The 63,084-nt window shown below is 37.0% G+C and overlaps 4 protein-coding genes and 1 long non-coding RNA gene across 5 annotated transcripts; 3 read left to right on the forward strand and 2 right to left on the reverse strand.

Annotated features, from left to right (window-relative positions):
• Window positions 1-258: 258 nt before the first annotated feature.
• Window positions 259-7,153, forward strand: LOC105420579 (putative ribonuclease H protein At1g65750). Its single transcript, XM_011624686.1, has 2 exons — window positions 259-323; window positions 6,712-7,153. The coding sequence occupies exons 1-2, from the start codon at window positions 259-261 to the stop codon at window positions 7,151-7,153; spliced, it is 507 nt and encodes a 168-aa protein (XP_011622988.1).
• Window positions 7,154-9,522: 2,369 nt separating this feature from the next.
• On the forward strand, window positions 9,523-11,469 carry LOC18433223 (uncharacterized). Its single transcript, XR_966645.3, has 3 exons — window positions 9,523-9,759; window positions 10,226-10,310; window positions 11,307-11,469. It is a non-coding gene; the product is annotated as an uncharacterized LOC18433223 (long non-coding RNA).
• Window positions 11,470-12,931: 1,462 nt separating this feature from the next.
• On the reverse strand, window positions 12,932-13,480 carry LOC105420578 (uncharacterized). Its single transcript, XM_011624684.1, has one exon. The coding sequence runs from the start codon at window positions 13,478-13,480 to the stop codon at window positions 12,932-12,934; it is 549 nt and encodes a 182-aa protein (XP_011622986.1).
• A 13,192-nt stretch (window positions 13,481-26,672) lies between these two features.
• LOC18433221 (peptidyl-prolyl cis-trans isomerase CYP19-2) lies at window positions 26,673-27,795 on the reverse strand. The gene has a single exon (XM_006843315.3). The coding sequence runs from the start codon at window positions 27,650-27,652 to the stop codon at window positions 26,870-26,872; it is 783 nt and encodes a 260-aa protein (XP_006843378.1). The 5' UTR covers window positions 27,653-27,795; the 3' UTR covers window positions 26,673-26,869.
• Window positions 27,796-39,892: 12,097 nt separating this feature from the next.
• On the forward strand, window positions 39,893-45,546 carry AGT (alanine:glyoxylate aminotransferase). The gene is made up of 5 exons (XM_006843314.4): window positions 39,893-40,176; window positions 41,376-41,660; window positions 43,256-43,622; window positions 44,290-44,500; window positions 45,252-45,546. Exons 1-5 carry the CDS (start codon window positions 39,972-39,974, stop codon window positions 45,387-45,389), a joined length of 1,206 nt encoding a protein of 401 aa, XP_006843377.1. The 5' UTR covers window positions 39,893-39,971; the 3' UTR covers window positions 45,390-45,546.
• The last annotated feature ends 17,538 nt before the right edge of the window (window positions 45,547-63,084 follow it).

Raw genomic sequence — 63,084 nt, forward strand, 5'->3', positions numbered from 1 at the left:
TCAGTTTGTGAGGGGTACCTCGAGGAAGTTTTGCCTATATAAGGGGGTAAACCCCTTTTTCACAGTTTTACCTTTGTGTAAAAAAGACAGCTAAGGAATTTTTAGCAAAGTGAAAGAGAGAGCTCCGGCGAGAGTTCCAGTAAGAACGCAAAGCTTGGAGGCGAGGGTTTGCAGGAGTTTGCCGAAGGCACAGAGATTTCTTGTGAGAACTCCGGCGCGAACGCAAGGTACTATTGATGAGGGTCACAGTCGACGGAAATGGGAAGTAGGCAGCTTGTCGAGGCCAGTTATGGTTCCGGTACTGGTTCTGGAGTACCGGAGAAGTGAGAGAAAAGGGGGCACATGGTGTAGTAGGTTGTTATCAGTGAACTCCTGCTCACCTCCGAGGGTTTTCCGGTGACTTTTTGTTGTCGGGAAGGTGAGGGGAAGGTTGAACAGTGGGTTTCTGGCGAGAAAAGCGGTTTCCTGGTGAGTAGCCAAAAGGTCGCGGGGGAGTGATCAATTGCTTAGAGACGAAGGGTCACTAGGAGGTAACGGTTGTGGGGAGATGAAAGGCCACCGACAGCGAACGGCCAGCGGAAGGTGAATAGTCACGGCAACAAATGGCCACTAGGAGGTGAACAATCGCAGGGAGTCGAGGATCTTGAGTAGTTAAAAGGTCACCTGCAGCCGAAGGGAAACGGGAACCAGAGGGTCGCAAGGGGATGAAGGGTCTTGAAGAAGCTGGATAATCATCGTCTGAAGCATCGCTAGCGAACACGCGTTACCATAGAGAACTCAACGGACGTTAGCCTTAGCCAGCATTAGCCCTTTGTCAAACACAGGTGGCGTTAGTCCTTGGCGACACAGCCGGCATTAGCCTTTGGGAAACACAGCCGGCGCTGGGCCTTAGAAACACAGCCGATGTTAGCCTTTGGGAAACACAGTCCGTGCTGGGCCTTAGAAACACAGTCGATGTTAGTCTTTTGAAGACACAGCCGGCGCTAGTCAGTGCCCTAGTCGCTCATGGATAGCAACATGACACGTCCTACGTTAGTGGCGTGCGGCGGTTGCTGTTCACTCGATCCTTTCATGAATGACAGCAAGTTGTGCCCAGCAGTGGTTGTGCTCAGTGATGAGTTGTGTGCAACGATTGTTGCACACGGTGCTGAGTCATGTGCGGCAATGGTCATGCACAACGCCAAGTCACACGCGGCGATAATCACACACGATGATAACTCAGGTAGGCAAAGGGTGGTGTCCAATGGTAAGGTCAGGTTTGTGAAGTCTGTTGGAAGCCAAGTCTTGCAGCACAACAGTGAACTCCATGTTGTTTTGTGAAAGGGTGCTCACTGTGAAGAGGGTGTGCTCTCCATCATAGGCCAGTTCTTTGCCAGAAGGGTCTGCTTTGTATGTCTAATGAACTCGATCTAAAACCCTTCTACCCTCTTGATGCGAGAGCGGATTTTTGGCCTGTAACCATCCTCTTTTCCTCAGATGCAGGACCAACGCTTGAGGTCAACTGTCTTCTTTTCCTCAGATGCAAGAGCGACGCTTGGGGTCAACCGTCTTCTAGATTTATCTCGTCGAGCTCATCAGCTGTGGCTAGTATGTGCTGAGTAGGAGGACGAGGGTATGTGTACAGGGTGTGCTAGTATGTGCTGAGTAGGAGGACGAGGGTATGTGTACAAGACCTGACCCAAGGAGGCTTGATTCTGGACATTGACTCGAGCTAACATAAGGGTCGCCCCGAGGTGTGGCTCGAGTGGGTAACCCACGAGCCTTTGGGTGCGTGCGAGAGGTGGAGACCCTAGGGTCTCTGCCTCGATGTGTCGAGCCTCTAAGCATAAAGACCCGAGGTGGAGCAGGAATGTGGGGGGTAGCCTTGTGAAGACCCACAGAAGAATGGAAACTTCATTGCCTTTTGCAGAAAGGGACTGGGCAGCCTTTCTGCGCATCTCGAAAATACGACCGACAAGTGACTTGCCTGTGACAGGCTGCATGCTATGAGTGGTAGCAGACGTGCTGCCAATGCAGAGTGCTTTGGTGGGGGTTCCACCATAGCTAGGGGATTAGGAGTTAGGGACCTTTAAGTCCCTTCTCACGCCTATCCAGGTTAAGACCTGAGAGCTAGACACTGGTCTTTGCTAGGAAGGAAAGTTGGGAATGAAGATCGAGGAACTTGTTCCCGGGGGACGCTCACGAATATAGGAATGAGAAAATCCTTGATTCAGATAAATGGGCTAAGAAACCTGGAAGCCATGTGTGTGTAGAAAAACAAAAAACAAATGAGAGAATAGCCAAATGAGGACGATCAGACAAAGGCGTAGTGTATCCCCAGTGGAATCGTCAACTGATTAGGTGCCTCGATCTCGCCCTCCAGGTCGGGATGATCTGGTGGCATGTGTCTCGGGTTTCAGGGGAACCCGAGACTTGAGACCGCTCTCTCGGGAACCTTGTTAGTAAACAAGGGCACCAACCGATGAGAAAAGAATTTTAATGTGAGGCGGGACACACTTCACCTGGGTCCGTGCACTTGGGTTTGACTCTTATGGCCGCCCTCTTAGATCATGACAAAACATCCCCCAGTCCTACAACTAGTTTGAAATCGCCTCCCTTGGCCTGTACTCTCATGTTTTTGCCATCACATACACATGGTTAATTTTACAAGACAGGTGGACCAAGGGACCCCACCTTGTCTTTGGGCGAATGCACATGGGCAGGCGCATTCAAAAGAAGAAAGGGAAGGAATGAGATGAAGATTTGGGGTGATAAGAGGAGAAGGGAGAAATAGAATAGAGGGAAGAAAAGAGGAGAAAGAGAAATTTGACCAGGTGGCTAGACTGACGCAGTAGCTAGACTAGTAAGTGATTGACCCAGCGTGGTAGTAAGATGGGCACGGTAACTCAGATCGGCATGGGAGCAATACTACTCAACGACAGAATGATCACCGACCAGTTCTGGCACGATGGCTAGCCTGTCGTGGCAGCAACACGTGCGCGGTAACTCAGACCGACATGGAGGTAGTACTGCTCGACGACAGGACTACCATGACAGTGCTAATCTTAACCTTCCTTGGTCAAACGAAAGCAGAAGAAGAAAGAAGAGAGAACAGAAAGAGAGGGAGAAGAGAAAAATAGAAAAAGAGAAAATGATAAGAAAATAGAAGAGAGAGTAAGGAGAGATAAAAGAAAAGAAAGAAAGAGAAAGAAGAGGACGAGAAGAAGAGAATAAAAGAAAAGAGGAGAGAGATGTGAAAAGAAGGGAATAAAAGAGAGGAGGAAAGAGAAGAAAAAGAAAAGAATAGAGGAGAGAAGAAAGGAGAGTAAAAAAGAGGAGGAAGAAGAAAGAGATGGGAGAAGAGAGAGAAGGAAGCGACAGAAGAAAGAAGTAAGAAGAGAGAGAAAGAAGAGAGAAAGGAAAAGAGAAACATGGATGGCGATGAGGTTCCACTGTCCATGACAGAAGAGTGAGAAAGGGAAAGGAATATGGATGACGATGAGGTTCTGCCATCCATAATAGGGGAAAGAGAAAACATGAATGGCATTGAGGTTCTACCATCCATGATAGGGGAGAGAGAAAATATGGATGGTGATGAGTTTTTACTGTCCATGATAGAAGAGAGATAGAACATGTGAGAGAAGACATGGACGATGATGAGGTTCCGCCAACCATGACAAATGAGAGAGAAGGAAAGAGAAAACATGGACTGCGATGAGGTTCTGCCGTCCATGACAGAAGAGAGAGAAAAGAAAAGAAGACATGGACGGTGATGAGGTTCCTCAGTCCATGACAGAGGAGAGAGAAAATATGGACGACGATAAGGTTCTATCACCCATGACAAAAGAGAGAGAAGGGAAAAGAAAACATAGACGTTGATGAAGTTCTGCCGTCCATGACAGAGGAGAGAGAAAAGAAAACATGGACGGCGATGAGGTTCTACTGTTCATGACAGAGGCGAGAGAAAACATAGACGACGATGAGGTTCTACCATCCATGACAGAAGAGAGAGAGAGAGGGAAAAGAAACATGGATGGCAATGAGGTTCCACCGTCCATGATAGAGGAGAGAGAATAGAAAATAAAATATGGACAGCGATGAGGTTCTGCTGTCCGTGACATAGGAGAGAGAAAATTGAAGAAAACATGGACGCCGATGAGGTTCCGCCCGCCGTCCATGATATAGGAGAGATAAAATAGAAGAAAACATGGACGGCGATGAGGTTCCGTCGTCCATGACAGAGAGAAAGAGATAAGGGAACTTGGACAAAGGCCCAGCCCGCCACTCGGGTTAAGGCCCGGTACACTGTGTATGTTCCAAGAGATTAAGGGAAGAAGGAGGAGTTCATGCTCGACAGTGAACACCGCCATGCATGACTGAAGAGAAGAGAGGAAGGAAAGATCAGAGAGAAATAAAGACAGAAAAGAAAAAGAGGAGAGAGAAAAGAGAAGAGAAAAAGAGAGAGAATAGAGGAGGAGAGAGAAAGAGATAGTCGAGAAGAGGAGAGAGAATGAGATAGATGAAAGGAGGAGAAAGAAAGAAATACATGAGAAGAGGAGAGAGAAAGATAGAGACAAGAAGAGGAGAGACAAAGAGAGATAAGAGAAGAGGAAAGAGAAAGAGAGAGATGAGAGGAGAAGAGAGAAAGTTACCTTCATTAAAGGGTATCAGACTTTTTTTTCTCTCTCCTCTCTCTCTCTCTCTCCAAGATGTACCCAAAATTTCATTGTGAAACTCTCAAATTTTATTCATGAGATTGAAAACTGAGGGATCATTTTATAATTAGGTTAAGCATGTATTTATATAATTGGGCCCAAACATGGGTGGATGCCCAAATCTAGCCCAATTGATGATAATTACAATTTATTTGAATTAAAATAAAATCTAAAAATGGGTACAAAAGGACAGTTTTGCCCCTTCCCAACAATACATTGAATACCAAAACAGTCTCTGCTGCTGCTTTAAAACGTGTGTGATCTTCCATAGATGAATTGGGGCTGTTCCGACGTCTGTTTGGCTGAAAGATGATTGCTTTCTTATCGGGTACGGCATGATGATCGATTTGATACTAACTTCGAGCCACGGATCACATTTTTAGGCCACGATTATCCAACTCGAAATTTGTATAGATATTGAAAACTTCTTATCGATAACGTGCTTGTTTATTGATGTTTTTCTTTAGTTTCTTCGTTGAATTGCACTGAGCATGCCGTCATTATCGTATTGCAACAAACGCAACTCGATTTCATGCCCGAATGAAGATTTCGTTGTCTTGGGTTTTTGGCCAGATCTTGAAATCCGATGGCTGGAATTTGCAGCAACTTTGACGCCTTCGTGTGCCGAATCCAACCGTTCATCGTAAGCAGAGTTCAGACCAGACATAGTCTCGGAATAGCGTACGAATTCTCTCGAGTTTTTTTTCCTGCTGGGGTATCGTCACCACCGTGGCACATATCAAAACACTCGTATTGACAAGACGAACACGTTCACCAAATTTGAGAGCGATCCGACTCAAGATGAGTGAGATATGAATATTTGAAGTTATTGTTGTGACTCTATGAACTAGTCTCCTTTAATGGAGATTGGTGCAGGGAGGCCGAACAGGAATAGCGTACGGCCTATCCTTTTTTAATGTTTCACCCGTAACTTTGTCCTGGAATGTCTGTTTAAGCCGAAACTTGACCCCTAAGGGCTTTCGACCATTTGGATCCAATGGTAGTAGTCTCACAGCTATTTGACTCACCAAAAATGGAGTTCTAGTTACGCGGTCCGTTTCAAGGTGCTAGAGGTTGATTTTTTTGAAATTGTTTTTTTGTTTGCACTACCTTAGACATGTCGAATTTCGACGAAACTTGGCAGATGGCCTTTTGGAGTGCTTAGGAAGATTCTGTCGTATTTTGGGGTAATTATGAGACTGTCAAGAATTCCACTCTATATCAGGGCTTTATTGACCGGCTTCCCTTTTATTCCGCATTGGGGACCCAAGGTACTTAAAAATGTGTTCAAACACTCAGATAGTTGCCTTTCATTTGCTGCTTTGGAAAAAATTCTTCAACGTGTTTAAGTAAAACTAGATTTATGGAAGTTTAAATATCTCGTCGTTGGAGGTAGAATTACTCTAATTAAGGCATATTTGTCTAACTTACCTATTTACCAAATGTCGATCCTACAAATCCCTTATTCGATAGCAAATAAGATCGAAATGATGATGAGGAACTTTCTGTGGGGATCCTCTGTGGAAAAGAGAAAATTCCATCTTCTTCGATGGGATAGAATTTGCACACCCAGAAGGGAAGGTGGTCTTGGGATTAGGAAAATCGTTACAGTGAACCAAGCCTTGTTTTGTAAATGGTGGTGGAGAAGTTTAACTTGCAAAGACCACTTTTAGTACCATATTATTGTTTCGAAATATGGAGTGGATAAGTTTAGAATATGGGTGGGTACCAGAAGGAGGGACATGGGTATGTCTCCAACTTGGAGGTCAATTCAGAATTGTAAAGCTTTGTTACACAAAGACATTCGGTGGTCTATTTGTAATGGCAATAATATTTCATTTTAGCATCATAAATGGGTTGGGGATGCTCTTTCTTAATATTTTCCAGAGAGGGGCTAACCCCAACGCTATAGTTTCTAATTGTTATGAGCATCGGGGTGGCCAAGTTTTGTGGAATATTGAGCTCCTTAGAATAGGATCTCTGATGCACTCTTTTCTGGACTTTTCGGTTTGCTAAGATTATTGGATGAGGTTTATATCTCTCTAAATGTTGTAGATGAGGTTGTGTGGGAGATTGATAAGGATGGAGAATTTTTGGTGAAGTCAACGTACCAGCTACTTTTCCATGATCGATGGCGGTGGTCAAGACCTAGACTAGCCGTCATTTGGAGGTGGCCCTTACCTTTAAAGGTGCAAGGCTTTATATGGCTGGTTGTTCAAAATAAGGTGCTGAAAGTTGACGATCTTATCAAGAGGGGGAAAATATTGTCGAATATATGTCCAATGTGTAAAGAGAATTGGGAATCTGGAGATCATCTTTTTCTGCATTGTTCTTTTACCTTTTGCATTTGGAGAAGGTTCTTTGCCTTGCTTGGGTTTGCGATGGTGATGCCACCAAATGTTGAAGGTGTTTTGCATAATTTGACGATTGATTTGCCTCAGATTGGTGCTATCATTTAGCAAATCGCTAAAAGTGTAATTTTATGGGAAATATGGCAAGAGAGAAATAGATGAGTGTTTGAAATGATAAGTATGCCATTTGAGATCGTTTGGGAGAAGATTCTACATGTCATTTGGCTATATCTTTTGATTACTAAATTTGGTCAAGATATCTCAGAGGTGGATGTTAGGAGTAACTTAAAGTTGTTGTTCCAGTTGGGCTTTTTGAAGTGCAAACCGAAAGGGTAGGTGGGTGGCTCCGATTGTTGGGGTTTTTAAGTTAAACTTTGATGGCAACTCTTTAGGAACCCAGGTCCTGCGGGATTTGGTGGTGTTCTAAGAGATTGGCAAGGCACTTTTATATGGTCGTTTGTTGGTCCTTTAGGGGTGTGTAATGCTAATTATGTCGAACTATTTGCTCTGTTCTTTGGCCTTTGTATCGTTGTGGATAGAAAATTGGGGAGTTTTTGTGTCTTTGAAGGTGACTCATTGAACATCATCAAATGGTGTAAGGGGGAGCAGAAGGTTCTTTGGGAGTTCAAATCGCTACTTCTTCAAATTTTAGACCTTTCTCACCCCTTCTCTTTTTTTTTTGTACATGTGTATGGGGGGTTCCCTCCTTTCTGAGACTATTGTCTCTAACTCTGTAATCTCCTTTTAATTGAATAAAATAGTGGAATTTCTATCAAAAAAAAAAAGTACACTAAAAAGGAAGTTTACTCAAAAGTACTCCGTAGAAGATCACGTTAAACTTCATATTATACTACATGCATCGTACCTTAGGCTTTGATTTAGTTGCAGACACAAGGATTCGAATAGTTGATGCTTATCGCAAAAAGTCCTTAAAAATGCTAACCTAATTTCGGTTTTTTTTTTTTTTTGGAAATTACCAAAGCCCCCCCAAAACTACACTTTCTATGCAACTTACCCCAACCTAACTTTTTCTCTCACTTTTTTCGCCAAAATATACTTTCTATACAAAAATCCCCCTAACCGAAATAAAAATAAAAAAATGCCGAAACTACCCTCCCTTACTTTTGCCTTACCACGCCTTTCTCTCCTCTATCTCACCAAAATAGGGGGCTCTGGCACCGTGTAAGTGCAGTCCGGTAGTAGCGCTCCGACACTATGTAAAGTTCGGTCGGACAGTAAGGCTCCGGCACTGTGTAAAGTGTGGTCTGGCAGTAGGGCTCTGGCACTGTGTAAAATGTAGTCCGGCAGTTGAAAAGGGAGGTCTGGCAGTTGCAATGGGCGGTCCAGCACTTGTGCGCTCCAACAATATGATGGTGAGCTCCAGCAATGTGCTACTGGGGTCTAAAAGTCAACATCAAATATATCCAAAATGATTTTTGTGTACGGGAAAGGCATTTCTGTCTAAAAAAATGAAGAGGGGTATTTGCATAAAAAGTTTATTTTGAGGAAAAAAGTGAGAGAAAAAATAAGGTTGCGGGTAAGTTGCATAGAAAGTGTGGTCTTGGGATCTATAGTAATTTTTTTTAAAAAAAAAATTTTCTTTCGTGGCCCATTTTTAAGAAAAAATTTAGGGCATATCATTGGTTGGCATTCCCATTCATTTTCTAGGTATAAACTAAGCCAAAAGTAGGGGAGATTCAAACCAAGGTATCCATGTGTGAACACGATGCATGGCTTAGCTTGGAATGTAAGGAACGAATTTATTCTTTAAAGAAAAGGTATAGAAAAGCTAAAGCTAAATGGTTCCATATTTTACAATCCCTTCCCTCACTATCTCTCACAATTCACATCCTCCCCAATTTTCCATTATTCTCCCATTTTACCAAGGAGCACGTATACTATGCTCCCTCAGGAGCATTGTTTACTTCTACTCCCTCGGTTAAAAGACCTACTTGGGAGGATCTTATCATTTTGAAATTTTGGTAACCACTTAAGAATTACTATGATTATTCTCTTAAAAAAAAAAACAATTTCCAATTGAGTTTTCTAAGACTTGGATCTCACCATCTAAAAATTGAATGGTCTCTATTCAATCTTCAAACATTACTTTTCAAGTGCATAGATGGTACAATTAGGATTTTTTTTTTTATTGTGGGTTGAAGAGGTTACATCCCTAAAAGTTTTAGGGTCAAAACTTAATTCTAGATAGGGTTTCATTCAATGGAGTAAATGAACAGTCTACTCCCCAGGGAGTAGAATATCTTTTGGCTTTACCTAGGAACTTCACAATGTGAAAGGTCTATTGATTGCTAAATACACTTGTAAAAGCCTTACATCATCAATTATTTTTCTTGATCCTTTCATAGGAGTTTGAGGGGCACCTTCTAATGCTATCAAAAAAGTCCAAATAGGGATTTGGAATATGTGAAAGGAAAGGCATCTAGACTATATTAGAGGAATGCATACTACTCTTTGTTGGCTTTAAGTTATTGGAATGAGAAATAAAGGATAACTTTTTCTAAAGCAAAATTGTAGCAGGTGCCAACTAACCTAGGGAAAAGCCTTTTTGACTTTAGAACATCCCTTGCATATAAATAAATATGAATCCCAGCATTGCAATCAAACCAAGCACAATTCTACTTTCCCCTAACACTTGCAAAAAATGCCTAAGTTTGAAAATCAAGTGAAAGAAAGGAAGCAGCAGCCTCCTCCAGGTGCAATTCTTCTTCTTCATCTTCTTCCTTTTTTTTTCTTGTTTTTTAATTATAAATTCTTTTGATCGTCTTCTTCTTTATGATTCTTGTTTTCTTTATAAATTATATTCTTCATTTAGGCGCATTTTTTTCAATTTTGGTTGTCCAGATTCATTTGGAATAACTATTTCATTTTGAGGACATATGTGTAGACAAGTTTTAAGAACAAATTTTATCCAAAATTTTGTGATAACTAAGACCAAAAATTTGGTGTTAGGCTTCTTCTTGCCTGAAACCATGAATCTTGCTTTCGTTTAAAAGAGGACCATGAATTTGGGAAATTGTATGTATTTTGCCTACTTTGATGATAAAACCCTAATTATGAAAGTTAAAGCTTCCTTATTGGATGCCAACAAATTGCACTTGGGGTATTTTCTCTTTTTTTCTTTCTGGTAAATATTTTCTCTTACAAATTTGTGGATTATAGGTTATCCACAAGGAAGTCCCCCGCAGGTGAAGTCAAAATGTCCTCATGTAAGAAAGAAGGGCGACAGGGGTTTCATTGAGGGATGGTAAAATTTCTTATTACACGCACAAAATAATCCGATTTGTGTGTTTGTGTATGCATGTGTATGCAATTTTTTTTTTTTCCTTTTTTATTTTATTTTTGGAATCAATGTTTTGAGACTTGCCCTCAGGCCAGGTACTCGGCCCTAGCTTGAGACGAGTTACTCGGACAAGTTGGACTTAAAACTCTTGAAAAATTAAAAATAAAAACATTAAAAATAAAATAACAAATAGCAAAGATCAAACAAAACCATAAACAACCTAAAAGTCTAAATAAGTTTAAAAAACTACATAAAACATGGATTTTAAAAGAAATTGATTTTATAATTGGGGATATTTTTAAAATAAAAAATAAAAAAAGGATACATGACAAGAAAACTCAACAACTTTTGCCAAAAGCATCTAAACTACATATACAAATTTTATACGCCAATCCATATATGTTTTTTGATGTTTTTTATTTTTTTATATACGCAAAATTGTAACGGTTAATCCAGAGTAACTCAGTGAGCCAAGGGTGAGTCTGAGTTTCTCCTTGTTACTCTCTTTTCTCGTTCTTTTAGTCATGTTCCTTTTGTTATAACTTTGATATCATTCTAGTGTCAAAAACTTTATGAGGGCTCGAAATATATTTTGATCCCTAGCTATACAAATTAAAATTTAAAAAACAATACATATTGAGAAGATCAAGGAACCCTTGAAAATTTTGAAAATAAACAATTCAGATAACTTGTTACAAGATATAATAGTCTTGAAACTTAGACCTTCTTTTTTTTTTTCCTCATATTCATATATCTCAAGGTCAAGATGATCAATTGAGGGGTCTTTAATGCCATAACACTATATTTTTGTATATTTTTGAGGTGCACGTTACTTCAACAGTATAAAGTGGGAACCATATATGAACTTTTTCCTAAATAGAAATCATTTCCGTGTGTTATGTTTCCCTTGGAGAAGCTCTAAACTGCCATTGAAGCTGATCTTTTTATTTCCTCACGCAGTCTTGCCGCCCTTTGCTGTTGCTGGATCTGTGAAGAGTGCTGCATATAATTTCTCATAGAGATAATGGTGTAATTGGAGAGAGAGAGAGATGTCTGGTTGTCGTTGTAATTGAGAGATATGTATATTAGTGTTTTCATATACTAAATATATGTGATTCCGCAACTTATGTCATTATAAATAAGAGAAATTTATCAAATTATCTACAAGATATGAAAAATTTAATACTTTTTCCACATCTTCTGATTTCATTTCGAAATACTTACAGAAAAACAGATGATATTGAGTCCGAATAGTTGTAAATAGGTAAACTATTAAATAACTCATCTTTGATGAGTATCTCGATAAATGTGCATTCCATTTGAAAATTATAAATCCACTAATGTATCTTGCTGTATCTTTTAGATCAAAGTACTAGATGCACAGGTTTCCTAGTAACACTGACAAAAAAGGTGAATGGGCAAAAAAAACGGCATCCAAGGTCAGCAAGTCAGCCAAAACAAAGGATCCAAATATTATTGGAAAATAACAAAACAAAGGATACAAATATTATTGGAAAATAATAAAAATGGAATATGAAGGAAAAGTGACAAATAAATAATGCAAAAAAAAAAAAAAACAAAAAAAAAAAGGTACAAAACCTGCAAAAGAATAATTTTAAAAAAAAATATAACTTTAGAACCATCCAAAACACAAACATACCAATAAACTTGGGTGGTTAGAAAGTTGGATTTCAAAGTTCCCAACCAATTTCCTTTCTTTTTTTTTTCTTTTTTTATTTTTCATTTTTTTTTTTTTAGGTCGCTCTGTCTACCATAATTCATCAGTTTTCTTGTGCTTTGGGTACTTTGAAGGTTGGACTTTCGAATTGTCCAACACATGTGCCAAACTTTTGAAACACTCAAATACAACACAATTTTTTTTTTAATGTGTTGTCTAGGAGTTAGATTTTTGAACTTTAGGTAAAATAAAAAAAAAATACAAAAAATTAGAACTCCAATGTACCATAACCCAAAATATGTATCCATGCTGTATATTGCATCATTTTCTATTGCATTTTTTTCTTGTCCATATGTAAATTTTTTAAATTATTAAGGAGGTCAAATCATCCAATCTACCATAATTTCACACGTGCCTCCTCCTGACATTGTTTTAAAATACCCAAAAACAAGATGGCCATTTTAACTTTGGCCCACTTAAGTGGCCCACCTGATTATTTTAATCAGGGTTCTTGAAATGAAACAAGTAGAGATATTTACATTATTTGGCTCAGCCCAAGCGGCACAAGCCAAATGATCAATGGACATTTAGCTTTTTAGGCTTAGGAACCCAGATTTGATTGTTTTTTCATGGGATGTGATTGTTCTAGGTCTCCATCCTTCATAATAAAGGTTAATTTAGATATTATATTTGAATCAAGTGACGTGTATGAATTAGTGGTTATATACCTGCTTGTTTAGTATTGGAACCAAAATATTTTTTTTTTTCTTTCTTTTTTGACAATTTTAAAAGCTTTTATTAAAGAAGAGGTGAAACATCATCAGATCACATAAGAATTAAAGCATAAAAAATAAGCGAAGTAGGAGAGGAGATGCTAGATTTAGCAAGGACATCTGCTGCATTGGCCTCATGGTAGACATGAGAAAGAAATAAGAAGACCAGGTGTGGAACAGAGGTCAATAATTTTCATCCTAAAAACGTGAAGAGACCAAGGCATTCTTTGCTCCTGCTTGCACCATTTGATGACATTGAAGGAGTCACCTTCAATGAGATTCTCTCCTGAAATGCCTTTACTGACGATAATCTTCAATCCCGGTAAGAGGGACGAGATTTCTGCTTGATTAGCCGTGGTATTGCCACATGGTCCTACATAAGAAAAAATGGTTGATCCCTCATGGTCTCTAAGCAAGCCACCAATTTCAATAGGATCCGGATTGCCAATGGAGCTTCCATCAAAGTTAAGTTTAAGAGAGTCCATTGGAGGTACCTTCCGAACAGAGTGAAGACGAATAGTTGGAAAGTAGGAGTAGACAATGTTAATAAAGATGTCAATACGAAAAACTCCACAACCTTCAGCCGTTGAAGAAAACCAATCCCATAAAGTCTGCAAGATACGATCTTTAACACTTTCAATAGGAAGAAAAATCCCATCAAAAGTTCTCTTGTTAAGTTCCATAAATCTGCCACATAATAGCACTTCTAAAGATTTTCCAAATCAAAAGACCTTTAGAAGGCAAACAAGGCGGAGTAAGATGATGAATGATGCCAATTGTGTTTGCAAGCAGCATAAGAAAAAAGCCCAAGGTCTGGAAAGCCCAACGCCAAATATTATTTACAAAAGAACAATGCAAGAATAAGTGGTTCCCAGTTTCCTCATCATATATACACAATAGACAAATATTTGGTAAGACTTTACCCCTAATTCGAAGATTGTCGATTATAAGGCATTTTGCCTTGCAAAGCTACCCAGAGATTTACTCGGTTCTCCATAGGTATAGGCAACTTCCAAATAGAACCAAGGGAAAAATTAGGCCATCTCACTCGTTCATGAAAAAGTAACCTATATGCAGACCTTACTGAGAAAAGCCCATCACTTTTACATTTCCAAACAACCTCATTTGAGCCCGCATAAGAGAGATAGATATCTTGAAGAAGCTCTAACAAATTCCGCAGTTCTAAAATAACACTGTCAGGCAACCTATTATATGTGCACCCAATATCCCACACAGACCCGAAGAAGAAGAAGAAGAGCATAGGTGTGGGACGTGTCCAGGCCTTAGCCCTCTTAGATCATTTTAAAAGCCCTTTGGCTGTCCAGCAGCACGGTTTGAATTCGGCCCCCTCAGAAATCAATATCTCACTTAGACTCTCATTAAAAATAGCTTTTTAGAGTTTGCTTATGGTAACCTCTTCCTAATAGATATCTGGGACAGGGATTCTAGTGTTGAGGGTTAGAGTGATAGAGAAGAAGAAAAGATAGAAAAATAACGAGAAAAAAGGTAAGAATGACGATAAATTGGTGGGGGTTTAGTTTAAACAGAAGAAGAAAAAAAAAAAGATGAGATAGAAGAAGCGCGAGAATGACCCAAGAATTGGGCAGCCTCCCGGAATAACCTCTCCCAAGAGTTATTATCGGAGACAAGAGAAAGGTACTAAGATCAAAACCTTGGTACCTAAAGGGTTCGAGAAGTAGAGCCGTGTGACTTAGCCCATGTATATGTCACTAACCCAAATAGCCTCTTTAAAGTAACCCTGAAAGAGAGAAGAGGGGAGAGAATGAGAGAGATGGAACTCTCTCTCTCACATCCCAAATGCTCTCACAGTCCAATCACTATGTAAACTGGTGGTTTAGAGCAGTCTTAGAGTTTAAAAACTCTTTGAGGGAACTGCCCCACGAAAACCCCGGCTTGAGTGATTGAGTGCAAAAGAAGAGGGAGTGAAGAGAGAGTAGATGAGGGAGAGTGAGGTGAGAGAGAAGAGTAAGGGAAAGAAAGTAGACGAGAGATGGGAGGAGAAGAGGAGAAAGAGAGTATGGGATAAGAGAGAGAGAGAGCTAGAGAGAATGAAGGAGATGGACCCGCCCCTGGCGCGGGTCCATGGTGTTGAGAGAGAGAGGGAGAGAAGGAGAGAATAAGAGAGAAGAGAGGAAGATAGACCCACCCCTGGCACAGGTCCGTGACAGGGATGAGAGGCAGAGAAAGAGAGGGAGAGACAGGCCCACCTTCAGTGCGGATCCGTGACGGGGTGAGAGAGATATATAGAGAGACAGAGAGAGAATCAAGGGAGAGACGGACCCGTCCTTGGTGCAGGTCCATGACGAGGTGAGAGAGATAGAGAGAGAGAGAGCGAGAGAGGGAGTGACAGGGTGAGAGAGAGAGAGAGAGAGAGAGAGAAATAGATCTGCCCTTGGTGCGGGTCTGTGACTGGGTCAGAGAGAGAGAGTAAGAGAGAAAGAGTACAGAAAAACAGGGAGAGGGCTCAGACCCACTGTGGGTCCGAGTAGGAGAGAGAGAGAGAAAGAGAGAGGGGGAAGAGGAGAGAGAGTGGATCTAGGTGGCTCAAGTTTAATGCGCCTTCAGCAGTCCATTTGAGCGCTCCTTAGAGAAACGGGGCTTGGTCTTTAGGGTTAGGGTCTAGGCCCTAATTGGGTGACCTAGGTGGGTTTGGGTGCTGTAGGGTGTAGGTTAGTCTAGGGTGTATGATATGCTAAGGAGTATAGTAGGGTAGGGTTTATGGTATGCTAGGGTGTATGGGATGGGAGTAGGGTATGGGAGTAGGGAATTCGAGGAAGTAGGGAGCTAGAGGTTCTAGGAAATGAGAAGTTTGGAGTTCTAAAAAGTGAGAGGTACATACGGTAGTTTCTCTCTCTAACGACTATTTTTCTCTCCTCCTTCCTTGAGTTAAGAAATGGGTTAGAAGAAAGAGGAGAAGCCCATCATCGCTTTGAATTCTAATACACTCCAAAATTCTCAAGAAGCTCTATTACAAAAGACTTAACTTGTTTATATAGAACATCCCAAAAACCACTAAAATTGCTAGAAATTACACATTTAATGGAATAAAATAATAATCTTATTTTTAGAAATAATGACTAAATTGCCCTTAAGCACTTTTCATGAAATAACAAAACCATCCCTCCTTGAGGGGGACCTTTTTTTGCTAGGCCGCGGGAGCTTCTTAGGATACTTCCGATGACAATTCGAGCGATCAAACGTCATAGAATCGTTGCTTGCATTATTACGCATGCTTTGATATCCATTTATTGTTTTGAAATGGAATTTTAAGAAAGAACCCAAAATCTGGCTAAGTTTAGAATTCTTTGACCACCAATATAGCACGATCCATGATGTTTCGATTCCTTTTTTTTATCACAAATTGAAGAGGACTCCATCATGATCGTTTTGTGATAAAATTCGTCTGATTTGGTCTTCGTTTGAGCGCATTCCAATTTTGGGAGGTCGCCACAAAAAAGGATTCCGAAGATCGGAAAATGTGCCTTGTTTAATCTCAAAATTCAGTATCGTTCGGTCTTCGATCATGCACAAAAAATATATCAACTAGAAGCCCTTCGAAGCACAATCACAGCGGACCTATACTTACGGAGATCCTAATTCGGGATCTCGAGATAGAGACTCTAAAAGAATGATATGTCTCACTTTTTTAAATCTGAAAATTCAAGTTTGCCCATATTCTCTCCAAAACTTCTCTCATTTCGAGTCACGTCTTGATGCGTGCAATATGTCAAAACGAGCGTATCGACGAGATCTAGCTCATGTCCGAATTTGGGAGTAATTGGACTCAAAATGAGAAAGTTATGGGCATTTGAAATTCATCCCAAAATGAGAAAATACACTTTCCATAAATAGAAATTGGTTCACCGAGGTTACACCGCAAAAGTGTAAAACCCATCATTTTTTGGTAAGTTAGGCCTAGAATGATCCCAAAGGGTTTGATTAATCCGAAATTTGGTATCTTGGGGTTTTTAGACATTCAGGATCTAATGACGGTGGTCTGATGCTCACCTGAGACCCTAAAAATAGATCTGTAGTTATATGGTATTTTTTCAGCATGATATGATCTCGCTTTGCAAACTGAGTTTCGTTCTGATTTGTTTGAAACTTGTTGGAACGCGACAAAAATTACGGGTGTCCTTAGGGCATCCAAAAATACCCATGCAATTTGAGGCCAATCCGATACTTCTTTTGAAATTACCCAAAATAAGCTTATTTTCATAGTGCTCCCGTGGTCTGATGGCGTTTTTGGCGCTGACGAGACCAATTTGCTACTGGCTCTCTTCTTATGCATCCCAGGGATACAAGTATGTCATAAATGACGTATAATAGGTACAACACTATGGTCTCAACGTTAGTGACAAGACCAACAATACCCAATAGACGGTGGCTCAAGTTAGAACCCGACATCCTTGGATTGTGGCTGCAGGTGGTCATGATTGCCGCCAATAATAGGGGTAGTAGCGTCGACACCTTTACCAGCCATATTGAGTTCCTATTGGTAGGATTTGTCGCCAATCACCAAACATCAGAATGCTCAAATTGTGACATAAAGTAATGATTATTGCCTTGACGATGGGGGTACGAGCGTCCAACGCCAGCAAGAGTATCGTCACTTTCTTATTCGCCAAAACCACCACCCATCGTCAAACCTTAGGATGCACAGATTGCGATGGAAAGCAACCAGCAATGCCTGAACAAGGTGGGTGTCAACGCCAGTGGCCCTGCTGAAAGTATGACTATATGACCCAGGCAAGTGAATACCGATTTTTTTTTTTTTTCTTTGTATTACCATCCGGATCACTTATAAAGGACCAAATACAAAATGTGAGCCAAAAAGACCACAAAAATGTCAAAGACTCTCATTTTCTTGCCATCAAAACAAAATTACATTCGTAACATAAATCTAAAAATTACATAAGATCAAAGTCCAAACTTGTCTCATAACTTGGGAAGCCTAGGCAAAACCAGTAGAGAGCATGACATGAGATAAAACTTGACCAAAGTTCAACACATAAGCACAAGACAAACTAAAAGGTTAGGCTCTTGTGTCTTGGGTGTGCACCCCCTTAGGATTTCTTTTTCTTTCTAAACCCTAATTAGAGAGAGAGAGTGTAACAATCTTAAACTTTTTTTTTTTTAAAAAAAAAAAAAAAGGAAAAAAAAGAGGGAAAATAAACTTTTAATAAGTGATGGTCCATATGAGCATGATGGTCCTTAGGGACCATCACTATTTTCAAAAGCTTTTGGCTTAAGCTTTTCTTATCTTATTACGTGGCTTGTAGTTTCTCTTACGTGTTGGCCCTTGACAATCCTCTATGACGTGTAAGTAAATTAAATGTGCCATCTTCCTATGGTATAACCATGAGATGCGTCTTTTTAACTGAAACTTTTATCACTGAGCTCTTGTGCATACTGATTCTATAAGATCTACTGTAAACGAGCGCCCTTTTAGTACCCCAACCAATATACACAAAAAGCATCAATTTCGTGAGTGATTAAAAGTAAGTGACATCATCTTCTTGAAATATAGTCTGTTTTTAATAAATAGTGATATTTTCGTCCAGGATCTTTATTTTATAAGTTTTGTGTGTAAATGACCTCATTGTCTCGAAAAATAATCCGTTCTTTTTAAAAATGAAATGAAATAATTATTTCGACTTATTATCATGAATTTTAGGCGCGATAAATTTTATACGCACGCGACCTCATTATCTTGAAAAATAATCTTTTTAATAAAAAAATTGTGATATTTTATCTATGTTAGAAATTTTAAATGCTGTAAATTCTTAGAAAAAAAAATTTATTTATTTTTCTTGTCTATTGTTAGAAAATTTTAGATACTGTAAAATTATTAAAAATAAATGTGATATTTCTGCTGTTAGTAAAATTGTGAGAATTCTTTCCACTGTTTTTGAATATTTAGATATTGTAAAATTCATGTGCAAATGACTGCCTTATTATTTAAAAATTGAGATTTTTGCAATTGATTATAGCATTGTTGTTAAATATTTATTTGTGAATTGATATCCCATAAATTGTAATAATTCCGTATTCTTGAATTTCTATAAGAGTTTTTCTATACATATTAAATTGACAATTATGCTAGAATGTCTTTACGAACTGCTACCTTTCTAAATTTGAGCCCAAAATATTTGATTGGTTGAAATGTTATTGAAAGTGACTGTTATTAATGGTTTCAGTGAGATTCATATTAATGATTTCAGTGATACGTTGAGTACATGATATTGCTGCTTTCGAATGTTTAAAGAGATTTAGAAATACTTTAAGTATGCAAGTGGACTCATCCGGTTCGCCGGTGAGGTATAAGTGGACCTATCCGGGACGCCGGTAGGGATTAAGTGGACTCATCCGGTACGCCGGTGAGGTATAAGTGGACCTGCAGGGATTAAGTGGACCTATCTGGGACGTCGATAGGGATTAAGTGGACCTATCAGGACGCTGATGGGGTATATAGGTGACCTACTTGGGACGCTAGTAGGGTATTTTGTGAAATCTTTTTAATTATGCATTGACGCTAAAATGTGATATGTATTTCAATTATTCAGATTATACTTAATTATGCATTTTTTAAAGTGAAATTGTTAATGCATTTCTGTTAATAGATCGCCTTTTTGAAAATATTGATATCTTTCAATCATGGTTATTTTTAGGATTATGATGATCACTTACTGAGTAGCCAAACTCATCAAATTATGGTAAACATTTTTTCAGGATAAATGCAGATTCATTTTGAGTGCTAGTCGGGATCAACCTTGGAAGATATTGTTGTTGTGCTAACTTTCTTTTGTTACCTTGTAAGAATTCGCCATTGTAAATTTGTTCTATCAAGAAATATATATATGTTTTGACTGTCACATCTCAGGAATATCAGTATTGTAAATTCTTGGGGTATGACAGAGAGAGAGGGGTATAAAGAGAGAACAGAGAAGAGAGTGTCACCCCTTTGGATCAGAGAGATAGAGAGAGATTAATTAAGAGGTGCAGAGAATGAGGCCCCCATAGCTAGTATATATAATATAAAGGCGAGGGATTTTAGGGTTAGTGTTTTTCCATCATTATGAGACTTAATTTTGACCTTTGATCATGGAGTCCTGCGGGCTGAAGAGGTCTCATTCATTTATTAAATCAGCCATCATGATTAAAGAAACGAGGTGGAACCATTATTCCTCAGTTTCTATAATTCTAGTCCCATCAAATATTGTGTAAAGAAAATTTTAAATCAATTTCAATTAACTCTTACACTTTCCTTTTAAAATCAATCAAAATCTCTACATTACACTTTCCTAAAATTTTCCAATCAAAATGATGCCATATTACATAAGCCTCAAAATAGGAAAGAGAAGAAGAGAAGGTTGGATGCCCCACTCTATTGGTGGCCATGTGGGCCCCACGCCCCACTAATGGTGGGTCCAATGAACCCCAATGGGGCCTTAATACCTTAAAAAAATTAGATATTAAAATAAATTTTATAAAGCTATTAAATATTTTATTTTCTTCTCTGATTAAAATAAATCTAGAAATTTGATTTTTTCCTATTTAAAAATTATTTTTCAACAAGATAAAATACTCAGAAAGGTCAAATTTTATTTTAATTATTTAAAATATAATTAAAACATATTTAAATACATTTAATAATATTTAATGGGAATTGGATCTATAGAGTCAAAGTTTTAACAAATATACTGAGGACTCCATCTTTTTAAGAAATCACATCTCACAACACCATCTCAAACTGGCCTAATAGTTCTCATAACCCATAGCCCTTAGCAGGGGCTCATGATTGGACTATCAAATTCAGCTAATAAATGAAGGTGATACGATGATTACGGGTTCCTCCCAGAGTACAAGTCCAGACCCCATTCTAACACTATGATTCATGGGTCCTTCCAATGCAGTCCAGTATTGCAGGGTGTCATTTCTTTGGCACATATACACAATATACACCCTTATTCAAATGGCTGCTTTCTAGACAAATATTTAGTGTATATGCTGTGTGACGGCAATTATAAGGACTTAGGAACTTGTCCTCTTTGGCCAACCATCACACACTGAGGTATCATCTAGTCACATGGCCAACCACCTTGGGCATGACTCCGACCTTATTAAGGGATAACCGTATATCAAAACCCTTGTCAGTTGTGTACATAATTCCCAAACCTATGATTTTAGACATCACATTGAGACATAACCAGTCAAAGCTTATATGAGTCATGGCATGAATAATGTCTCATAGTCTAAAGTGGACCACATTCCTACTAGAGCCAACATTTTACTATAATAATTTCGTTACATGCTATCATAAGACCTTTAAATGGAAACATAACCCCAACAACTTCCAGCCATGTTCAGACCAATTTTGAACGTGAAATACTAGTAGCAACATCCACCGCTGTCAGTGGGGTCAATGACCATCTGGCACGTCATATGTCAATCGTAAATCAAGAGTTGCGTAATATGCAACCGGTAATCATGTCAGACCAACATCATAATTGGCATCTCCATTTTTAAATAATTTAATGGAAGATTATATGCGAGTTTCAATGTTAAAAGTGGGAAGACTTTCCGGTCATCGGAATCCCATGGCTTCCCAAATTTGAAATATGCTTAAATAGAAACAAAATTGGACGAAATTTATTGCAAAATGATCGAGACAATATCCTCGTCAATGTGTGATCGAAATGAAGACTCGGCACATCATAGATAGTACCGGATTGGTGGTTGAAGTTTATGAACTTGACCGGACTTTTGGTTCTTCATAAAAAAATATGTTTCAAGACGTTCAAAAGGTATCAAAATGTTCGTGATAGATCAAGCATTGATTCTATGTGATTGATCGCCCGAATTACTGCCGCAAGCGTCCAAAAAATCTCCCGAAGTCTAGCAATGGCAAGAGGCCCCTCATAGAGGGATGGTTTTGTCATTTGTTGAAAAGAACTAAAGAGTATTTTGGTCGTTTGATCTAAATAAGGGATTTTATTTTAATTCATTTAATATGTAATTTTTGACAATCTTGATTACTTTTGAGCATTCCACCCATATTTTGGTAGAGAGAAAATACCCCTAGATCATACCCTAGACCAAACACTACACCCTAGTCCCCACACCCTACACCCTAGCCTTAACTTAAGCCTAGCCACTCTCTCTCATGTGCATGCAAGAAGATTTATGGGGGTGCACCTAGGCTAGGACACTCCCAAGTTCATTCTCTCTCCTCTCCCTCTCCTTCCCCTTCTCTCTCTTCCCTCTTTTCCTTCTTTTCTTCTTCCTTCACTTAAGCCCAGGGTTGCACCTAATAGCGACCCGGCGCTCCTCCCTCTTCTTCTTCTCTGCATTCTTTCCCCTATCTTTTGCCTCACACATGGGTCAGGGCCGCACCTGACAGCGTGCTCAGTCATTTCCCCTTTCTCTCTTTGCTCTCATCTTCCTCCCCCTTTTCACGTACAAGCCTGAGCCGCGCCTAGCAACGGGCCTGGTTCCTTGTCCTCTTGCTTCTCCCTTCTTCCTCCCTCCTTTGCACAAGTTCAGGCCACGCCTAGCAGCGGGCCTAGCTTTTTCTCTCAAGTCTCTCTCCTTTCCTTCTTCTCTTTACTCGTTTAAATGCAGGGTCGCACCTGAGTGTTGACCCAGCTCTCCCTTCCACCTCCTTCTTTGCGTTCATGTGTCTCTCTCATCTCCAAGCCTAGGGCTGCATCTGGGTGCGGACCCAACTTTCTCTCTCACTTTCTTCTTCACTCCTCTTCTTCTTATCCACCCCAAGGCATAGAGCCGTGCCTGAGGGCGGGCCTACCTCCTTTCCTTTGCTTCCTCTTATTTGCCCCGTCATACCAATTGCCAAGCTCGGGCACGTGCCTAGAGGTGGGCCTGGCCATTTCTCCCCCTTGTTCACTTGCAGTCTCTCTCATTCTTTGCATCATTAAGCCTAGCGCTGCGCTTAAGAGCGTACCTGGCATCCTTAACTCTGTTTTTTACTCTCTTCTGCCTTTTCACTCACTAACCACCCAAGCATGCATCTGATCAAACACACCCCATTCTTTTGCATCATCAGTCCCATCCCGAGCCACAAGCACTCACATTCTTTCGCCTAATTATCTTCTAACCATCCGTTCTATCTTCCTGTGTCGGTAACTTCTTTCATCATCTGTGTGTTCAACTTGGTGTCGACTAAAGCTACTTTGAGAGTTTCAACTCTCGGATTGCTTTGCTAACCTCCACGCCTTACAATCGAGTTGAGTTGTGAGAGATATTAATGCTCTTGTCCTCGCTCATTTGGGTGCGGCCATCCTGAGTTAGCATTCTATAGAGTTTGGACTCTTTGGCTGCTCTAATCGTCGGGTCTTATAATGCCCACGTTGTAAGAAGCTTCCATCACCCTCCTTTCTTCATCATGTCCATTTAACCACATCACTTTGCCAGCCACCTACTCAATCAACCCATTAACGAGGAACATTTTCATTTGAATTCCCATCACAATTTTGAGATAAATAACCGAGATGAAGTGTTGAGTTCGAGAAGGGTTCGCATCCAAACCGCATTGTCAGATTTTCAAAGGGCTTCGTAATCGTTCTAAGAGAGCGACTGCCTGGGCGTATCCCCTGAACCCCAAACGGTGAGGTAGGTGTCTGAACGCATCCTTTTGATTAAAATCTATCTCTTTTTTTGTTCCTATCCGCATGAAAGAGTACACATGCACGCTAGAGCGCGTAGGACCTTTGTGGTTGTTCGAAAACCAGGCCCCGACCAAGAACCCTGGAGGTTGTGGGAGCCATTACTACTCCAAATAAGGGAGAAAAGAATAACTCTACTAACTTTTCCAACACCCAACAAACAAATAAATACAGAAGAGACTATTCCACTCCGATACCTCTAGATCAAAAAATATCTCGATTTATTTTTTACTAAAAAATACCTCAAATTATTTTTCTTTACCTCATTTTATTTTTTATTACCAAAACCTACCTCAATTTTTCTTTGACCAAAAAATACATAAAATTATTTTTTACCTTATTATATTTTTATTACTAAAAACTACCCCAGTAAATTATTTTACCAAAAAATACCTTTAATTATTTTTCTTTACCTTGTTATATTTTTTATTACTAAAACTACCTCAGTAAATTATTTTGCCAAAAAAGATCTCAAATTATTTCTCTTTATTCATTTTACTTTTTTTATTAGCAAAAAGTACCTCAATTTATTTTTCAAATGAAAAATACCTCAGGCTATTTTAATTACCATAAAGTACCTCGATTTATTATTTTTACCAGAAAATATGTCAAGTTATTTTGCTTTACCTCATTTTGTTTTTTATTACCATGAAGTACCAACATTTATTGTTTACCCAAAAAGTCCTCAAATTATTATTTATTACCTCATTTTATTTTTCACTAAAAAAGTACCTCAATTTATTTTTGAAACGAAGAATACCTCATTGTATTTTTATTACCAAAAATTTCCTCAATTTATTTTTGGGTACACATTGTATAGAGCCAAGGGTTAGATTTGGGTGCACTTTGTATAGCGTCGATGCTCTAAACAATCAAAGTAAAGCGCACCTTCAAATAGTGTCGAGAAATGTGATTTCAATATTGGAAATCTTTGTAATAGCTTTAAAATATATTTTCATCTTTAATTATAAAATTTAAAGCTTTAAAAATAGTGTAGATCGAGTTGATCTATGAAAACTTAAAAATCTTGAACATTGACTGTCCAAAAAAGCGTTACAAGATGCACTATTTCCAAAACTTGAAATCCATTTTTTTTCTCATGTCTATGCATCTTGATGTCGAGGTGATCAATTGAGGATATTTGGGCATCAAAACAACTTCTTCTAGTGAAATTTTTGAGGTGGGCTCTGATTTGATTGTTTAAGGCCTCGGCTCTTTATAAACTTTTTCCTTGCTTTTTTTAAACAAAAAAACACCTCAAATTATTTTTATTTATCTTTCTTTTTTTTCTTTTTTTTCTTTTTTTTACCAAAAAGTAGCTCAATTTATTTTTTTAACAAAAAATACCTCAAATGAGTTTTCTTTACCTCATTTTCTTTTTTATTGAGTACCTCAATTTATTTTTATACTCAAAAGTACCACAAAATTTTTTTCTATACCTCATTTGATTTTTTTATTATATCTCAATTTATTTATTTACCTTAAAATACCTCAAATTACTTTCTTTACCTCACATTACTTTTTATTACCAAAAACTATCTTAATTTGAAAAGCATTTTATTTTTTATTCGTAAAAAGAACCTTACTACAAAATTTATTATCCTAATAAAACAAACATATCTCTTACTACAAAAAAAATCATCATCCTAGTAGTATAATATTGATTAGGATGGAAAATTTCTCTCTCACAGCGAAATTTATTATCTCAATCGATAAAATAACATCTATTGATAAATAAATGAAAAATTACATACATATCCGTTATATTTTATGTTATTACGGATGTACCAAATAGTTTCCGTTATTACATGTATATCCTTTTTTACTTTTTATAATTTTTTAAAAAGGCAACTTTATCTGTTTTGGATGTTGAACATCCAAAAATTATATACATATCCTTTTTCGCATATTGAACATCCGAAAATTACATAAATACCCTTTTTTTTACTTTTTCGGATGTTGAACTTCCGAAAATAAGCCAAAAGTTCATATTCCCATTTTTAGGTGTTGAATATCCGAAAATATGACATTTTCGGACGTTGGACATCTGAAAAATTACATACAGACCATTTTTCGGATGTTGAACATCCAAAAATTACATACATACCCTTTTTTATTTTTTCGAATGTTGAACATCCGAAAATAGGCCAAAAGTTCATCTTCCCATTTTTGGTGTTGAACATCCGAAAAAATGATATTTTCGAATGTTTAGCATCCGAAAATGGTTTCGGATGTTTAACATTCGAAAATGGTTTCGGATATTGGACATCCGAAAATATCACATTTTCGGATATTCAACATCCGAAAATCTGACTGCGAAGTGTGAAAATGGAAATGCGAACGTTTAACTTTCGGGCTATTTTCGGATGTTGAACATCCGAAAAACCTTTCAATTCGGATGTTCAACAACCGAAAATGAGAATGTGAACGTTATACTTTCGATATTTTTTCGGATGTTCAACATCCGAAAAAGAGTAAAGTTATCTTTTTTAAAAAATTATGTTATAAATGATAAAAAATAGATATACATTAAATAACGGAAAGTATTTGATACAACCATAACAACATAAAATATAATTAATATATATGTATTTTTTTCTAAATAAAAAATATGATGATCCCACGTCTTAAAATTGATTATTACAGATAGCAGTACTCTTTTACTTGAAAATCGGTCAGTAAGTACTACTCATGAGAGGGAGACGTCAAAAAAGAGACAGCTCATGAACTTTTTACTCTGTAGAGAGAGCGAGAGGGAGAGTCCGAGCCCCCATTTTCTTTCTATAGTACCCCACGTCATCCTAATAAAACATTTAAAATAGCTAATGTTAAACAAAACATAAGATGCAAAAAGGAGCAAATAGAGGTGGTGATCCCTTAAGACCAAAATGCTCATATGTACCAACAAATACAAAAGATTGTGGTTCTTAATTGCCTTGAGCTTTGTTTGTACTGGGCACTAAAATACAAAGGGACGTGCAGTATTTTATAATTATTTATAAAAATTTTATGAAAAATGATTTTATAGGGCTTTTAAAAAAAAAAATTTAAGTCCCCCAACCATGTCACCAGGTTTCTAAAGCCCGTATCAAACTTAATGATAATCCTTGTCACAACCATCTATAGGCCCGTATCAAACTTAATGATAATCCTTTGGGGGTAATGCGGGTAGAGGAGGGCCTGTGGATCATTACTCTTATTCATAATCTACACAGATTATTCATATTCACAATCTACCTCGAGGAAAAAAGAAAAACGAAACAACCCTTAGCAGTTCTAAAGCGTACTGCCATAAAGCTAGGAAAAAAAAAGAAGCCACAAATCCTTACAGCAGAGGAAGGAGCTCTTGGCTTGGTTGTTATGTCTTCAAACCTCGCCACAGTCTGCAATAAGAACGGGCTTGATGATCACGCTAGAAGGTGAGCTGACATTCTCGATTGCCCGGACCACATGCAGCCCCTCCACCACCCCACCAAACACAACATAGTGTCCATCGTACCGAGTGTTCTTGTTAAGGTCTATAGCAAACCTCGAGCCATTGTTATCACGCTTTCCTTCATTAGCCATGAACAGGACGCCAAAGTCTTTATGCTTCTCCTTGAAATTTTCATCCTTAAACATTCCACCAACACCAGTGCAATCGCCACCTCCACAGAACACGCCTGGAACGACTGAAAAGAATGAGGATCTCTTGTAATGGAGGGGCTTCCCATTGGGGGCTTTACTTTTTTCTCCAGTGCACAGGGCCCTGAAGCTCTCTGCAGTCCGCGGAACCACGTCAGTGTAGAGCTCCATTATGATCCGGCCTGCTTTAATGTCACCGATCGTTATGTCAAAGAAACCCCTAGGGCCCCTAGAACCAAAAGGCACCACTGCTTTGTTACCAGTGGCATGCTCTGGTTTTGCTTCTTGGTTTTGGTCTTGCTTTTTTTGTTTGGTTGGATGGATCTCTTTGTCTGCAACTTCAATGGAGATGTGACTACCACTGTTAACGCTGAGGTCAAACAGATTCCTAAGGACTGCAGCCGTTGATTCTTTGTCTGAGAGTGATTTAATCTGATGGATTTCCTCTTCGTCTACTCGAATGTGGCACCGTTTACCGTCACCAACCCTGAGATTGAAGGAAACCCTAGGGGTTGTGGGAGCCATTACTGCTCAAAATAAGGTATAGAATAGCAGCTCTACTAACTTTTCCAACGCCTAGCAAACAAATAAATATAGAAGAGACTACTCCACTTTGATACCTCTGCACCGCATATTGTAGAAATGCAGTCCAGCCCTGCATGAAACAATCGAACGAAGTATTCTTTTACACTGTCGTACAACAAATACATAAAGGCAAAGGAAAACATCTTTTCGAGTTCTTAACAAAAGTCAATTTTCTCACTCACCTGTTTCTCTTTTTCTTTTTTTTCTCCTCCTTTCTTTTCTTCACCTTGAAGTGAACTTTTCTAACCCGATGTTTAGAAAAAGGATCCGTGTTCGGCGAGTGGTCGGACTCAGACTATTTTTGTGCAGTCTCCCTACAAAATATATCTCAAATAAGTATTTTCAATCCAAATTTTAGAGTCTAATAATCTTAACCATGAAAATGATCTAAATTTGGAATTTTTCTTTTTCAAAAAATATAAATGTTTTTTTAAAGGTGCGGTTTCTATAAGGTTGCAACCTTAAACAATCCAATTAAGGTGTACCTCCAAAATTTATCATAACATGTAATCTTGTCATAAAAAATTCTTAGGATTATCTTAAAATCTATATTCATATCTAATTAAAAAAGTTTCGACTCCAAAAATAGTTAAAATCAAGGAGATCTATAAACATATGAAAAACTTGAAAATGGACGGCCTAGATAATGTGTTGCAAGATGCACTATTTCTGAGACTCAAAAACTTTTTTCTATATACATTCATACATTTCGATGTCAAGAAGATCAAATAGAGGGTTTTTCAACATTAAAACAACCTTTTCGATAAATTTTTGAGGTGCATCTGTAATTCTACATTTTACGGTTGCAACCTTATATAAACTTTTCCCTTTTTTTTAATGCCTTTTTTTATCACCTATTTTAACTTTTAGTGGAAGTAACATTTTTGACATCCATTGAACGCATAATAATAGGTAAGTCAGCTCACTCACCAAAACCATGTCCTTAAAAAAAAGGAAATTATAGATAACTTGTTAGCACACCTATTAATTTCGTTGCCTTTTTGTTTTTAACGACCATTTGGCCGCAACATAACTAACTAACCATGACATTATTATTTTGAGTAATGACCCTATGAGACCCTCCCACACACATATATGTAGGACTTCAAAGGATCACTATTAAATTTGGTACAGATCTCTAGAAAAATCAAGTCTCACACCATGTGATAACCTTTCTTGAGATCTGTGCCAAATTTAATGGTGATCTTTTGAAGTCCTATACACATAGGTGTGGGAGGGTCTCATAGGATCATTACTCTCTTATTTTTTGAATCATCCCCAATTATAGAAGTTGACTTTTATTTAAGAGAATATTGTAAGCACACTATTAATCTTGAATCTCCATGATTTTTTTTTTTTCCTTTTTTTTTGCCACCATCCCCAATTACAAGAGTTGCATCTATTTAAGAGAATATCTTATTTTTAGCCATATTTGCCACTCTCTCTTTACGCTGAAATTTGCTGGACCAGGACAACTTGTATAAAATCAATCCGCCACAAGTTTTGTGTGCTGAACTGGTTCCATTTTCAACTTGTGCCAGTCCAGCACATGTTTGTGCGAAACCAGCACAACTTGTACAAAGTCGATTCAGGACATTTTCTTGTGTCAGACTAGCTCTACATTAAACTTGTGCTGGAACCAGTACATATTAGTGCTGTAAAAAAATAAATTGGGATTAATAATGTGGTATCAAAGGTGCTTGGAATAGGATGTCGAGAAAGTACAAGTTGGGGATATTTGTTAATTTCCCTTAAAAAAAAGATCAATGACCTAGATTGCCCACTTGAAAACCGGTCAAGATCGACAGATCAACGATCTAAATTGGCAGCCTGACCAAGTGAATAGGCCAACAGAAAATAAAAATAAAAGAAAAAGAGAATAAAAAATTTGAAAAAATATTAAGTAAAAAGTGGGAAGGGCCAGTTCTATTCGAGAACCAGCTAGAACTAACCACTTCGTATTGGGATTGGCCAGTTCCCAATATTTGATGGAAATTGGACTAGTCCCATTATTTAACAATCTAGATTTGGCGATTCCAATCTAGATCACTATTTTTTAAAAAAAAATATGATGACCTTGGATATGCCGAGGAAGCTAAGTATGCTAATTCTAGTATATGTAAAACGTAGTTTTCGCAACAAGGCGATTTGGGAAACTCCTGGAACAACCTAGTAACAAAGCACATGTTGGGTTGAATTAAGTCGAAAACCAGGTTTTGGTAGTTTTCTATTAAACCAATTTAACTGTTCATTTTATACTTTGATAAGTACATATTAGCCAATGCCCAATAGAAACAATTTGTTGAAAATAAGACATGCATAATATGATAAACAAATTATGTTTATCAGACAACTTAGATCTTCTTTTTTAGATCAGCATAAGGTTGAATTTCGATGCGCACAAAATGTAGCTCTCTCTCTCTCTCTCTCATGCACACACGCACACATTCTCTATAGGTTGTTAATGATAGTTGGAAAACAAACCACAGATGGATGGTGGGTAAAGATGATATGGCCTTGTTTTGGCACTCGAAATGGGACCTCCCATTGAAAGCCCTTTTTCTGATATTTATCATAGAAGTTTGCAATAGATGGCTAATGTGCATGAAGTAGGTAGTGGCAATGAGCTGTCCACTATATGGAATGTTACTTGCTTATACAATAGATTACATGTTGCTGCCGTTAATCAGTATTTGGAATTGCAAAGTTGTCTTAGAGAATTTTTTTTATCTCAAGTTTTGAAGAGGATGTTGCCATATGAGAGCTGATGGTGCCTTTTTGGTAAGGTCAGTGTATGATATTTTATTTCATGATCGTGTAAGATGGAATCAGCCTTTTTTAAAAGATATATGGAGTTTGAAAATCCCTCATAAATTGCAAGATTTTATTTGGATTTTGGCACAAAGTAAATGCTTAATAGGGGACAATTTGAGAAAACGAAGTAAGATCATGGTTAACCTTTTTATGTAAAACTGATGAGGAATTGCATGATCACTTGTTTTTGCTTTGTCCAGTTACTTCTGCACTTTGGTATTGGGTTTTGCAAAAAGTGGGGTTTTCTATGAATCGCCCTTCATCTGTTTGGCATATTGTGAATCAATTGCAAATTGTTGGAGTTCCAAGGGTTGGGGGAATTCTTTGGAATATTTTTTGTGGTTCATTGTTATGGGAAGTATGGCTTGCAAGAAATAAGAGGACTTTTGAGGGTGAAGCAGTGGATTTGGCAACCTTAAAGAATAAGAACTTATTCAATACATGGAATTGGTTTAGAATTACTAAAGAAGGATGGGGGCTTCAAGAATGGATGTAGATGATAATCTTGATCAATTAATCTCGTTAAGATTTCTTAAGGTGATGCCTAGAAGCAGTTGGCAACCTCCTTTGAGTAGTAGGGCTGGGGTAGGTGGGGTATGCATGGATTCAAGTGGGAATTTAGCTTTTTGTTTTGCAGGACCGTGTGGTGATGCCACTGCAAACTATGCTGAAATGGCAGCGGTCCTACAAGGTATCAAGCTATGGAAGGAGATGAGCTTGGGGGACTCCCTATTTGTGGAAGGGAACTCTAAGAATGCGATGGACTGGTGTAATCGCTTATCTACTACACCTTGGCATATAAGACGTATCTGGTTGCACATTAAATAATTATCTGCTGGCAGCAACATTACCTTCAACCATATATATAGAGAGGCTAATACTTTGGTAGATGATCTTGCTAAGAAGGGGCATCCCTTCGCTCGTTAAGGATTTCCCTTTCTTTGTTCTAATGTTGGTTTCTTTTTTTCATTTTCTCTGTTGTTATGGTTGTAATGACTCCATGACTTAAATAATATTCAACACTCTTGTCAAAAAAAAAAGAGCTTGATGATAGGGGCAGTTCATGTGGTAAAAGTCTCATCGGACGACCCCAATATCTTGACTCGCATTTAGGTACCACCGACACTCCAGCTCTCTTTGTCCAAAGGTCGCAGCAGGGCCCAAGATCTAAGGGGCAGCCCATGAGGGAAACGATCCCATCATTACCCATGGAGGTCCTAACCAAAAAAGACTTTCATAAAGGAGTTTGATGATCACTCACCCACTCTTGAGCCAAGCGGCGCATTCATGCTTGCATAGGCCTAGTACCTGGGGCATTCAGAGCCCCATATCACTTCGGGCTTAAAGGTCTAAACCTTATGTCCAACTAATACTAGCAACTCACATGCATATGGGAGAGCGCCTATTCCATCCCCTCAATCACACATGTTTTCGGGAAATTGCATATTTTCGAACTCAACGCACAAACACATCATGATTAAAGGCCTATCTATCAACCATATGTTTTTGTATCGTTTGTTCGATTACCAGCAGGCACCACGGGGTTGTGGAGCCAAAAATGGGCGCGTGAGGGAACCACATGCACCCGATCCCTCCTTTTTTGACGTGCCTCAAATAGGGCAGCTTTCTCATTTTGTTAAAAGCCTTAAGATTGCAATAAAATTAAACATATCTAGGCCAAATGACCAAACACAATGATCAATTAAAGGAGCAATTGATTTTAATGATCTAGCCGCCTGGACCAAGGGTTAAGGACCGGGAAGCCAAGAGTGACTACAAATCTGGAGAACTCGATGCCCAAGCGGAACGATTCAAATTGGAGTCCGTATGGAATTCATTAGCTGTGGTCGAAAAGGGGTTCGACACCAACTTAGGTGAAAGGAGACCTGAGGGTAATTGAGAAATAATCTCCTTAACCACCTAGATCATAGGTCAGATGGTTGTATTTTGGAAGAAATATCGTGATGTCAGAGATGACAACACAAGGAAACGTGAGTCTAAAGGTGTACAAAAAACTCAGACTCTGTACATTGAATCATTGGTCAAAAGATTCACAATCAAGGTAATGAAGTTCAAATCCCCACAAGCTAAATACCCAAGTCGAAGAAGAAATTTGGATATTGTGTACTTGTGTCAAGTTGAGAGATACAAAAAGGAAAGAAACACAAAAAATGGTTGGGCTGGGCCCTTGTGCTAAAAAAGTGAAAAAGATGAAAAGAAAATATAAAAAATTGTCGGGTTGAATATCTAAAGTGGCCCATGTAAGAAGAAAAAAAAATCTAAAAATTAAATAAAAGAAAAAAAAAAAAAAAAAACAAAAGAAAAAAAAAAAACTCTCCCTTGAAAACTGAATAATGGCATCCAAGCCCAAAAAGAAACCGGTGTGGAATCTCCCAAAGAAAGCCAAAGGATTGAGGGCAACATGTACTCAACGTTGCGGTCCCACGATCCTAATTAACTGACCCCGACCGGCGAAAGGGAGAATCTTTAAAATTGACTCTGACCCGGAAAAGGGAGAATCTTTAAAATTTAGCTCTTTGGTTAGATTTTTGGGTTAATAAAATTCCCCATCCAAAAAAAATATCTAAAAAACTTAGGGGTAAGCCAGGTCTCTTTTTCCAAAAGAGTTTTTAAAAATTATTCAACATTTCTCGACTTTTTTTTTTTTTTTTGTAAAAAAACACTTTTCGAAAGGGGATCAACACTCCACGGTTGCACGAGTCTAAACTACGAACCACAATGTTATAGAAATATAGTTTCCCTGTCGATAACGAAATTAACGCATGTGACGAATTCTTTCTCTCACCCGCACTCATGAGGCAAAAAAGGGCGACTCATTTTCTATGTGTGTGCTATTTTTTTAAGTTTATTAGCATAATCTTCCCATAAGTGTGTGTCTACACCAATGTTCACATAATCGAATTGAAACGGTTAACCGGACATGGGCCTAAAAGTAGTTTAACCGACTTAACTGGTAAACCGGCCTATTCAACTGCTCTAACCGGGCAAATCCCAGGCGGTCAAAAAAGAGTTGAAAAAAAATAAAAAATACAAAAAAGAAATCTACGAAAATATTAAATGCATATAAAGAATGATTAAAACAAAACACAAACAAATAAAGTTGAAAATTAATGGAAAAAATGGATTTTAAAACATTTTATATTTTCTAAAAGCTATTTTTAAAATTTTCTAAAAACGATGGGAAAATATAAAACTGAGTATTAGTGAAAAAAACAATTTTTAATCTTTACCATCATGTAAAGAATATTTAAAAATGCATTACAAATCAAATTCTTTATTTTTGAGAATTGATATACATTTTTTTGAAATTTTTTTTAAAAATACGGGTTGATCACTCTAACCGCTCAAAAACAAAACTGACCACTGGCCGGTTAGCGGTTAGATCGGACGATCAAACCGAGCAGTTAGCAGTAAGATTGAACGATTTAACGAACAATGATCTACACTCGATGATCATACATCCCGTCCATGTAAGCAATAACACGGGAAACTGAAAGGACATGGCCCAAGAACAAAAGAAATTTCTCTCTTGTGCCGATCATCCTAGGGAACCATCCAGAGAAGAAAGCAAGAGAGAGGCAGTGAGAAGTGATCCTCACTCGATGTGCCTTACACCTAGGCGATTCAGGGGCAGGGGCATCGATCATCTCCTTCGAGCTCTCAAAATGGTGGTGAACGATTCGAATGCCTCGGGGTCGTCTAGCCCTCTGTCTCTCAAGAGAGACAGTTGGCTTTAAGAAGGCCCCAAAATTTCACCAGATTGGATGCAATCAACCGCAAGTTCCCATTAATTGTCTTTTGGAACTTCCCTGAATTCTCCCCCTTCTTAAGCTCATCATAGGCCATCTGAACTGCCTCTATCTGGGTAATCAGGTTACCGCAGTGCTATGCTACGAAGAGTAGGCAAACGATCTTAGTGCCCCTGATATAGAGAGAAGTGTAAGAAAAGTTTTCTCCGTTCATAAGGGCCGGTGTTTCGAGTCGACACCAGAGGAACAAGGAGTGTTTATCTTTTCGATTGGGAAGTCTGCCCTGACAGCATCATCAACAACGCCTGGCATTCGCAGCATCGATGTTGTCCCAAATGGGCAGCAGCATAGATACTACATCTTTACCTCATGCCCTCCACTAAACTGTTCTCAGCACTAGGCACTGAACTTCTGGTTCAACCTGTACCTTTTTTACGACATGTAAGTCTAGTGTAACTGAACTCTAGCCACCCCAACGGGACCCCTGAGGTTCCTGGTCGGGGCAACATATCATGACGTGATAGACCACTGTTAAAGGTTGTCGTGACGACCACTATTACAGGAGGTGCTTCGCCATGGCAACATATGTGCTGGGTTCAGCTGAGCTTTACAATTCAGAGATTGGATCACGAGAAACTTTAACTTCGATGATTTCTCCTAGAAAAACTAGGCCAAACCCTACATGACCGAACGAAATCATCATGACACCCTGATCGTGTTGGCACATCGTAACAACCAATGTTATAGGGAAGGTCTTGAACTTAGCTGAGCTTTACAATTTACAGATTGGGTCTGAGAGACTTTACCTAAGATGAAAATGTGTAGTAGATTTTTCCATAAATGACAACCTCATGTAATTGGGAACTCAACGTCCACCATTGCATGACGTTAAATTGCATAGTCGGCTTCATGGTTAGACAAGCTAAAACTATTTACTACTCTTTTTTCAAAAATATTCCTCTTTTCAAAGTTCTCTTTTTTATTTCTTAATCTTAAAATTCCAAATACATGGACAATCCTGCTTTGGACTATTTCGAAACTCCATGTTTGTCATTTTCAAAAATATTAATTTTTTTGCTTCAAATGGTAACATAACATTAGTAACTGTTTTCAAAACTTTACCTTGCTTTCAAAATCTTTCAAAAAATATTTTTCAAAAACAAAGGAGCCCGTTCCATAGCCAATGGGATGGTCAGATTGCACCAAAAAGACTATCTAGTTTTGAAAGGGATACCACGAGATGAAGGGTATCATGAATTGAAAGCCAAACCCTTCAGATCCTCTTCACACAAACTCCCTTAAAATCCTCTCGAGACTACTTGAACCTCCTAATCAGGCAACCTACAGCCCAAACTTCTAGGAACCGCTCAGGGCACGAGGTAGTCTATAATTCACTGTCAGGAATTCTTTGATTTCTCTCCTAAAAACATTTTAAAATTATGTTTCAAATACCAAAGAACTCTGTCTCCCTTGGAATTTGACACCACGACCTAAACTCACCGACAAATGGAGGTCTCAGCAATTGCCCCAACGAGTGGGCTAAGCCCATCTCTAGGTCTCAGAGACCACAGGTGCCATGGGCTGACCTCTGTCAAACGTTAAAGCAATGACTCTGCTTCAGAAATCCTTTTGTTTAACTGTATCATTTTGACTCTGTCTCAAGCGTCAAGCGTCTACTTCTTTGCCACCCATCTCGCACCATGTACATACAATACGAATGACAAAAAGGAGCATTTGTAGACACACCATTATTGACTAAAGAAATTCTAAAAAACTAAAAAATTACATAATGGCATAAACCTCAAACTAATCACCAAAGGCCCTAGGACCACCCAGAGCCCAAGAAAGCAACACCCTAAAACCCAAGCCCTACAGACCCTCCTAAGTTCCATCATTCGATTCCGAAATCAAGTGTCAAACTTTAGCAAGAACCTCCAATAGATCATCTAGCCTCCAGAGGCCAACGACCTAGCTAGCAGCACCGACATTGGGGATGGCCACGTCAGCACAGAATGTACAAGACTAGATGACCGGTGTCCCAAAGCAAGGCATGCGAGGAGTAACATTGCATGGGTGAACACTGGCTAGTGACCATAAATCACTAGCGGACTTCAAGCCTCGAAATGCAACTGAAAGTAGCATGATTATCTCGGAGACAGGGGTGCCCCCAAATCATTGGCTCTAATTACAAGCTTATAAATCATTAGCCAAACATCGGGCCTTGAAATGCAGTTGAAAGTTGCATGACAATCTCGACAATGGGGGTGTTGGCGTTGGGCATCGTGACCAGCAAAGGTGTCGGCAACAATACCCCAAAATCATTGGCTCGAGTTACAAGCCTATAAATCGAACGTCAGGCCTTAAAATGTTGTTGAAAGTAGCATGATTATCTCGACAATGAGAGTGCCAACACTGTGCATTATGAGCAACAACGCCGTTTAGCACCAATGCCCCAAAAATCATTAGCTCGAGCTACAAGCTTGAAAATCAGTGAGAAATCAAGGACCAGAGCATCATCAGCACCGGGCCCCCACATGAGTGCCACAGTAAAATCACTAAATGATCTCGACTAAATGATTGCAATGAAATTATTAGACAGCTCATATTAGATCACAACCTTGTGGCTTTATTAGAGGGGCTCTCGTCTATAAATAGAGGCCAACCGCCATTTTGAGGACATAATTTTGGAGTTTTGGCCAAGACTCTCTGACACGACACTGAGTACTCTCGCATTGAGCTACCCTAAAACCCTAGATCCGAGCCTAGCCCCAATGGTCCTAAACCTTAATCCCGACCTCTCTCAAACCCTAAATCATCCTAGTATGGATCATCCTTGTCTGGTAAACTGTGAAGGTCCGAAAGAGTTGGCGTATCGAGTTCGATTTTGAGCTAACACCAACTCTAAGTACTGGGCCTTGGGGCCTGGCTTGCTGTTAGCCCCTTATTATTATTATTTTTTTATTTTTTTTATTTTTATTTTTATTTTTTTCATTTTTTTTTAAAACACTTTTTTAAATCTCCCCTTTTATCGGAAAACCCCTTTTTTCCCAACTTTTCTTCTGAATTTTCAGTTTACCGCCTCACGAGTTAGCATCATCAATAATCCATATAGGAATAATCGTCGTGGCTGGTCCCTAAATTACAATTCGACATGACCCTTTCTCTACCCACTAATTGACGCGTTTAAATTGAAAACGAGATGGTAGTCCTACTCTCTCTATCAAATTTTTTGCATTTGAACAGTTGGTTACGTTTTAGCCCAAAATTAAAAAGTCTTGGAAAAGCACCAAGCTAGGGTTTTGTTTGTGGAATAAATTTGTATCTTCCGTAAGGTGGAGCACAAAATATTTTCGGTTGAATGTCGTTTTTTGTCCGTCTTTTTTGTCTAAATCAAGTGCCTATCCCTTCTCTTGCGCATTGCACGTAGACGAGGCAATAGTCAACTTCCATCCCTTGAAGCGGGTTCATTGGTTAGGATGAAAAATACCATAAGCCCACGCCTCTGCTATATATATATATATATATATTAAAAATACAAAAAGTTTATATTAGGTTTCAACTTTAAAATTGTAGAATTAAGGGCACCTTATCCATCATAAAAAATCGTTTTGATGTTGGAGAACTATCTAATTGATCGTCTCGACATTGCAATTTATGAATTTGAAGAAAAATAAAGATTTCGAGTCCTCAAAATAATGTATCTCGCAACACATTATCTGAACCGCCTATTTTCATGATTTTCAAGTGCTTATAGATCTACTTGATTTAAACTATTTTTAAAATTAAAAATTTTATAATTACATATAAAAATAGATTCTCAAGCCATCCTGAAAATTACTTTCGTAGTTACTATAAAATTTAGAGGTGCTGCTTCAATTGATTGTTTAAAGTTGCGACCTTATACAAACTACACCCATTAAAAATAGAGTGTGCATGCACATACAAGTACATCTAGCTGAGTGCTGACGTGCATATGGTACAAAAAAAAAACAAGGAGTTCTTTACGTCAGGTCTGCTAGCCATCTAATTTTTTGGGGACAGGCCCCTTTGCTTTCTTGTGGAATACTTGATAGCTACAAACTTTGGGTGATTATTGGCTTGTGTGGCATCCACAAATAAAATGGAAAAAGCTTATATAGAATCGTGGCTCTAAACAATCAAATTAGAGCCCACCTCGAAAATTTCAAGGTTGTTTTGATCATCTCGACATCAATATGCATAAACATGAGGAAAAAAAATGGATTTCAAGTTTTGAAAATAGTGCATTTTGTAACGCATTTTTTTACTGTCAATTTTTTAGATTTTCAAGTTTTTATCTATCTATATTATTTTTGAAACTTTAAATTTTATAATTAAAAATAAAAATATAGTTTAAAATTATCACAAAGATTTTTAATATTGAAACCACATTTCTCTCGACAATATTTGAAGAGATGCTTTACTTTGATTGTTTAAAACCTCAGCTCTATGCAAATGCACCCCAAACAAAAAGAACAAAAATAATATTAATTTTTGTGATATGAGGAGGAGAAGTAAATGTGGTGGAAAACACGCTATCACGTTATCTTCTCTCTCATCCTCATACTCTCATCTGAGGACAAAAAAAAATTTTATAATAATAATAATAATAATAATAAAATAATAATAATAATCTCTCTCCCAAATCCTTCTCTCATTCACAACCATTTCTTCTCTCTCATTTAGAACCATTTGTTTCTTTCTCTTAGTTATCAAAAAAAAATTTCTCTCTCATTTTTTGGCCTCTCAAGCTCCCTTATCTTCCACGTGGATACCATAAGATGAGCGTACCTTGTATTTGGTTTGTATATAGGGCTTGCCCTTTTGTTGTGACACTCTTTATTCCCAACTTTAGGGAAGTCCAAGTAATTGAAGGGTAAGTTCTCTCTCTTATTTAGTATTATTATTAGGCTTTTATCTCTTATTTCTCTAGCAAAATCCATCCTCTGATAATTATCATGTTCTCTAAAGTAGTTTTAATGACCCCCAAGTTTTAGAATGAGAGCTTTTTGGTGCCCTATAGAGTAAGGAATTTGTATTGGAAAGATATCTTTTAATTGGGGATAAACTTAACTTTGGAAGCTCAACATTTAGTTTGTTTTTAAAGCTTTGGTCTCAAATTATTGTAATGGAACTCTTGTGATTTGAGTTTGCGTTTTTTCTTCATGTTGGGTTTCTCTATTTTTAGAGGGATTTTAATGGTGTGAGAAGATTGTGTTTGGTGGAATCAATAAGGTCCTTGATCACTTCTTGATTGTAGGGTATTAATTACTAAGCTATCAAACATGTGTCCCTTGAAAAGGGCATAAAGGGTATGGGGGGGCTTTTCTTGCTTGTGTACCCTACAATTATTTGGATTTTGATCTCTCTCTTGTTTGGTAGAAGGAATCTATGTGCTCTTTGATCACTTCTTGGTGATTTGGTGTTATGAGCTATTAGACCTGTCACTTGATCATTATCATTGAAAATCCGAAAGGAAATAAAAAACCAAACTTCCTCTCTCTCTCTCTCTCTCTCTCTCTCTCTCCTCTATTTCTCCATTTTATTGATTGAGAATGATGGTTTTGCAGGAGAAATTGTGTGAGCAGTCGGTTTGCACAAGGAGGAATCTCTGTCTAAAAGGAGCTTGCTGTTGTGTTTAGAGAGAGAGAGAGAAGATGGATTACATGTATGGACCTGGGAGGAACCACTTGTTTGTGCCGGGGCCAGTCAATATTCCTGAGCCCGTGATAAGGGCAATGAACAGGAACAATGAGGATTATCGCTCCCCTGCTATCCCTGCATTGACTAAGACACTCCTCGAGGATGTCAAGAAGATCTTCAAGACCACCAGTGGAACCCCCTTCCTCATCCCCACTACAGGTACCACAACTCTGTCTCCCTCTCTTGGACCCTTCTAGGCCTAGGTATACCGGTCGGTTCAATCAACCCGTCTAATCGGACAAGTTTCTTACGATTAAAAAATTATAAAATAATTAATAAAATATAAAAAGTATATTTAAATTATGATGAAGTTAAAAATTAATAAAATAATAATAATAATAATTTAAAGTATTTTTGATATTTTAAAAAAAAGGGCAAAAAATTTAAAATAAATATTTATGGCCTGAACAATTTCCAATCTTTGCTGTATGAAAAACATTGAAAAATGCATTATAAACAAAATCCCTTATTTTTTGAAATTTTATATAATTTCTTAAAAAAAAAAGGGTTGGGTTGGGATTTTTCCTACACTAGATTCGAGTCACTTTTATCGATTTTTCCTACATTGGGTCACAATTCTTTTTTCGATCAGATCTCAAATCGGGTGGATGTAAATGTGTCGTTGATTAGGTTCAAAATTCAAAAAAACATTTTTCGAATTCTGACACAACTCAACCAGTCCAATTTAAAATTGAATAGCTAAGGATATTTATGACCTTCTTGGATTAAAGTTAAATGGTTTCGTAGAGTAGAATCCCTTATTATTAAACTCCGAAAGAAGAATCATCAACGAGTTAATATTGATGCTCAAAAAGAACCCATTAGAAAATTGACAAAGTATATAATGAGACTATTTACTTTTTGTACGAGGTAGTCACAATTAATCTTGACCATTATATGTGAAATTGGATGGGTATATTTTTTCTATTGACCAAGCTCAAAGTTCAAAATAAATTTTCTTGAATTTTGTAACATACCCTAGCTATCAGATCTCACATCAGATGGTTGTTCTACTACGTACTATGGTGCTATGTTCTGGAAAAAAAAAATATATATATAACATGGAGTTTGGATAATCCTCTATGGAATAAACTATATTCCCATGGACTATGGAAACACGAGTCCTTCGAGATATCATAATCCAATAAATGGAGCGACAATGATTATTAGAGAATACGTGGAACCACCTGTGCATAATGTGTCCCCAATTGTGGGTCCCACTACGTGTACTGCACCATTCATATGTTGATTCAATGATGCTGATCCAATGAACTATATTATTTCTATGCTCATGGGATTATAGTACACTTTGCCTTCTTTCATTTCATCATTTTGAATTCCTTGTCTTGAAAGCACAGGTACTGGAGCATGGGAGAGTGCATTAACAAACACTCTGTCACCAAGAGATCGAATCGTTTCTTTCCTAATGGGGCAATTCAGTCTCCTATGGATCGATCAACAACAACGCCTCAATTTCAATGTGGATGTTATAGAGAGTGAATGGGGACAAGGAGCGAATCTCGATGCGCTCGCGTCGAAACTGGCCGAGGATAGAGGGCACACCATTAAGGCCATTTGCATTGTTCATAATGAGACAGCAACTGGAGTCACTAACAATCTTGCAACAGTTAGGAGAATCCTGGGTAAGCATTAAATTCATTTCATAAGTTTTCTTTGGTCCCATATCTGTCTGAGCTTTGGTACATATGAATCTATTTTTCCTGATCTTGGACAACTAAGCATGTTCATGCAAGAGTAGTGCTGGGATGGATAGATTGAACTAAGATGTGTGACAATTGAGAGTATTCTTCCCAATCTTTTTGTAAAGTTGGTTATTTTTGTAGCATTTGGCTCTATTCTTTTCACATTGTTTATGACCATCTTTTTTTTTAATGTGCTAACTTTTGCATTTAGTAACAATGTAGTATTCTTTATGGCTATCTTGCTACAAAGATTTTGGGCCTGTTACCTTTCGCGCATAAACTCCACAAACACCCCAAGCAGTTGTAAAATCGAACCTCTGGGGTGCATCATTTCCTTCCACAGTTTTTGAGGAAAATTCACTCAAACTTCATAATTTCACACCTAATGGCTTGGGTTGATTCTGGCCTTTTTAACCTAGGTTAGCCATCTTTTTTTAATACTTTCCAATATTTATCCTTCCTCGTATTTCTACAAAGTAGCCAAAAAATACAAAACATTCTAAAAGTAACAGAGATAGATTGATTCCCTTTTTGTTTCATGTTTTTGTGATTGCTTATACTGTTGCTGCCATTGCATCCTAATCTACTTTACAAAGAGGCAGAATCCTATAGTCATAGTTTAGTACAAATGACTAAGTAATCGTAGTACAAATGACTAAATAATCGGAATCTGGCGTGTGCATGTGTGCTTCAATATTAGAATTTTAGCAATATGTTCATATCAAATATTGCTTTTCTACTCTTTGTAGAGCATGATAACAAATATTTCCATTTTCTTAAAATCCTTGGGGAAAGAATTAACATGCATTGTTAATATCTTGACAACTTTCCCAATTTTTCCCATTTTTGTTTATCTTATTTTTGTTTTAGAAAACAAGTTTTGAAAAAATGTTATGTTAACTATGGTAAATCTGAGCTAAGCACTATACAGTCGATCTATTAAAGATGTTGAAGAGAGCAGGGGGGCCACCATCGTCCCAATCTCTCTCTCCAACATCCCCCATCTATTTATAGGGCCAAGGTCTTAAAAACCCGAATCAGATCCTGAATCACTAGGGGTCCGTTTCTAAGTAGACCGAACCTATTCAGGTGATTCCTAGGTACGATCTTTGTATGGATACAACAGAAATAAAAAAATCATTGAGCTAATTCAGAATAACCATTGTTGGGAAGTAGCCTGGAATCTGTCATTGTTCAGGTAGAACATGGATCTACTTGATCTTTTGTAAGGTCTATGATGTGTTTGAAATTTTGAATATAATGGTACTTGTACCAAATTTTTGTTTAAAATGGATGCTAACTCTATATGTACCAAATTGCACAGTACGGTTACATATGCTATGATATACTTCTTAATTATTTTAGACATTGCTCTCTCTCTCTCTCTTTCTCTCTCTCTCTCTCTCTCTCTCTCTCTCTCTCTCTCTCTCTCTCTCTCTCTCTATATATATATATATATATATATATATATATATATATATGTGAGGGTTCTAACAATCAGTTTATCATCTATTTTTTGTGGAATCTCTCCTCAGATGATCTCAGGCACCCTGCATTGCTGCTTGTGGATGGAGTTTCTTCCATTTGTGCTTTGGACTTTCGCATGGACGAGTGGGGGATCGACGTGGCCCTTACTGGCTCGCAAAAGGCACTCTCCCTGCCCACTGGCATCGGTCTTGTGTGTGCTAGTCCGAAGGCATTAGAGGCTTCCAAGTCTGCTAAATCTGTGAGGGTTTTCTTTGATTGGAATGATTATTTGAGGTTTTATAAGATGGGGACCTATTGGCCATACACACCCTCTATCCAACTCCTCTATGGACTTAGAGCTGCTCTTGATCTCATCTTTGAGGAGGGACTTGACAATGTCATTGCAAGGCACAGCCGACTTGGAAAAGCAACTAGGTACTGCTGCTACAACTACTACTATTGCATTACCACTAATACTACTACTCTCTCTATCTACATCTCATTAATCCACTTCTGTAATCTCTTGGGATTAATGTTATCAATGCCGGACCAAACAATTCAACAGGTGCCTTGTTTAGTCCAGTCCAAAGTTAAAACAATCGAAAACCAGTCAAACATTGTGGCCAATTGAAATGACATGCTTTTTGGTTAGACTAGTAAACAAGGTCGGTCAATTTTTTGTTAATATATTTCATATTTTTACCTATTCTTCATAATTTTCTTTATTTTTTTAACTGAAGGTCAAATTAGTTTTGATTGGATCATACCTCTCAATGATTCATTGGCCGGTCTAGTTTTGATGACAGTAGTTTAGGATCATCTACATGTGTGTGTGGAAATGGGGAAGCCACTTTTAAAGAAAAACTATTTGAAAATAGTAAACGTACCCTTTTTCAATTGGTTTTGTCTATTTCTTCCTTTAGTGACTGCCTATGTTCATGGGAATATGGAAAGGCACCAGCATACCATGTCTTCTTTTAGAAGTTGGGTTTCTCTTTTCTTAACTTTCCTATTGGCTCCTCATAATTTATGGATTTCGTTCAAATACAACCAGCTTACCTTCCCATGTTTCAATTAAATTTAGCTATTGTTTACCATACAGGCTTGCTGTTGAAGCATGGGGTTTGAAGAATTGCACCCAAAAGGAGGAGTGGTTTAGTGACACAGTCACAGCTGTGGTGATTCCAGCAAATATTGATAGCTCAGAGATTGTGAGGAGGGCTTGGAATAGATACAACCTAAGCTTGGGACTGGGCTTGAACAAAGTGGCAGGAAAAGTGTTCAGAATAGGGCATCTTGGCAACCTTAATGAGGTATATAATCTCTCTCTCTCTCTCTCTCTCTCATATCTAAGGGTACTCTCTTATCTATTTTAGTGGTTTAAATTTTCAATAGAACAATGATGATACTTTTTGAAGAATGATCTATTGATTTAATGAAAGTTTCAACCTTAGTCATCATTAAAGAATTAAGAGAGGAGTATGGCTATTGGAAGAAATGGTGGGAACATATCTCTGGATAATTTAGCTCTACTTTGAGCACATCTTTTTCTTCTTTGGGATAAGTTCATGTTGGATCAAGATCACATTCATGCAAGTCCCATCCCTAACCATCCATTCGTTGGATAAAGATTTTATTGGTAGCCAGCATTACCAACAAAGTGGACACATTTCAGCCCATTTTTCGTTTTTTACGTTTTATTTTTATTTTTCTTTGGAGTGCCTAGATGAGGCACTACCTGGTTTATTAGACTTGAATAAAATTCAAAACATTTACTAACACTCAAATGTAAAATTCAAAACATATACTAACACTCAATGCCGGCTACCTGTGAGATTCAACAGGGGCCCTCTGGCCTATGGTATGATAAACCTGTATCATCTTTTTCTCCATTTGTTACACCCCCTCTTATGAACTTAAAAACTTGTGTGTGTGCAGTGACTGTGTGTGTGTGCATGTGTGACAGAGAAATTTATATAATTTGTGTGTGCGGAGTGACTGTGTGTGTGTGCATGTGTGTGTGTGTGACAGAGAAATTTATATAATTGTTGCATTGTTTTGCAGTTACAATTGCTGGGATGCCTGAGTGGGGTGGAGATGATTCTCAAGGATGTGGGTTACCCTGTGAAGCTAGGGAGTGGAGTGGCAGCAGCCAGTGCTTACCTGCAAAACTCAATCCCCATGATTGCTTCGAGAATTTAGTAATCTACTTTCTCTTTGTTATTTGCCTTTTAATCATGTAAAAAGATTTATTTACCGTACTCTTTGGGGCTCAATCTTACTCATCTTATTTCATACATGAACGCATACTCTAGAAACTGTAATATGGCTGGCGTAATGAGTTCAAATTATTTCTCAACTTTGGAGTGAAGCTAGTGAATCAAGCCTTTCCTCACCATTTATTTGTTTTTGTATCATTTATGTGTTTGGCTTTGAGTATCAGGGCTTCCTTGCGGTATGATGTACAGGTTGATGTAGCTTATTTATATCACCCCCATTATTTCAGTTTTTCTATGGAAGTCAGATTTAAAAGTTAAATTGAAACCTCCTCTCTCTCTCTCTCTCTATTAAAAACCGGTTACACTATTGTTTCTTGATCTTACAAACGTTCACTAATGCTTTAATTACTGTAAAAATCGATCAGTATCTGGTTAACATTGTGTAGACCTCTCTTGCAGTTATTTCTTGGTTGTTGCCTGCCCCCTTATCAACATTTGTGTTATGTTTCGTATCATGACTCTCTTCCAGTTAGTTCTTGGTTGTTGCCTGTCTCCTTATCAACATTTGTGTTATGTGGTGTACCGTATCATGAATTTATTTTGTGAAAATATTATTTAAGGGTTGTTGTCTGTCCCCTTATCAACATTTGTGTTATGTGGTGTGCCGCATCATGAATTTAATTTGCGAAAATATTATTTAAGGGGTCAAACTCGCTTGTAAAATAATCAAGAGGTCGAAACATCCCAATTCACACTGGGCTTTACATTAGTTTTTATTTCACTCAAGTTCCTTCTTCAAAAATATTTTTAAAAATACTTTGGTAATTTGACTTGCTTAAGATGCCACAACCAAATTATATGATTACTCTTGCCCGTTTAGGGTGGCTCAAATTATTAAAATACCCATGTTTGTTCAAGTTTCCAATCTTAAACAAAAGCAATTTGTTCATTTTGGAAGATATTTATCTAAGCAATAGAGTGAAACAAAAATTAAAAAATAAACCCTTTAATGTTGATAAACGATATCTTCTGACCCCTCAATGATTTTATAAAGGGTTTTGACCTCTTAAATTGTATCTTCGTGTTTAAGTTGTTAGTAATATATTTAGAAGTTTCATATCTATTTGTATTAAGCAAAAATATCCCCATCTTATTATTTGCTACTTGTTCCCCTTCCCCTATCCAGCTAATATTTAGTTGCCCTAGGCATCCAGCAGTAGACAACGTAAATACATAATAAGGTCATTTACTTTAGGCACAAGGTCATTTTTAATTTGGTATAAGATCATTTTAAATTTTACCACAAGATAAAAATGTATGCGCTGAAACACGAGAAATACCAAATAACTTTACATTGCATAGAAAATAATGCAAGTCTATCATAATTTACTGAGTTCCAACCCAAAAAGAGATAAGGAATATAAGTGGTACGGGTACCATAACTTCAATTAGAATCACAATGACTCCCATTGAGACATTAGAAACCACTTGCATTGAGAAGATTCATTCAATAGGTTTTTTAGTTTTGTGTACTTCATTCCATAGTTTCTCCCAAACTATAATCATGGTGCATCAATGTTTGAATTAGGTTCTTCATTTCTCAATTTGGCCACGACACATTATCATTCTTTTTATAGGGGTGAGAATGGGCTCGAGCCCTACGATGAAACATCCAACTTAATTCTCAAAAGTATATATGGTTTAAACTATTACCATGAAGCCCTATGATGAAACATCCAACTTAATTCTCACCAAAGGGTAGGGCCCCAATCCTCATTAATTCACCGAAAAATAGGAAAGCATCATATGGGTTAGAGACAAATTCATTGGAGATATACAAATTGAATACAATTATAAAGAGTGAACGTGGATAGGTTTTTTCATAGAGAGCTATTTTTAGAGGATTTTTTTATCCTTGAAGAAAACAGAGCTTATACATAGCTTGATTTACAGCCACCTTATTTTCTTCATAGTTGCTTAATTTCATTGGTTTTACGATCAAAAGATGGTCAGATTTAATTTTCCAAATTCCACATCATCTTTCAAGTTTGGTCTTTTTTGTGATTGTTCATTAGAATGAAAAGATGTAATTTTAAATACTGGAAGCAACCAAATGGCCTTAACGTGGTGTTTAAAAATTGCTATAAAGCTATTAAATAAACACGCACACTTAGTCTCCTTCCTAAAAGAGACAGAGAGAGGAGCATGAATATTGAGAAATATTGAGCCAAAGAGAGGTTGCGGGTTTTTTGGTCGGAACTTACGAAATCATCTTCTTTATTACATTATTATATATTTATAAACATTAACATATTTAATTATTTCTGCTATCGTTTTTGAGCAAGATTGCAAAGAGGCATACCTATTGAAGTGGGGTCTCCTTCCAAAAATCCATCACAGAGATGGACATGATGGATTTCAAATTGAAAATTTCATAAGTCAATAATCTTGACGACCAAGATCATGAGCCTGAAAATGAAAAATAGATATTAAACCTCAAAAGTATATATGGTTTAAACTTTGTTTTCGGACTATTTTTTAAATGTTCATTTTCATTATTCAAAATAATTTTAGTTTAAAGTTTCAGTGTTGTCCTTTTTCTTGATAAAGACTATCAACCTGTGAAACTTCAGATCTAAAATCTACCTCCAACATGATTTTTGGTAGGGGACATCATTTTAACAAAACCAAACTTTAATCAACAAACTTTTCCTATATATTAATGATGTACGGTATGGTGTGACCTAGTTTTATCACATAAATGTTACATGATGCATTATTTTTTGAATGTATTACATGATAAATTATCACCCATGTGACATATGGCATCACCAATATGTGTTTCTATAGGTTGTGACTTTTAAAATACAAAAATGACTTTAGTCTCCCTCCTTATGGATTAAATGGCTTTAAAGCTTTGAGGGAAAATAAACCTTTATTTGGATTAAAAGGAGAGTAGCCATTCATGTTTGGAATGGTATCTTTTGGGTAGTGCATTCTATAACTTGGTTTACGTGTGTCTTCACTCATAAAAATGTCACCATTTTGTAAGTTGGAGGAAAATTGAAAGGAAAAGGTTTATACAAGGTTGACGCCTTAAAATGTAGAATTATGGTGCACTTCTAAAATCTTTCAAAAAAAGTTGTTTTGATACTGGAAAAACATCGAATTGATCATCTCGACATCAAAATTTATAGACATCTGGAAAAACATCTAATTGATCATCTCGACAACAAAATTTATAGATATGAAGAAAGAATGAGATTTCAAGTCCTAAAAATAATAATACATCTTGCAAAATATTATCTGGATCGTCTAGTTTTACGATTTTCATGCATTTGTATATCCATTTGATTTGAACTATTTTTTTAGTTTAAAATTTTATAATTAGAGATAGAAATAGATTTTTCACACCATTATAAAGATTTTTTATATCAAACTGCATCTCATGACAACATTTAGTTTAATTGGATTGTTTATGGTAGCAGCCTTATGCTAACCATTCCCATTAAATATTTACTTGTATTCAACTCTCACAAGTTGACAGTTTTAGGTGGAGAAGTGAAGACATGATGATCACAGACCTTTAGGGCACCCAAACTGAAGCTAGAATTTATACTCTATTTGGTATAATAGTTATGGATGCGGGAGTGACAAACTTTATTTTATAAAAATAAAGTTGTAGTATTTTGTACTATTTATTTTAGTTAGATGGTGTATATTTAATATATTTTTTAAAATAATATCAAAATCTAGTATGTCTTTTGAAACGGAGCTATATGAAAAGTATACTTAAAATGGTTTTTCCAAAGAACCATTAAATGTGTCTAAATCTACTTTTGTAATGCACTAGTGTGATAACTATTCCACAACATGTTTCTCTACATCCTCTTTACCCCACTTATTTACATTTAAATCTACTTTTGTAATGCACTAGTGTGATAACTATTCCCAAGATGTTTCTCTACATCCTCTTCTTTACCCCACTTATTTGAAAAACACCGCAAATAATCTCCTAAATCCAATAAATCTTTCGAAAAAGAAGCACTCGTTTCCAGTCGGTTGTATTTAGAGCACATTTGCTACGTGTGAAAACTTTTTATAAAAGTATTTTTCCGTGAAAAAACTCCTTATGATTAGGTGTAGAGTTTTTTCACATCAAATAGTTATGAATTAGTATAGAAAAATGCGATGGGACTAATTGATGTAAAAAAACTCTCACACCTAATTACATGAGAGAATTTTTTTATATGAAAGTATTTTCATGTCTACCAATCATGCCTTTAATAATCACATGGAAATTGATCAGTGAAGCCAAACTTGCCCTTTCCCCAACCTAGAAAATCACTTCAATACTAGGATGGGTGACGTCCTGAGAAGTCCTTGTATCGCATCCCTTTTGAAAAAAAAGAAAAAGAGTCGAGGCTTAATTGGTTAGCGCTTAACGATTTGCAACGCTAAACCCTAGGCTCAGTTCCTATAAAGGGTAGGGGCCCTCTCCCCACCGACTCATCAGAAGGAAAAAAAAAAAATTGCTATTATATAGTATTTCTTTATTCACCAAAAAACAAACATAACAAAAAAGACCCTTTTTATATGCTCGTTCTGAGCTCAGTCATGGTGGAGAGTAGGCTCGCTGGGGCCATTTTTGGCAAACCGGGTACAGTACAATGAAACATCCTGCTAAGTCAAAATCCAATGCGAGCATCTTCTTGTTTTCAAATTGAATCATAAAATTTTTGTCTTGATAGGGGATGGACCTATTTCCTCGTTAGAATTATTTGATTTTCATAAAAAGTACTTAGTTTTTGTCAAATGAATGGGTGATCCGGATCAGCTAAATCGCTTTGTTCCATCATAATTTATTTATTATTATTTTTAATTAAAAAAGTATTTGGCGAGTCAGCGGACTCACCTATAGATATGTGGACCCTCTAAAAATATATCTTTATTTTCTTTATTTAAAACTTTTTTGCACCGATTCTTACACCAAAGCATCGGTCCGATTTGGCCTGGATCGACGATCCAAATCAATCGAGCCGGTGACCAATCTAGGCTCCCCATCTAATGCCTATCCGTCTTTGGGGTCTTTAGGGGCAATAGTGATACATGTGCAAAATAAAATGGAAGGATGACACAAAAGAGCAAGTCTACAAATCCTACAAATGAAAGATTGTTAAAATATTTGGAAAAAATATGTCTATGTCATATTTAAATATGATAATTACAGATTAGTCTCAATTTATGAAAAAATTACGTTCCCACGGATTTGATATTTACAACATCAAACAGTTGCTTCTTTTTTTTTTTTGACAAAGGTTCCAAAATTTTATTAATACAACTAAACAAACGAGATTACATAGGAAGAAACCAACAAAGAAGGCAATGAGGCCCCTGCCTTTGGCGAGGGAATCAGCCAAAGAGTTAGCCTCACAATACACATGAGAAAAAAAAACCGAAAGGGAGGTCGAGAGGTCCAAAATTTCCAACCAAAACGAACGAAGCTTCCATGGGATACACCGCTCCTTCAAGCACCAATCAATCACATTTAAGGAATCAGCTTCAATAATACTGGTAGAGCCAAGATTTTTAGAGATGAAAATTTTAAACCTTGCAATAACGAAACTAGCTCCGCATGATTGGTTGTGGCCGTGCCAAGGAGACCAGCATAGGAAAATATCAAACTATTACGCAAGACCCCCCCAATACCAGCTAAATCAGGATTGCCTAGTGAGCTGCCATCAAAATTCAATTTGAAATACCCCTCCCCTGGTGGCGACCAAAAACATTGAGATCTCATCTTGACTTTGCCCAACAGAAAGAGATTTTGTAGATTTAGCGAAACATCGGGGAGAAAAAGAACCCATCCCACCTTAATGACAGATAACCAGTGCCAAAGGGAGAGCTTGATATTTTCAAGTAGATAGGCTTCAGAAAGACTTATCCCCTCAAAAGTGCGCATATTCCTCTCTTTCCAAATCTCCCAAAGCACTGCTCCTCTAGCAATCTTCCAGACAGTAGTACCTCCGGATGGTTAATGAGGGAGGGAAGGCAAGTTGATACACAATATCCAAAATTGTCAAAGGGATGGGTGTGTGAACCTGAAGTAAACCAAGAAACCAATACCAGATTTTGGAGGCAACTTGACAGTGAATGAAAAGGTGATTATCAGTTTCCTCATCCATTTTACATATTAGAGAGATGCTCGGTAACACTTTACCTCGCTTAATCAAATTGTCAATAGTTTGTTTTGGGTGACAAGCCAAAAGAAAACCTGCACTTTATGGGGGATGGGCCATTTCCAAATTGTGGCAGCTGAAGGCAAAGACCAACGCCATCTATCATGAAATAGCAGTCTATAGCAAGACTTAACCGGAAAGAGACCGTTGCATTCAAGTTCCCAAGTAAGTTCATCCGGGTGGCCAGGGGAGATGTAAACCTTCTCCAATAACCTTAAAAGATGAATCCATTGATTGAAGGCCTCACCAGAGATATTCCAAGCAATGGAGCCTATACACGCGACCAAGTCAGCAACCTTAGCATTTGGTAGGAGAACCTTAGCGAACAGTTCAAGAAAGATAAGTTTCAGTGGGACGTCTCCTAACCACTTATGGTGCCAAAAAACAGTAGAAGCACCATCCCCTACATTTCAACGGAAATGACTCGCAATCATCAGTCTGCATCTGTATATGGGCTTCCATAGAAAGGAAGCTTCACTTAGTTGGCCTCCTTCTAACCACATACAAAATCTGTCTTTGCCATATTTGGAAAGTAGAATCTAAAACCAAAGCTGGTTAGAGCAATGGAAGCTTTGCCACCACCATTTACAGAGTACAGCCTCGTTCATATATTTAAGTCTGCGAATCCTCAAACCTCCTTCATGCTTGGGGGTACAGACCCGATCCCATCTAAGAAGGTGGAACTTCTTAGCAAGTCCAAAAGAACCCCACAAGAAGCTACACATCATCATTTTGATTTTCTTAATAATAGAGGCAGTCATAAGAAGAAGGGACATAAGGTAAATAGGTAAATTCATTATGCATGATTGAAGTAAAGTCACCCTACCACCCAGAGAGAGATACTTGGGCTTCCACATGTCCAACTTAACTAGAACTCTCTCTAATACCCTATCCCAAACCTAAGCAGGATGTCTGGAAATAGAAAGACGAATACCTAGATAAGAGAAGCGAAATGACCCAACTGAACAGCCGAAGTGGTTGGCCAGAGAGTCAAATCTGGTTGACAATTGATACAATACATAAAAGTCTTGCCAAAATTAACCTTTATCCCCAATGCCGCCTCGCAACAATCCATGAAGCAAGTAATATTAGTGATTTAAGCTGCAGAAGCTCTACAATAAAGGTGCACAAGTACAATTTAATGGTTCAAAACTTCAGATCGAAACATCCAAGGCCAAAAATGAATTTCCTTTGTATTTTATTTTATTTTATTTAAAAATGATATTCATCTAAAATTTAGGGTTTAATTTCTTCTTATAAGGAGAATTTCAATAAAATAATACAAATATTTGAAATAAAATATTGACTAAAATAAATTTAGGGGCATTTTGGTTTTTTCTTAATTTAAAATATTTTTAAGATATTTTTATATTGTTCTCTTCATAAAAGTAAACATATACCCCAAAATTCCAACAAATATTTCATTTAAAGAAAAAATAAAAAATAAAAATGAAATTAATTTTTGGCCATTAGATATGGTTTTTTGAAATCTCAACCATCGGAATGGTTGCACCTTTTCACCCGTAAACATATGTGGATTGGATACTTCTCCTTTTTAAAAACAACCCATGCCCTGTATTTTTTTTTTTTCCTGTTTTGTCCTCTAGCCAGATATTGAAAACATCAAACAATTTTTTTTTATTTTTTAAATTATTTTGAAGTGTAGAGACCTATCTGAAGTTTAGATCTTCATATCACACTTTATTTATTTTTTAATGTACATGACGAGATGTTGGAGACAACATACTATCATTTTTAAAATATAGCAAAATTGGAGGGTCTCGCTATCTCTAATAACGAGCCAATCAAACTACCAACTAATACTTCTACTTTATCCAGTCATGTTCTAAGCCGTCCACTTCACCACAAAAATTTTGAAATTTTTTACCCTTACCTCGATTCCATGAGCCCTCTCTTACTTTTGCGAAATGACGACTCTACCTAAGCTCCCAGGCTTCACAAAATTTTACCAAAACTTTAAAAAGCTTTTTGTGGTAAACTAGTGCCTTTATGGTAGGACATAAAGAGCTTGACAACCTTGTCCTTACATTTCAAAAAAAAATTAAAAATAAAATAAAAAATAATAATAATGTGATGTTTCCAACATGGAAAAAGTTTATATAAGGATGCTACCTTATAATGTAGAACTATGGATGCCTCTCAAAAATCAATTGGAAAAGGTACAGATGCATCCGTATGCAAATTGCACCCATCCAACATTGGACCAAGGGGCAAAATTAGAAAACAAATAAATATACCGCTTTTAAAATTTGCAAATAATTGGACTTTCATTTAATTACTATATTTAAATATGGTAAGGACATAATTTTTCTTAAATCTTAAAAAGGAAAATATTGTTAAATGTAGATCGACTCATTATCATATGAAAATTTTAAAATTGAAAAATATTTTGATAGGACTAAAGTCCTATCATAATAAGCAAAGCATCACTGCAAAACTCAGTAGTTCTGGCATCGAAAACTTTCGAATCGATCATCTCGGTCTTAACCATTATGGTTATAAAAAAAGAATAGGATATTAACCCCTAAAAAAATTGTATATTATAAGTTATTATCTGAACCATTCATTTCGCCCTGAAATAAGTGTTCACAGATCCACAAGATGCGTACTCTTTTTTTAGCTTCAAAATTTCATAGTCAATATTAGAAATTTATTTTAGAGCTATCATGGAGATTTCTGACGTCCAAAGTGCTTTTCGGACAAGAAATAAATGTGAGGCTTTACTTTATCTTTCATAAGCTTGGAGGTTATAGAAGCTGCAACTTTTAAAATTTTATACTTATTCATCAAGCAAATCCATAAACGTTTTTCCAGCATTCCGTGACTTGCCCGAGTCCACTCGGACTTAATCAACCTGGCACTATGGGCAAGGCTGAGTAGGGGCGAATTCCACGACAACTCGGCCCTCCTTTATAAATGTAAGTAAAATTATATAAAAATGGAAAAATATATAACAATTGGGAATTACCACTATATTTGTTAGAAATAAATTTTTAGATGATTTGAGAACTTTCATATTTATTTTCTTATTAAATTTTAAAGATTTATCAAAATACCCAATTAGCGATAAAGTGAGAAAAAATAGATTTAGATGAGCTGCCCATGTATGGTGCCAACTAAGTACAACATTTGTTAGGAGGTGCAAGTTAGTTCAAGTGAAAGGATTTGAAAATGACAAGTAGGGCCCAAAAAGACGTGGTTGGAAGTAGTTTGAAAAAATATGGGAACTTATAGCCACACTGGGGATATGACATTTAATAGAACAGAATGAAAAACCAAAATTCATGTAGTCGACCTCAAATAATTTGAAAGATGCTAAAATGATGATAATGATGATGATCAATTGAAAAAAAACCATGATGATGATGATGATACATAATCTCTAATATGAAGATCATAAATGTGTAAAAATAAATAAATTTTAAAAACTAAAATGATAATTTTTGAAGAAAATTATAAACCCTTATTTTAAACTTTTTTCAAAAAACCACAAACCCACGTCTATCTTTTAAGATAGAAGATAGATGGTGCCTTAGGGGATGCAAATGTAGTTATGCATCCCACACGTATAAACCAGTTCTTTTTTTTATATTTTTTTATTATAACTTTTAAATATTACTATTTTTTGTATTTTGTTGTTGTCCAAGTCAATTCGGTCGAGGCCCTTGCCTCAGCCAAAGTTCAAGCACCAAGACAGGGACAAGTTTTTAAGCCTTTGTATTTTATCATATTATTGTTATATTCTTTCATAAAGTTATTCATCAAGGCAAGAAGGCGTGTGTGACTGATTCTTTGGGAGGAGGGGGACCAACATAGTCGCCCTCCGGACAAATAAAAACAGACAAGCAGGTAGCGTGTGTGACTGATTCTTTGACCCCTAAAACAGGAGGAGGGGGACCAACTTAGCGGCCCTCCGGACAAAAAAAAAGACAAGCAGGTAAAGCTAATGAGCTGCAAAAAAAGGACAGATAAATATGTCAAGTAAGAGTGAAGGGCACGCAAATCAGGTGCATTTAGAATTTAGAAAGATGAAGTAAGAGAGTTAGAGAAAGAGTCTTTTATAAATGGAAGATATCAGGGTCAATGAGTCGTTGCATATATGTGTATAGGGTCAATGAGTCGAATACACTTAATCAACTGCTTAAAATTTTATCTTTTTGTCCAAATATTCAATCCATAGTCAATTGTATTGAAGGGTATTTGAAATTACATCAAACCCTTACCCATGTGTGTAGCACCCCACAGGATCACCATTAAATTTGACACGGATCTATAGAAAAATCAAGTCTCACATCCATATGATAATGTTTTTAGAGATTCGTATCAACTTTAATGGTGATCTTTTGATGTCCTATACACATGGATAGGGGAGGGTCTTATAGGATCATTACTTATATATATATATATATATATATATATATAAGAAAAAGATGGGATTAGCCTACTAGTTCATATGAACATATAAGCCTAATGGTCCAGATTGGATATGGGCCGATCTGACAGTCACGGAAGTCTGTCAGTGTTTGAATTTTAATTGTTTTTCTACAAATCCAAATTACTTGAAATTTTAAGCATATATTCATAAAAAGTATATGGATTCTGTCAGCCCACGGGCTGACTACTAATAGTGTCAGCCAATGGCCTAGATTCAATCTGGGCTGATCTGAGAGTTATAATCTTAGTATTTGATTTTTTTTTTTTGCAAATCCAAATTACTTAAAATTTTAGGTGTTCATTCTTCTCATCAAGGCGCACCTAATAAACATAAAAAAAATAATAATTCGTAAAGATATAAATTGATCAAAATACCCTCGAAATGTTTCAGGGGTATTTTGATCAATTTATATTTTTTGAATTATTATTTTTATATTATTATTATATTATTATATTTTTGAAGAAATGATGGTCCAAATTTCAAGTGATTTAGATTTGTAGAAAAAAAATTAAAATTCAAACACAAAATAAGGTCGTGACTGTCAAATCGACTCAAATTCAATCTGGGCCTTTGGTTGAAACTATAGCTATCAGCCCGTGGGCTGACAAGATCTTTTCTCTTTTATGGAAAATGGTGAGATTAGCCCACTAGCTCATATGAACATATGAGCCCAAGATCTAACGGTTACGACCTCATTTCATATTTTAATTTTAATTTTTTTTTATAAATTCAAATAATTTGAAATTTTAGGCGTGTATTTTTCTCATCAAGACGCACTTAATAAAAATATTTTAAAAATAATTTGAAAATAATAAATTAATCAAAATACTTCTGAACCAGGTTAGGGGTATTTTGGTCAATTTATTTATTGCAAATTATTTTTTTGATATTTTTATTAGATTCTCCTATTTTTTAATAATACAGGCCTAAAATTTCAAATTATTTGAATTTTTGAAAAAAATATTAAAATTTAACTACAAAATAAGATCGTAACTGTCAGATCAGCCCAGATTCAATCTAGATTGTTGGGCTCATATGAACACATATGTTCATATAAACTAGTGGGCTATAGCATGTCCGTGATCGAGACGAAACAATGTAGTAATTCACCTGTAGCCATTTTTAAGACTTTTCTTTTATATATATATATATAGATATATTGTAACAATCCTAAACTTTTGAAAAAAAAAAAAAAAAGTTTAAATAGCTCTTTATAGTGTGGTGATCCATATGAACATTTTGGTTCTTCAGGACCATTCGTTTTGTCCTTTTTGATATATTTGGGAAGAGGTCTTTTGAAACACGTCGAGGATAATTAGCCTTTCTGTTAAATAAAATAGTTCAAAAAAATTTATTTATTTTTTTAATATTTTTGAATATGGTATAAGTCTATTTTTATAGTGTAGACCTGATGGTCTACACTGCATTCGCATTATGTTTTACCTTTCAAGAGGGTAGCATCTCCAACACCCTTACGTAGGACCCATTTTGCCAATATAGACCTTTGCTCCACCAACTTTTACAAAAGCGTTGTTTTAAGGAGATGCTTCCTCACCCTAGGTGGTAACCCACCAAACTTCAATATATGTAATTAAGATACGTTTATGAAAGGTGTTAAAATTTCATTATATGTAATTAAGACACCTTTATGAAAGGTGTTAAAATTTTATAAGATTATCTTTCTTGATCGTTCCATAAGTCCCTCATCGCTATCTCCTCACCTTCTTATGCCATGGCTGTTTGTTTTTTTTATAAATAAGGGTTGCCATCTTCTTCATTGCCTCATGGCAAATAAAATTGGTCCTCCATGAAGCAACTGCAGTCATGTTATAATTAAATTCTCCTTTGTAACTTTTGTTTAACTTCACCATTGTAAATTTTTGTTCTATCAACAGATGTACATCTAAATCTTCATGTTAATATTAGTTATGAGTAGACTTTGTAGACTCGTAGAAATGGAAAATTGTTTTAGCGCAATAAATGGTGAAGTTTAAGAATTTGTTTTGTTAAGAATCGACTGTCACATCTCAAGGATTCTAGTATTTTAAAACTTGTAGTGTGACAATTATGGTATCAGAGTAATAGGTTTAGGATCCTAGGAAATCTGAATAGAAGTATACCTTAAGTCATACGTAGTGTATGTACAAACAGTTACAAGATTCCATTTGATTGGAGCAAATATGGAAGGAATTCTTAGAGCCTCGGAGAATATGGTTGCTCGTATATAACATTAAATGGAGAACACAATCCACCTAAGCAGTCAGTTATGGGAAATGATGGGTGTGCTATTGAACAATTTAAGAATTGAAACCCACCTTCTTTTAAGGGTGCTACAGACCCACTAAAAGCCGAGCGATGGATTATGTAATTGGAGAAAATATTCCAGGCAATGGAATGTCCTGATGATAAGAAGGTGGCCTTGGCAGTCTTTATGTTAGAAGGTATCAAGGAAGCCTCTCCACCATTTTTAATCTCCTCCATTCGGGCTAATCGCCTCCTTCGAAAAGGATGTCAAGGCTTTCTTGCCTATATTAAAGAAGATCGAAAGGAAAAGATAAACTTGGACACCATTCCGGTTGTCCGAGAATTTCCTAACATATTTCCCGAGGAATTGTTAGGGCTACCACCTAATAGGGAAATTGAATTCTCTATTGAGTTACTTCCCGGGACAACCCCAATTTCTAAGGCCCCTTATCGAATGACACTTGCAAAACTTAAACAACAATTGGAAAAATTATTAGATAAAAGTTTTATCAGACCCAGTGTGTTACTTTAGGGTGCTCCGGTATTGTATTGTTTGTTAGAATGAAAGATGGGACCATGAGGTTGTGTATCGATTATAGATAGTTAAACTAAGTGACAGTGAAAATAAGTATCCACTACCTAAAATTGATGATTTATTCGATCAATTACAAGGGTCATTTTTAAAAATTGATCTTAGATTTGGATACCATTAGCTCAAGATTAAAAGTGATGATGTTTCCAAGATAGCTTTCAGAACAAGGTGTGGCCATTATGAATTTTTAGTCATGCCTTTTGGATTAACCAATGCAGCAGCTGTATTTATGGATTTCATGAATCGAATCTTTAAGCCTTTTCTAGACAAGTTTATTGTGGTATTCATCGATGATATTCTAATTTATTCCAAGGATCGGGAGGAACATGAACAACATGTAAGTGCAAATACTAAGAGAAAAGAAGTTGTATGCCAAACTAAGTAAATGTGAATTTTGGCTTGAACAAGTGACATTTTTAGGACATGTGATATCAAAGGAAGACTTATCAGTTGATCCTTCAAAGGTTGAAACCGTGGTTAATTGGAAACAACCAAGTAATGTGACTAAAGCTCGAAGCTTTTTGGGATTGACAGGATATTACAGAAGATTTGTAGAAGGATTCTCTCGAATTGCAACCCCATTAACTCGATTGACACAGAAAAATATTAAATTTGAATGGACAAAGGAATTTGAGGAGAGTTTTCAAGAACTAAAAGCTTGATTGACTTCAACACCTATTTTAACTATTCCTGAGGCGAGTGGGGGATTTGTGATTTATAATGATGTTTCACGTAAAGACTTAGGCTGTATATTAATACAATATGGGAAGGTAATGGCATATGCATCCAAACAGTTGAAAGAATTGAGAAGAAATATCTAATTCATGACTTGGACCTGGCTACAATAGTATTCATTTTGAAAATTTGGAGGCATTATCTATATGGTGAGCAATACGAAATATACACAGATCATAAGAGCCTAAATTCTTCTTCTCTAAGAAGGATTTAAATATGCGGTAGATAAGATGAATAGATTTCTTAAAAGATTATGATTGTACAATCCATTATCATTCAGGAAAGATTAGCGTTGTGGCTGACGCTCTAAGTAGAAAATCTACAGGAGTCTTAGTTCATCTAATCATCAAAAAAATGAAATTGTTAAAAGAAATAATGGATTGACATCCGGCTTTGTCCTTTAATGGTGTGATATGTATGATTTCCAACATTAAGGCAGAACCTCAATTAATTCAACAGATTCGGTTGGCACAAAAAGAGGACCCTCAGCTTATAAAAATTGTAAAAGAGGTGATGCTGGGAAAGAAAGGTGAATTCTCTATCTCCAGTGATGATTTGTTGAGTTTCAGAGGTCAAATTTGTGTTTCGAATGATGAGAGTGTGAAGAGAGTTATCTTGGAAGAAGCACATCACTCTAGCTATACTATACATCCCGAAAGTATTAAAATGTATTAGGACCTGAAGAAAACCTTTTGGTGGAATGACATGAAAAAAGAGGTAGCACTATTTGTGTCTTAGTGCCTAACATGCCAGCAAGTAAAAGCTGAGCATTAGAGGCCCGCTGGGTTGTTGTAGCCTTTACCCATGCTAGAGTGGAAGTGGGAGCACATCTCTATGGATTTTGTCCCAGCTTTCCTAGAACAAATTCAGGGCATAATAACATTTGGGTCCTTGTGGACCGGCTGACCAAAGCTGTCCACTTTCTACCGATCCGCACAACTTACACTTTGGATCGATTATCCCAGTTGTACATTAAGAAAATAGTGCATTTACATGGAGTTCCGGTCAGTATTGTATCAGACAGGGACACTCGGTTTACTTTTAAATTTTGGGCTAAGCTACAGTCAGCCATGGGGACGAGACTCACCTTTAATACTGCCTTTCACCCCCAAACTGATGGACAATCGGAGAGGACTATCTAGATCTTAGAAGAAATGCTGAGGGCCTGTGTCATTGACTTTACAGGAACCTAGGATGACCATTTACCGCTGATTGAATTTGCTTATAATAATAGCTTCCAATCCATATTCAGATGGCACTATATGAAGCCCTGCATGGAAGGAAATGCAGGTCACCCGTCTGTTGGGACGAGTTTGGTGAAAGAAAGCTTTTGAGGCTAGAAATCGTCCAGGTATCCTCAAATAAGATAGCATTAATTAGAGAAAGGCTCAGGACAGCTCAGAGTCGAAAAAGAGTTATGCCGATAACCGATGGAGAGACTTTGAATTTGAGGAAGGTGATCAGGTTTTCCTAAAAGTCTCACTAATAAAGGGCATCATGAGAATCGGCAAGAAAGGAAAGCTGAGCCCCCACTACATTAGACCCTTTGAAATCCTGGAGAGAGTCAGAGGTGTCGCTTATAGACTTGCCTTACCACCCGAATTGGCAAACATCGATAATGTCTTTCATATATTCTCATTACGAAAATATCAGCCTGACCCATCCCATATCCTAAAATATGAACATTTACCGATCAGTAAGGACCTATCTTTCATTGAGCAGTCAATTGATACTGGATAGGATGGTGCAAATGTTGTGCAACAAGGATATTCCTTTGGTCCATATATTGTGGCAGTACCATTTGAGAGAAGAGTCGACTTGGGAATGAGAAGAAGAAATCAGAGAAAAATATCCATATCTTTTTCAGTAATCAGGTACACAAATTTAGAGGACTAAATTTCTTTAACGGAGGAAGAATGTAACAATCCTAAACTTTTGACAAAAAAATAAAAAATTTAAATAACTCTTTATAGTGTGGTGATCCATATGAACATTTTGGTCCTTAGGGACCATTCGTTTTGCCTTTTCTGATATATTTGGGAAGAGGTCTTTTGAAACACGTAGAGGACAATTAGCCTTTTTGTTAAATAAAATAATTCAAAACAATTTATTTATTTTTTAAATTATTTTTTAATATGGTACAAGTCTATTTTTATAGTATAGACCTTACGGTCTACTCTGCATTGGCACTATGTTTTACCTTACAAGAGGGTAGCATCTCCAAGACCCTTACGTAAGACCCATTTTGCCGGTATAGACCTTTGCTTCACTTTACAAAAGCGTTGCTTTAAGGAGATGCTTCCTCACCCTACGTGGTAACCCAACAAACTTCATTATATATAATTAAGACACCTTTATGAATGGTGGTAAAATTTCATTATATGTAATTAAGACACCTTTATGAAAGGTGTTAAAATTTTATAAGAGTCTCTCTCTTGATAGTTCCATAAGTCCCTCATCGTGCTTTCCTCACCTTCTTATGCCATGGCTGTTTTTTTTTATAAATAAGGTTGGCCATCTTCTTCAGTGCCTTATGGCAAATAAAATTGGTCTTCCATGAAGCAAATGCAGTCGTGTCATAACTAAATTCTCTTTTGTAACTTTTGTTTAACTTCACCATTATAAATTTTTGTTCTATCAACAGATGTATATCTAAACCTTCATGTTAATATTAGTTATGAGGAGACTTTGTAGACTCGTAGAAATAGAAAATTGTTTTAGCGCAATAAATGGTGAAGTTTCAGAATTTGTTTTGTTAAGAATAGACTGTCACATCTCAAGGATTCTAGTATTTTAAAACTTGTGGTATGACATATATATATTAAGCGAGAGCAACACCTTTTTTATTCTTTCGTCACGTGTCACACCCTATTAGTAAGCCTATTCTCTCTATCCCATAGTTAGCTAGTCGAGGACTTTCAATAAGTCGGTGTGCCCCTATTTTGTGTATGGGAGAGGCCTGGAGCTGAAAGGGGAGGATGGGCTGCCTTGGGCCATCGAGGCCATTGGAGGAATGAAATGGGCATTTTATTTGAGAGAGAAAAAATGAAAGGGGATTTCTATATTAGAGAGAGAAAATAAAAAGGGGGTTTTCTTTGTTAGTGAGAGAAATTGAAATGGGGGTTTTCTCTGTTAGAGAGAAGAAATGAAATGGGGTTCTTGGGCTTTTTCTCTAGAATTTGCAGGAGCAAGAAGATTATGGTTCAATGGAGTTTTTTTTTGAAATTTGCAGGAGCATGAAGATTCTGAAATTTGCAGGAGCATGAAGATTAGGTTTGCTGATTTCAAGATTTTTTTTAAAAAATAATTTTTCATGCATTTAGGGATGCCCCAAATATTGAAGGTTTAATATATATGTCTGAACAAAAACGTCTGATTTTATATTTCTTTTAATGTATATTGTTGTAATTTG

This window comes from Amborella trichopoda, chromosome 1, assembly GCF_054954075.1.
Source record: "Amborella trichopoda isolate Santa Cruz 75 chromosome 1, AtrichopodaSantaCruz75HAP2 v2.0, whole genome shotgun sequence".
Taxonomy (NCBI): domain Eukaryota; kingdom Viridiplantae; phylum Streptophyta; class Magnoliopsida; order Amborellales; family Amborellaceae; genus Amborella; species Amborella trichopoda.

What these genes read in the sequence shown, in the direction of transcription:
- LOC105420579 (XM_011624686.1), top strand. Translation starts at nt 259, where the DNA reads ATGGGAAGTAGGCAGCTTGTCGAGGCCAGTTATGGTTCCGGTACTGGT. An exon ending in GGTTCTGGAGTACCGGAGAA is followed by an intron (nt 324 to 6,711) that starts GTGAGAGAAAAG and finishes CGGTTTGCTAAG; the next exon opens with ATTATTGGATGAGGTTTATA.
- LOC105420578 (XM_011624684.1), bottom strand. Translation starts at nt 13,480, where the DNA reads ATGGAACTTAACAAGAGAACTTTTGATGGGATTTTTCTTCCTATTGAA.
- LOC18433221 (XM_006843315.3), bottom strand. Translation starts at nt 27,652, where the DNA reads ATGGCTCCCACAACCCCTAGGGTTTCCTTCAATCTCAGGGTTGGTGAC.
- AGT (XM_006843314.4), top strand. Translation starts at nt 39,972, where the DNA reads ATGGATTACATGTATGGACCTGGGAGGAACCACTTGTTTGTGCCGGGG. An exon ending in AACAGTTAGGAGAATCCTGG is followed by an intron (nt 41,661 to 43,255) that starts GTAAGCATTAAA and finishes ATCTCTCCTCAG; the next exon opens with ATGATCTCAGGCACCCTGCA. An exon ending in CGACTTGGAAAAGCAACTAG is followed by an intron (nt 43,623 to 44,289) that starts GTACTGCTGCTA and finishes TTTACCATACAG; the next exon opens with GCTTGCTGTTGAAGCATGGG.